The following is a 60,712-nucleotide window of genomic DNA, read 5'->3' on the forward strand; positions in this document are numbered from 1 at the left end:
CCGTCTTTGTTTTTTGTTTGACCAAACTTGCAAATTGTCTTTTTGTTCGGAATGGATTCATTGTGTTCATTGTGTTTCCAAGTAAGAGTTTGCCAAGTCTTTTTGTTCGGAATTAAGTTAATTGTGTAGCCAAGTATAAGCCCCCTGTCTTAGTGGATGGTCATAGTGTAAAAATGATAATCCAGTAAGGCAAACAAGTGGGTACACAATAGGATCATCATTTAGCAAGACTGAGAGTGTGAGTGGTTCATCCGAAGGAAAAGACTTGGTTGCAAGAAGTTCGCCCAAACATAGGTTGGACCACTAGCTTGGAAAATTTCCTCCGAACAAACAAACCTTCGTAAGCTACGAGAGTTTTGCCGAATAAAAGTTCCAAGGGCTACGAGAATTTCGCCCAAACAAAAGTTCCAAGGGCTATGAGAATTTCACCCGAACAAAAGATGTACCCGGGGCTAGATGAGATTCCCCAGTTAAAGAGAATAGTAGAGAAACAATGGAATAAATTTTGAGATTTGTATCAAGTAAACGATGCTCAAAAGCGTACTTTCCGAACAAAAAATGTAAATACAAGAGAAGAAAAAATAAAAAATGGAGGATGCCAATACTAGCCATGGAATTTCTTAAGTTTTTGAGCATTCCATGGATTGGCAATTGGCGTTCCATCCATCTCAGCAAGCTTGTAGACACCATGCCCAATCTTCTTCACCACTCGGTAAGGTCCTTCATAGGGATCCTTCAGCTTGGTGAGCTTTGATGCTTCAGTTACCATCCGAAGGACTAAGTCCCCAACGTTAAACGGACGAGCGCGAACATTCCGGTTGTAGCCCCTTGTAACTTCTTGCTGGTACGCAGCGTGCCGAAGGTGAGCATTGTCACGTAGTTCTTCGGCAAAGTCCAACTCGGCACCCACAAGTGCATTGTTGTCCACTGGGTTAAAATTTTCCGTTCGGGCTGTTGGAATCAAAGTAGATAAGGGGAGGACAGCTTCCATACCGTAGGCCATAGCAAATGGAGTACGGCCGGTAGACCACCGAGGTGTGGTACGGTAGGCCCATAAAACATGTGGAAGCTCTTCCACCCATTTACCGAGTTTCCTGTCCAGACGACGCTTCAGCCCCCGAGTGATTGTCTTGTTAGATGCTTCGGCCTGTCCATTGCCTTGAGGATAAGCCACGGAGGAATTGTGGATCGTGATGTGGCGCTTTGCATAAAAAGCTTTGAGGGCGGATGCAACAAACTGGGAGTCATTGTCAGAAAGGATGGCGTATGGTAATTCGAACCGCGAGATGATGTGCTTCCAAATAAAACGTTCCACGTCGCCTGCGGTTGTCTTGACCAAAGGGGAAGCTTCAACCCACTTGGTGAATAAGTCTGTGGCTGTGAGCATGTACTCAAATCCTCCAGGCGCCTTCGGCATCTTTCCAACTATATCAAAAGCCCAAACGGTGAATGGCCATGGACTAGTGATCATTTTAAGGGGAAAGGCAGGCTGGTGGATGAGAGACGCTTACTTTTGGCACCGAACACATCGCTTCACGTAGTCTTCCGACTGTGTAACCATCTTCGGCCACCAATAGCCTTGTGTCAGCGCGCGTTGTGCGAGGGACCGTCCTCCTGAATGTGCCCCACAGCTTCCCGAATGGAGTTCCTCCAAAATGGCCTGCACATGGTCGTCGTGGACGACACGCAGATCTAGGCCAGTGAAAGTTCGTCGGTAGAGGTTGTCGTTTGGATCCAAGAAGAAATTGGCTGCTCGGCAACGGAGTTTGTATGCTTCGCGTTTGTTCGGTGGTAACACCTGGTTCTTCAAGTAATCAATCACTGGATCCAGTTGACTTGGTCCGAGGGAGATTGCCATGACTCGTTCACACGGCTGTTCGAAGCTCGGCGTTGTGACTCCGTCAAAGGTAATAGTGCGACTGCCCGAGGTCTTATAAACCGAAGCAAGACCTGCCAGGGCGTCGGCATGTGCATTGTGCTCCCGAGCGATCCATTCTACTTCCACTCGGCCAAATCTTCTGAACAAGGCCAATACGTGGCTTACGTAAGCATTCATACGCTGGTCCTTGGCTTGATAATCGTCGTTTAAGTGACCCATAATGAGCTGAGAGTCACAAAATATATGAACCGAATCTGTATCAAGCCGAAGAGCAAGTTGGAGGCCGGCAATCAGAGCTTCATACTCTGCTTCGTTGTTCGTCGCCGAGTACCCAATCGAGACCACGCTTTCATGTACGGTCCCACTTGGTGACACAAGGACGATGCTTGCTCCAGCCCCGTGAACATTAGAAACTCCATCCACGGTCAGTCGCCAAGCGTCGCCAGAGAAGAGCTTCCATTGCCGCTTTGGTTTCTTTCGTCCGAGGGAGTACTGAGCACGGAGGGGCTCCGCAGGACGGTTGGATGGTCCTTCCAAGATCTCTTCTTCCTGAATCCGAGCTTCTTTAGCGGCTGCGGCCAAGGCATTGGCTTCGTCTTGCAACCCAGGAGTGAGTTCGGCAAAGAAGTCGGCCAAGGCCTGACCCTTGGTAGCTATCCGAGGCTCAAACTGGATATCGAAATTGGCCAAGTCTTGTGAAAATTTCAGGATCCGGCTTGATGCCTCCGTCTTCCAAAGGACCGCTTTGAAAGGAAACTCAGTGAGGACCACAATCCTATGGGATTGAAAGTAAGGCAAGAGGCTCGTTTTAGCTGAAACGAGAGCCAATGCCAATTTCTCCATAGGCAGATACCTCGTCTGAGAATCCGTCATCGTTCTGCTGGAATAGGAGATTGGTTGATGCTCCATCCCCTCTTTCCGAACAAGCACCGCGCTCATGGCGTGATCCGAAACAGCAAGGTAAAGATACAAATCCTCGTCGGGTAGGGGCTTGACGAGCAGAGGAGCGTGGGACAGGTATTGCTTTAAGGATTGCAAAGCCTGCTCGCACTCTTCGGTCCAAACGAATCTGCGTCGGCTAGTGGTGGTTGCTCGAAAAAAGGGACGGCAAAGATCGCCCGAACGTCGGATGAAATGGTTCAAAGCAGCCACCATCCCTGTAAGTCGTTGTACCTCTTTTATAGTAGTTGGAGCTCAGAGATTTTGCACGGCTTGGATCTGTTTGGGATCAGCTTCTATTCCTCGGCGGCTCACTATGTAACCAAGGAACTTACCCGAACTTACACCAAACGCACACTTTTCAGCGTTGAGGCGCAACTTCCGATGTTTTAGAACGGCAAAGACCTCTCCCAGGTCCCGAAGGTGGTCCCGAGCGAACGTGCTTTTGCCAACCAAATCATCGATATAAGCTTCTACGGTTCGGCCGAGCATTCCAGGAAACATCTTCGTGATGGAGCGTTGGAAGGTTGCACCAGCATTCTTCAGGCCGAACGGTACGACTTTGTAGCAATAAGTTCCTCGAGGAGAAATAGAGGCCGTTTTCTCCCGATCCTCCTCAGCCAAAGCTATCTGATGGTAGCCCTGATACGCATCCATAAAGCTTAAGCGCTCGCATCCTGCTGTTGCGTCCACCATCTGCTCAATCCAAGGGAGAGGAAATCGATCCATAGGACAGGCGTCATTGAGGTTTGTGTAATCCACACAAACCCGTAGCTTCCCATTTTTCTTCGGCACAACCACTGGATTGGCAAGCCAGGTGGGATATAAAACTTCCCGAATGACACCAGCCTCTAACAGTTGATCCACTTCCGCCATCACGGCTTCAACATGTGCGGCGGACGAGCGTCGGACTTTCTGCACCACGGGCCGTCTACTCGGATCAACATTTAATGCGTGCACGGCAAACGTGGGATCTACACCCGGCATGTCTTTCGGAGTCCAAGCGAATACTTCTATGTTTTGCATTAAGAAGTCATACATCTCCTCGTGTTCGGCCACGCTCAGAGAACTCCCAATTAAAAAATATCGTCCTTCGCCCCCGGGAATTGAAAATCGTATCAACTCCTCGGTAGATCTTTGCTCGGCCGGCACACCAAAATCTTCAACTACTGGGACGGGGGTGGCTGCCATGCATTGTACTTCCATACAGCTCTGTTTGTTTGTTACAGTGCTGATGTAGCATTTCTTTGATTGGATTTGATCCCCTCGTAGGCTCTCTTGACGACCATTCCACCCAATGAACTTGACCACCTGGTGAAAGGTAGAAGCGACTACCTTCATCTCGTGCAGCCAGGTTCGGCCGAGTATGATTGTATGGGCTAGGAGAAGCGACCACCACAAACTCGATCTCAAGAACCCGTGATCTAGCCCGCACAGGGAGAGTGATCAAGCCGAGTGGCCAAACCGGGGCTCCAGTAAAACTGACGAGGGGAGTAGACGATGTCCGAAGTTGAGCGGGAGATAATCCGAGGCTCTGGAATGTTGAATAAAACATTACGTCCGCCGAGCTTCCTTGGTCTATCAATACCCGTTGAACGGTTGACTTTTCAATAGCTACAGTAACGACGAGGGCATCTGTATGAGGGAGTTGCACTCCTTTCAAGTCATCGGATGAAAAAGTAATAGTGCTGCCGAAGCTCGGATCCTCCCATTTTCGCTTCCCCGAAGCGCCCATGTTGCAAGCGGATAAAGAGGTGACGGCTCTGTCAATTTCTGAGCGAAGCTTGGCTGCCCTTCCTTCGAAAACCAATCCTTGTATAACGCTTACAAGATTGCCGATAATAGGGGGAGGTGGTGGAAGTGGATTTCGCCGAACGTCGATCCACTGATTTAGATGGCCAGCCGCTGCAAGCTCTTCCAGATACCGTTTGAAAGGTGGGCATTGCATAGTGTAGTGGCCATGCTCTTTATGATATGGCACATCCCTGGACCGTGCCCAATAGTGCCTAAGAGTACAGTCGGCCAAACAAAGAATGACAATTTGCTGATGATGTTGAGGAGTCTGTAGATTGGCTCGGTGAATACCGTATGCTCGGCCATGTACTCGTCTGGCTGTGGTTCTCTTTTTGTTTGTTGCCACGATTGCGGCTGAGGGTGCTGCGGAGGTCGACCCTTGTTGGTCGCTTGGCCTGAACTGCCCTGGCCTCCTTGCCCGTGGCGAACGTTTGATACTTGCTTCTTCGGCCCAGTTGTTTTGGCAGGTTCTGGAGCCTTCGGTGTATGTCGCTCGGCCATGGCTTCTTCATGAACGCAATCCTTCTCGATTATGTCCATGAGCTCTCCTATTGTCTTAAGTGGATTACGTGAGAGGTCACAGAACGTTGCCGAGGTTGGATCCAAACCGTTCATAAAAGATTCAGCCGCGACTCCCTGATCACAGTCGGGAATAAGATTATAGACCTCCCAGTAACGCTTGATATAAAGCCGCAAGGTTTCTCCAGCCGCCCTTCGCATGTTTACTAGCATAGATAATGTCTTTGGTTGAATGTTGCTGGTTACAAAGCGTTTACTAAACTCCAACTCCAGCTCATTGAAGCAAGTGATAGATTTGGGTTTCAACTGATTGTACCACAACATGATTGGCTCGCTTAGAGTGAGTGGGAAGATTTTGCACATAAGGGCGTCAGAAAAGTTATGGAGGCTCATAGTTTGTCTAAAGCGACAAACGAATGCGACTGCGTCCTCCTTCGCCTCGTAACGTTTCAGCTTCGGCATAACGAACTTGTCCGGTGGCCGCTCCTGTTGGATTGCATCCACGAAGGGGGAAGCCTTTGCCTTCCCGAGCTTCGAATTATCTTTTTGAACTGGGGCTTGCGGGACAATAGGGAGAGGAAGTTCAGCAACCGGCTCAGGAGTCTTTTTACGTTCTCGTCGATGGTGCCGGTGATGCTCTTCATTTTGCTTCGGTAGCCGAGCGGCTAAAATCAAAGGCGCACGCTCCTCGCCTCTCAAGCCTGCCAAATGAGGACGCCAAGGCTGAAAACCTGGATCGACGGGTTGATACATGGTTGGCAAGCTCGTAAACTGATCGTATAGGATAATCGTATTATCGTGTTCCGATTGGTTTCCCCGGCTATCTGTTCGGTGGCGACTGCCTGAATGAGCCGAGTGTCTCCCTTCTTGACGTTCGAAATTGTGTCGGGATCTTTCCGAATTTCTCGGTTGCTGCTGGTGCGTGTACGCCGAGGTGGATCGTTTAAATCCACGGGCCTCTTCCCACTTTTTGGACTCATTTGTCGTTCGGAACGAGGTTGTGCTCGGGTGGATGCACCTCCCTTATTGGTTCCAGCTGTGGAAACTGTAACTGAGGATCGAGAACTCTCGGCACGAATAATGCTCGGCAACCAAGGCCGTGAAGCCGTCGGTTGTTGATATCCTCGATCGAGACGCTCGAAGACAGTCCGTCGTTCGGAAACGGCGAGTTCGGCCGTTTGGGCTGGACGAGACGGTCTGCTCCGTTTACAGGTTCTCTTCGGTCGGCTGGGCTCGGCGTGATGCTCGTTAGCCGGGGTTGCGATTACCCCTCCATCTCGCTCCTCCAGCCGTTGTTGAGGCATGGCAATAACCGCCGCCTGACGTTTCTGCTCCGCCAAGGCGATATCCAACTTGGTGGGTGGAAAAGAAAGTTGGCGGGACACGTGGGGAACCGTCCTAGCCACTGGATGGGGCTCGAGGTTGATAGAACCATAGCCCTCCAGCCCAAGGGTGAAGTTCTCTGGACCCGGAGGTGAGAGGTTTTGAGCCATTTGTTTCGTTCAAACGAGAGGAACAGACAGAATTTGAGCTGAATATCGTATCAAGCCTTCAACTGGTGTTATGAACACGAAGAACACAAAGAACACCCCAGAATTTTAAGTCTTCCCCAGCAGAGTCGCCAAATTGTGGGGGTGGATTTCTTTGTGATCCTTCCTGTGTAGTTATCTCCGTGTATTGGGCCGTGAGAGATGATGCCGTTCTTGATGTACCTACACAACCGGAGGGGGTTGTTCCTCCGGGAAGAAGCTCCGACAAACTAGTCAGTAGATGGAGAAGAAGAAGAAGTTTGGCAAGAGATAAGCTAAAAGAGGAGAGAATTCAGTTTAGAAGAGGTTTTTCGGATCCCCTCTCTTCATAGTCATACCCTTCTATTTATAGGTGAAGGAGTAGAGTGCTGAGCAAGTTGGCTCTACTTTCCACGTGTTGCGTAATGCTCGGATGGCGTCCTGCAGCAGGGCTATTTAATGAACACCACTTCCCAGATCTTACAGAGTCACATGGGTCGATGTCAGAGAGGTCACCTCACTCAGAGATGTCACTTCGAATATCAGATCTGACAGCTTACTCATCAAAAGATATTATTGGAAGGTTCCATAAATGACCATACTCGGTGGAGCCCACTTCTGACACACGGAGAGCATCCGAGCGTTTGGTGTTCTTTCCGAAGAACAATTAGGCCGAACGAGAGAAAGTCCCTCACCGAGCGCTTGATAAGATCACCGAGCGAACTCAAATACATGTACGTTCGGATAAGGTATACGACGTTTGGCGAAGTACTCGTTGTTCCGTCTACCCTTTGGATAACTAATGGCACATCAGGCCGAAGCCCAAACTTATTTACAGATGAACTGAGACAGCTAGACGATGGGTCAAACAGCGTGTGAACCTTTATTCCCCCTTCTGGACCTTGTGAACCCTGTGATCCTTTGGATATTTCGGCCCCTTACACAAAAGGTAGTTAGAAACTCGCCTCCCAACGTATATTATCGTGTGTGTATTTGTTAATACTAGTAATTGATGTGGTTGTTTTCGAACCCGACGTGGTCCGTTGAATCCAGTGGAAACTCTCATGTTTTGCCGATTTCCATAGCCACAGGAAATTAAAGTTTCTAAGATTAATTACAGTTTGGTCCCTCGAGTTTATTAGCTTATAAATCGAACCCTTGAGTATTAAAGGCTAATACTATAAACCCCAAGTTAATTAGTTTTGGTTAAATCCTAGTTTTTATTGTGATCATGAATTATTTTAGTACCGACAATACTCCGCGACGATTGAGAATAAACGTAGACTTTAGTTTTGATAAAGAAAAGAGAAAATAAAGGAACCGCTTAAATTATTTTTCTCGCAAGATTAATTTTATCGCATGATTATTTTTATGGCAATATTAGTTGTATCGCATGATTATTTTTATGGCATTATTAGTGGCATCGCATGATTATTATTATTTTTTTGGCATTGTTAGTTGTATCGCAAGATTATTTATGCGGCATGATTAATTCTATAGCGAAATAAATTGTATCGCTTGGTTGAACATTATTAGCATGTTAACCTGTATCATGATAATGTTGAATTTGTGAAATGTTATTGTACTGATAGATTGGGCAAATAAGTTCTTGGGGTTGGTTGCGATGTGCGGATTTAACACATTAGACGTGAAAGTAGGTTTAATGGAAAATGGTTAATGTGAGAGAATGTGCTTTTGGATTCCGGGCAATCCTAGTTTGGAACGCGTGGTGATGTATTGTTGATGAATGATTGGTGGTGATCTGTTGAAAGTATGGATTTACGAATCCTGGGTACGGCATGGTGGTGGTCGGCTCTCGGATGTTGGGACGGGACATAAGGGTGGCATTGTGCTTGCATCACAACCCGGGCTAGACGGCGCTTGAGCGTTGCCGGTGAAGTTCAACCCGGGCTAGACGGCGCTTGAGCGTTGCCGATGAAGTTTTATTCGAACTTATGGTTGTGGGTGGGATACCCGAGTATATAACTTAGGTATCTTTCATCCGGTTCTGGAAAAGGGGAGTCGGACCACACCAGTGTTTGTGCCCAGAGGTTATGGGTAGGAACGGATCTGCGGATAAGATCCGAGATTTCACTTAGGTTGAAGAATAGTAATAAAATGATTAATTGTTCTCTCTTTATGTTATGTCAATGCACTTCAATTATATTTTCTTGCTGCTTGTAAGTTATGCGTTCGGGTGGGTTTTGGCTACTGAGCGTCTTTGCTCACGGTACTATGTTGCCCTGGTAACTCGAATGCCAGGTAGCGAAGGCGCAGCAGAAGTGTTGTACGATTCGATCGAGTTCAATCCTATTGAGAAAGAAGCTAAAAACCTTGGTTTCCGTGCGCATTGTCGCTCTGATTAATTTAAGTCGACTTTATTTTGGAAGCTTCTAAGTTTATTTGGAAATTGTAATATGTTGATTTATTCAAAACGATTGTAATATAATGACATATGCTTTTGCACTAGTGGCGTAGTAAATTTATAAATTTCTTTTGTGAAAATAATCTTTTAAATATTTTATTAATGTCTCCGAATTTTCGGGGCGTTACACTAGTATTTTGTGAAAAAAGGAGTTCCTAGCAGCAAATCTGTGCTACTCGTAACACACAAAAAAAACAAAAACAAAAAGCAAAAAACAAAAAATGCAACATTTGAAGAACATATTTTCATCTTAACATTCTGTTGTGTAACTTTTATTTGGATTTCATGTAAGTACACCAATGAAAAATGATCAAGAAAGTCATTTAAAGAAGACAAAGATAAAAACAAAAGCCAAATAAATAGTAAAATATTGCCAACAGAACAGTGACGTTGTGGTAATACTCTTAAGGGAATTAGTGGTGTCACCTTATATTCCCCTTTTCACTTGTATCAAACAAAATCTAATTTCTGATCAAAAAAAAAAAAAAACAAAATCTAATTATAAACGATCGAATTAGCAGTCTAAAGATAATTATTCTGTCATGGAACATTACCAAAATCTAAATAATTTTAGGTGACAAACATTAATCCAATGGTCACAGTAAAAACCATGCATGATTGGTCAGGTTAGATGTACAATAGAATTACTTATTACTCCTATAAAATATGGAAAAGACTACATATATATTGAGTAGCTCATTATTAGGCTTGCTTGCTTATCCATTTTCCAATTGAAGAAAGAACAAATTAACATTATTCAAGCACATATATTAGACCAATGCCTTTGCATTTTCATGCAAATTATTATTATGTAACAATTGCATCCTCGATGCCAAGTACTTCTTGATTCTTCTACAAGGCAAAGCAAATACGGATTCAAAAAACTCTAGTGTCAAAGCACATTTTTCCGCCCCGTTTATTACCGCAAAAACACATCTCAATGCAAGAAGAAAGGAAGAAAAAAGAGAACAGTTAAAGTCATTGGTGATGACCCGGAAAATTCAATTTCATTGGGTCCATGTCGGAGACAGCGGGGAGCTGGGAGCGTGAACGGGCGGGGAACGCACACAGGGCAATAGCCCGGTTAGCCTAGTTCGGCTAAATAATCCATCCTGGATTATTTTTTGTCCTTATTCAAAAAGAATTCGCACTTGTTAGTTTTCCATCAATTTTTTTTTGAGGATTATTGCTTCGGTCATGACGAAATGAATCTAAAAAGTAAAAAAATTATAATCAAAATCCAATTTTTTTTGAATAAAGACGAAAAAATTAGCTTATTTTGTCTCTATTCAAAAAAAATTGAATTTTGATCATAATTTTTTACTTTCTAAATTTCTTTCGTTATGACAAACCAATAATTCTCAAAAAATTGATGAAAAACTAACAAATACGATTTTTTTTAAATAAAGACAAGCCGAACAATGTTTGATCTATGAAAGCAGCCGAGGAGAGGATAGGCTTATAGGATAACTATGTTTTGAATTATACTTCAGTTGGTTAGTAGCCTATTTTGTGCGCCCCAACTCTGTGTTTGAACCTTGAGTTCGTTTTTTTAGATTTGGTTATTAGCATCTTATCGCTCTTTTTTCTTGTTTAATTTTTTAAACCATTTTGTGGGTTCTCAAATTTACTCAGAAATTCATAACCAATTGATGAGTGCCACTTGCCATCCCGTGAGGCATTCTCACTAATCCCCTAGATCTGTAGCACAAATATTTATTCCTTATTGTATATAGTAATAGTAATAGTAATTGGGACCCTAATTTTGGGCCGAATGTTAAAGGTCCTAGGTGGTTGCGTTGAGGGCCGGTTTGTCTTGATCTAGTGGACCGTAAATTTTGACGGTTATCATTTAACGGGACGGTTCCGGGGACACTAAAAAAACACTTTATAGTTCTCGATCAAATTTTAATGATCTGAGCCGCTCAATGTGATCAGAACGTGATTTTAAGGGTACACGCGAGAAATCATAAAAAAAAATGACCGGGAAGGGCTTGATCCGAACAGTTTCAAACAATTTTTTATTGAACGGTTCAAATAAAAACTGCTCTAATCAAGCCTTTTCCTATCATTTTTTTTTGCTAATTTCTCGCGAGCACTCTTAAAATCACATTCTGCACATATTGAACGGTTCAGATCATAAAAATTTGATCGAAAACTATAAAATTGAAATTTGAAATGTTTTTTTAGGTGTTTTTTTTAATGTCCTTTGAACCGCCCCGATCATTTAATGCTACTCTTACCAGTAACCCTAAAGAAAAATTAGAGAAAATTATAGAGATATGATATGATATATAATGTGAAAGACCAAATAACAGGAGTAGGAGTCTCTCTCTCTCTCTCTCTTTCTCTTTCTCTCTCTCTCTCTCTCTCTCTCTCTCTCTTAACGATATTATTATCTTATAGTCTTTGAGATCAATTTCGTGTAAGGCAAAAAATGAAGGAAGAGAATCCACATGTATTCAGGGCTCTGAGTGTTACTAGAAAGGATCCCATTGCTCAATCAAAAACTACTCTATCCTCTTTCATTAACATCACCTTTCCCCAACCGAAGATAAGAATCAAATTGCCCAAATTGCTAGCCAAAACCCTACGTAGAAGAAACCCTAAAAAGTGCAACGATACCAGAAACGCCAACGACAGCAAGAAGAACAACAACAATAGATCGATCAAAACCGGAAACATTTTTTCCAAGAAAGTTGGTTCCATAGTTTCCAATGTGTTTGGCAACAAGAAACCGGCCACGAAAAGTAGTGGCAGGAAAGATGTTATTGGCAATGAAGAAACAGGGGATACAGAGGAAGCAAAAACGGAGGCAAAAGCGCCGTTGCATCTTCCCGAAAACTTCGACGAGAGGAATGGAAAACAGGTCAGTTCAAGCAACTTGATTAGGGTTCCAAATAGAAAGATTAGGAGGGGAAGGTCAGTGAGAAAGAAAGAGATTACCGATAGAGCGAAAGGAAATGAAAACGAAGGGAAGAAAGAAGAGGAAGAAGAACGTGGGGAGGAGGAGGAGGAGGAGCTGTGCAAGAAGAGGATACTGATGGGGCAGAAGTGTAGGCCTCTGCATCAATCAGGTCTACTTCATTACGATGAAAATGGGGTTTTGTTGCCAGAAGTTGATTATCTGTGTCAAGAGTTGTGAAAAACCTTCAATCGAATTGTTTTCATTTTTACTTTCCACTTGTAGAAATGCATGCACTAAAATTATGATTTCGTTCCTCGTTTAGCGTCGATAATATCTAACCCCTTCGTATGCATCTAAACTCCTAGTTTTTGGCCTCGATCATCCTGTACCAGCGATAATGATTCGAACCGTTTTAGCTTGTAGGTCTTCGGTTCATCGGAAGTTGATGTGTAACCGATAAATACATACACGAACAAATTATCGAATTTTACTTCATAAGATGAATTTATTGTTTGTTTCGAGAAGTGGCCACAAAGTAAGAAATTCCGAGAAGGATGGAGGCCAGATTGTTTGCCACATTTCCTATCCCCTAGGCCACTACTATATCCACTTCCTCTTTTGTAGGATTTTCAAAACTTACAAGAGGTATATAGATGGATATATATTCTTCAGCAATCTTTATTTATTTATTTATTTGCATTTTATCGAACTGCCTAATCTCGACCATGAAAATATGGATTATGTCCTCGGGTCAAATTGAATCCAAATCCCTCTCTCGATATTTCCCAAATTTTCCATTTCGATCTTGAGAGTGTGTACTTTAATTCTAGTCCCGATTCAAAATGTTGTTATTGACTTATTGCTTGGGTTTATAATTTCTCGTTTCTTTTCTCATTTCATGTAAAGGGTACGTACTACCGGTATTAACAGAAAATAGCATGGGCAATGAGGTCATTTTGAATCATAGAGCTTGAGATAGGATTAGTACAGTAATACCTAGTGGGAGATGGTATTGATAATTCCATGAATTGAAAGGATTAATAATCTCATGGTATTACTAATCCCAACCACTATTGTGCAATCAAACAAAGAGTTAAAGGGCCCATGGGATTAACAATCCTATCTCAACCCCTAACTCACTTATCAAACATGGCCTTAGTGACTTCTTCAATTTATTGAATGGTATGCATGATGTTTCTTTCACTCTCAAGAGTTTTTTTCCCCCCTAAAAAAAAGTCTTCTTTCCCGTCTTTGAAATAGCATTCCGTTTATTATAGGACTGCACAAAAAATACAGTGAACCGTGAAACCGGTCCAAACAGAACCGATGTCCGTGGATTAATGGTTCAAACACGGATTCAAAAATTAAAAAATCGTGAGATATGGATTAGGATTGGATTTTCATTTGAAACCCGTGGATTATCCGAACCGGACCGTGAAATATTTTAAAAATAAAAAATAATATATATATATGTATATATATATGTAACATATAGTAAATGGAGTATAATTTTACACCTGTTTCTATAAATTATTAGTAACTATTTGCCAATATGGTATATAAATATAAACTATTTGTATATAGGTTATAATAAGTTAATTATGGACGTATTGTCAAATAAGTTATACATATTGTAAATACAAGTTATTGAAAATAACCTATAATGAGTTAAATTATACATATTATCATGCAATAACTTATATATGCATGCGTACATAAGGTTTTTTTAAAACATTTTTGGAAGTATATAATTATGTATTTACAAGTGATGAAGTACTTGGTTGATGCAATCCGTGGACAAAATCAGGACCGATCCGTGAGTCACGTTTTGGATTGGAACTGAACCGTAAGACTTTTGGTCCGGAAGGGGATTTTATTTTCAAAAAATTATGATTCGCGGATTAGGATTGGATTCATAGGAATCCGATCTGATATGGACCGTGCGCCCAAGTATATTACAGTTTGTTGTAAGTTAATAACAAAAAGAGCTTCCGGCCTAAATTGGACTCGTGCATAACCAATTCCCCACAAAAGCATGGGCTTTTAAACTTGTAAATATGGGCCAAGCAAATCATTTCCCATGGCCCATACTCACTGGGCTTTCGATCAACACAATTAAACAGAACCAAACCCAAAAGTCATCTTGGGCCTTGAACCAAATTGGACCACCCATCATCTCTACACAATTAAAGAAATGCTTTTAATCAAATCATATTCTCTCAAAGTGAAAAGCATAAGCATAAGTTAATTGATCAATTTTTGGATCTCATATTCTACTAATTAACTAATCAACATGAAATGAACTTGAGGCTTGAATTTTCACTTTCAAAAGCAGTATTCAAAAGTTTATGTAATTTCATATTAGACTGAAAAGCACTTTTATCTCCAAAACTATAGCTTTGGTTCTCTGTGTTCTTAAACTAAACAATCCAATCTTAAACACAATTTACTTCCTAGTAGTGTAGCCACCCCTGCGCGCTAACCTATATTCCTAGGTCCGCCACTGGTTCACTTACAACACCCCCACTCACAAATGTATAAGCTAGCCCATGAACTTGTTCGTGTGGGTGTGGTTCTACTATTGCTCAAACTTTATTTTGAGTATCAGCCGGCTGAGCCATTATCGATTCATGAACTTTTGTTTTGTCACACAGGAGAGGACTTTGAAAGTCATTGTATCTTATAGCAAGAACACCGTCCAATCTAGTGCAAAAGTATCTCACACACACAAAAAAAATCTAGTGCAAAAGCAAGTGTATCGTTTCAACTTTTTAGGAAGAGTGCGGCTGCGTGCCTCGACCACCCACATGCATTTCTAAACCATTCTCTCTGCATGTTTTGATTTATTAATTATCTGATTAAGACACATAATATTATGTTGAGCTTTTTAGTCTAAAAGAAAAGCATATATCAAGAGAAAAAGAGAATATACTTTTTCAGCACACGACCCGACACAAATTATGACGTGTTCATGGGTCGAGCTAGCCCTAGAATGTGATATTTTGACGTGACACAACTAATAAACAAATCGAGCTAAGCAAGTCACGAAACATTTTAGGCATGAGGCCCCTCTAGTCTTTACACATGGGTTTGGAATTCAACAACATTTCATGTTTGGATTTTAGCTTAGCAATGCTGTAAAGTTGCTGCTCAAATTAACAGTCCCTTTGGCCATTCATCTATTTATGGGGCAATGGATTAGGGGGCGTTTCTGCTACTCAAACTTGTTTTTTTGTCATTATTTAAATTATTTTTTGCGCCAAACTTGTATGTATTAGTGGTTCATCTCGACGAGAGAAATCAAAAAAGTAAACAATTATGACTTTGACACAAGTATTTTTTGGAAATATCCAAGAAGAATCGAAAAAGTCAGCTTTTTTGACTTTTTCCTTGAATATTTTCAAAAATATTTGTATAAGAGTCATAATTTTTTTTTTTTTTTTTCTCTTGCCAAGATGAACGAATAATATATTAAAATTTAATGTAAAACTAACAAAAGTAAAAAAAAAAAAAAATTGAATAATGACTACAAACTTTTTGATTACCGACCCACATGTGCATGATTGTTTTCCATATCCATTTAGGTGTCAGTCCTCTTTTTTTTACTCCTACTTGTTTCTTTTACATTATCCAGTTTTTTTACTACCGTTGTGTGCTCACTCAGTGGGTGCGACTCCTCAAGGGGCGAGTAATTATGCAGTGGTTTTGGAATACTTTTACGTGATGTTCTAACACTTTTTTTTATCACATATTTCTGTGGGCAGCTTTTTAGGGGAGAGGGATGCTGTTGAGCACCCCCCGCTCCACACCATGTAGAGCTCTCGATTTGGCCGTTTATCTCGGTACGGACGGTTCGAATTGAATCAGAGCGCATACAAATTTGAACCGTCTATTTGTATGGTTAAGAACCAAGTTGTTGATTACCGAGATAAACAACCGAATTAGTCGTTCTACACACTCTACAGAGAGCTGCTCGACAACATTCTCCTTTCTCCACAAAATTATGTGGTAGAAAATAGTACTGTTAGGCCATCCACAGTGGTATAATAAAAAATGGATAATCAAAAGTCGACACATCAGCTTTTGATTATTCACTTAAGAGGTTGCTAAGCTTAACAATGTTGAGGTCACAATGGTCACTTCTAGTTCATAACCAAAATAAGGGATCCACTACAATTTCCCACAATCTCTCTATCCTCCTCTGTTTCCCGCCATTCACTTCCCTCAATTACGTTTTTTTTTTTTTGGCAAAAATATATCAAACATATGGTGTTATTTCTAGTGTTATCTATCAAAACAACACCGAAACTTCTTTTTTTCTTCCTATTCTGATAGCCTATATCATAAATCCACCACTCTCTTAATCTTTCAAAAAAAATCAGATGTGTTCTTGAATTTGGAAAAGAATGCAAGGTTCTTCCCTTCTTCTTTTTTTTTTTTTGCAAGATTCTTCATTTACTCAACCATAGGGGGAGGAACAAAAAAGGAATAACTATTTTTTAGTTGAAAAAATTATTTTTTGCTAGAAAATGATTATTTCTCAAAATACTTGGGTAAAAGTATAAAAAAAAATTACTTTTCCGATTCCTCTCGTCGAGACGAATCAATAACCCATAAAAGTTTGGTGCAAAACTAACAAATGCGAAAAAATTCAAATAAAGACAATTTTCATATTTAAGTTAAGTTTAAGTTAACTTCATAAGAATGTAGCCTAAAATAGAAACGGGAGAAAAGAGTGAAATACCTTAATCTGGCAACGATGGGTTAAATTGTAGATGATCGAGAAATATGAGTTTCACATTTGGAAGAAATGAAAGAGAAACAGTTTGTGGTTTAAGTGAAGAAAATATAGAGCAGATGAAGAAGAGAAGAAGAAAATACTAGTTGAAATACGCGTGCATGTATATAAATTTTGAAACCAGTTAACTTATGTGGTGTGAGGTTCACAAATTTTGATTATTGAAAAAGGTTGCTAGTTTTGGTTATCCAAAACCCAAAATTTGATTATTTCTAAGGATATTGCTAAGTTTGGTTATACCATTGTAAGCCAATTTTTGCACCAATATTATTAATTTTAATAACAACTGACATTTGATTATACCACTATGGATGACCTTAGAGTACCATAACCAAAGAGTCACCAATGGAATAATTTTTCCCACAAGTGGGCAGCACCTTTTTAGACCGGCAATGACAATGATCACGTGAAATCTAAACCAGGATTCATGCCTTACGACTGAGCCTGCCTGGGCATTGTATAATCTCTCCTAAAAACTAGGGCTCATGCCTTAGGACTGAGCCTAACGCTTCGTTTTGATAGAAGAACGAGGTATCGTAGTTGTTGGAATCTCATAAAATAGAGCATCCCTGGGTAATATTCCAGTGATACCACTGCGATTTTCTTTAATTTAACGAAAGATACTCATGAGAAATGATCGTAGTAAATTTCTCATGGTTTCAATTCATTTCATCGCACTCTAATCAATAATAATTTGACCAAAAACGTGATGGAATCAGCAAAAAAAAAAGGCTTTCACCAGCAAATTAATTTACCATTTCTGACCATAAAAAGTAATTAAAAATATCAACTCTCACTTATTCTGAATAAAAAAAGACTTTGTTTTGTCCAGTGAAAGAGTTGTTTTGACTAAAATGGATAATATTTATTAATAACACTTTATTTTTTACTCGATTAATAGCCATTTATTTTTTTACTCATTGAAAGGACCGTTTTGGTTTAAAAGGATAAATTTATTACTTTTGGATCCAAATGTTTTTGAATAATGAACTTTTTATTATTTATGTTATTATAAAAAAAGCGCGAGTTTGTCAATGTAAGTCATTTTTAACTGACTCCATAATGTGTTTGGTCGAACAATTGCTGTCTGTGGTGTCAACGAAATGTAGAGTACATTGAAACCACTGGAAATTTATTGGCATTTTTTTATTTCTCATACATGATGGAGGCATTTATCATTAAGAAAAAACTCAAGGGGTGTCAAGGGAATTTACCCAATATACAATGTGGTTACTAGTGCATTAAATTAAGGAGTTATTATTAAAATAAGTTCCCTCAAAACGATTTTCAAATTATTTATCCTGCCTACTAATTTATAAAATTTGAATTCATAATACCTCATGTTTTTCTTGTAGATTTGCAATGTTAAACTTTTATGCTGATGATTTTTCAAGTTCTTTTATTTGAGCTGTCAAGTTGACGAGTATTTCTTTTTTCAAATTTGAAGAGTGAAACGGAACAATATTTTAGAACCTCCCAAATGAAATGGTGATCAAGCAAATATGAGATGAAAGCAGTATTTGTTTCTGAAAAAGTGGATCCTTAAAGACAAAGATCGATTGTGATGCTGATGAGTTATGGGCCTAAACATCCGCTTTTTTAAACACTGAAGTTTTGAACCGTTTGACAAATACCAGTAATGAGCCCTATGATCAAATTTTGATAGTAAAAATACTAACATAACTGGCATATTCTAACTTTAGCCTCACTAAAGCATCTTGTAATATGAAAAATATAAAACTGCACTTCGGATGTCATAGTATCTTTATGTTTAATGTTGAGACATATATCATTAGGGACGTATTGTCAAATAAGTTATACATATTGTAAATAAAAGTTAATGAAAATAACCTATAATCAGTTAAATTATACATACTATCATGCAATAACTTATATATGCATGAGTATAGACGGGTTTTTTTTTAAACATTTTTGAAGTATAGAATTATGTATTTACAGGTGATGAAGTACTTGGTTGATGCAATCCGTGGACAAAATCGGGACCGATCCGTGAGTCACGTTTTGGATTAGAACCAAACCGTAAGACTTTTGGTCCGAAAGCGGATTTTATTTTCAAAAAATTGGGACTCGTGAATTATTATTGAATTCATAGGAATCCGATCCGAACCGTGCGCAGCCTACGCATATATTTTCCCGAGAGTTGTTGCAGGTTAACAAAAAAAAAGCTTCCCGCCTAAATTGGACTCGTGCATAACCAATTCCCCACAAAGCATGGGCTTTAAACTTGTAAATATGGGCCAAGCAAATCATTCCCCATGGCCCATGCTCACTGGCCTTTCGATCTACACAATTAGGCTCCGTTCTTTTTCCCTTAACTTAAATTGAACTTAAATCTGAAAATTTTGTCATTATTTGAATTTTTTTTGCATTTGTTGGTTTTACGCCAGCTTCTGTAGGTTATTGATTCGTCTTGACGAGAGGAATCGGTAAAATATTTTTTTTTTAACTTTTACCCAAATATTTTGAGAAATAATCAATTTTAAAAGTTTATGTAATTTCACATTAGACTGAAAAGCACTTTTATCTCCAAAACTATAGCTTTGGTTCTCTGTGTCGACCTTAAACAAACAATCCAAACTAAAACGGCCTTCAAGATTTTCGTTAACGGGAAGCCCACAGACGGATGAGTGAAATGTGGGGGGACCCATTAAGGGTCCTACGGGGCATGTGCCCTCCACTCGATTCTCCGGACTATTTTTTCTTTTGATATTTGAGAGTGTACGGACTAATTTACGTGCATCTCGATTGATATCTCTAGAAGACCTTTGGTGAGATGAAACTCATAAGTCTCAGGCCTTGACTACTAGGCCAACTCTTTTGAGTTATAAGAAAAAAAGAATGTGGGGGCATCTCTCCGCTACTATACATTACAAAACCAAACTTGATCAAGCTACTCAACATGTTCGACTTCTTACGTAGTATAAAAAATTTCGAGTTGCAGTCTACTTAATGGATGGACCGTCCAGAAGCTAATTCCTTACTCAATATCCATTGTGAAGGCAAACACAATTTACATCCTAATACGAAAGAAAACTGTCAAGACGTTTATCGAAAGTAAACACAATTTACTTCCTAATACGAAAGTAAACACAATTTACTTCCTAATAGTGTAGCCGTCCTTGCGCGCTAATTTATATTTCTAGGTCCGCCACTGGCCCACTTACAACACCCACACTCACAAGTGTGTGAGCCCATAAACTTGTAAGTGTGGGTGTGGTTCTACTATTGCTCAAACTTTATTTTGAGTATCAGCCGGCTGAGCAATAATCGATTCATGAGCTTTTGTTTTGCCACATAGGAGAGAAATTTGAAAGTCATTGTATCTTATAAAAAGAACACTGTTCAATCAAGTGCAAAAGTATCTTCACACAAACAAAAAAAATCTAGTGCAAAAGCAAGTGTATCGTTTCAACTTTTTAGGAAGAGTGTGGCCGCGTGCCTCGACCACCCACATGCATTTCTAAACCATTCTCTCTGCATGTTTTGATTTATTAATTATCTGATTAAGACACATAATATTATGTTGAGCTTTTTAGTCTAAAAGAAAATCATATATCAAGAGAAAAAGAGAATATACTTTTTCATCACATGACACGGCACAGATTATGACGTGCTCATGGGTCGAGCTAGCCCTAGAATGTGATATTATGACTTGACACAACTAATAAACAAGTCGAGCTAAGCATGTCATGAAACATTTTAGGCATGGAGGCCCCTCTAGTCTTTACACATTTTAGGCGTGGAGGTCCCTCTAGTCTTTACACATGGGTTTGGTATTCAACAACATTTCATGTTTGGATTTTAGCTTAGCAATGCTGTAAAGTTGCTGCTCAAATTAACAGTCCCTTTGGCCATATTATCTATTCATGGGACAATGGATTAGGGGGAGTTTCTGCTACTCATACTTGTTTTTTTTCTCATTATTCAAATTATTTTTTGCACCAAATTTGTATGTATCAGTGGTTCGTCTCGGCGAGAGGAATCGAAAAAGTAAACAATTATGACTTTGACACAGGTATTTTTTGAAAATATCCAAGAAGAATCGAAAAAGTCAGGTTTTTTTGGCTTTTTTCTTGGATATTTTCAAAAATACTTGTGTATAACAGTTATAATTTTTTACTTTTTCATTTTCTCTTGCTGAGACGAACGAATAATATATTAAAATTTGACGTAAAACTAACAAAAGTAAAAAAAAAAAAAATTTAATAATCACTACAAACTTTTTGATTAGCGACCCACATTCATGTGATTGTTTTCCATATCCATTTAGGTGTCAGTCCTCTTTTTTACTCCTACTTGTTTCTTTTACATTATCCAGTTTTTACTACTGTTATGTGCTCGCTTAGTGGGTGCAACTCCACAAGGAGCGAGTAATTATGCAGTGATCTTGGAATACCGCTACGTGATGTTCTAACATTTTTTTTTTTGGTTTGATCATCATGTCCTAACACCTTCTTCTTTTTTTTTGTGGGCACCTTTTCAGGGGATGGGGGATGCTGCACCATGTAGAGCTCCAGATCTGGCCGTTCATCTTGGTACGGACGGTTTGAATTGAATCTGAACGCATACAAATTTGAACTGTCCATTGCACGGTTAAGATCCTACCCGTCGATTATCGAAATGAACGATCGAATTAGCCACGCTCTCTAATTCTCTACAAAATTATGTGGTGGAAAATAGTGTTAGAGCGCCATGCCCAAATAGTCACCAATGGAATAATTTTTTTATTTTTCCCACAAGTGGGCACCTTTTTAGACCGACAATGACAATGATCACGTGAAATCTAAACTAGGGTTCATGCCTTAGGACTAAGCCTGCCTGGGCATTGTATAATCTCTCCTAAAAACTAGGGCTCATGCCTTAGGACTGAGCCTAGCGCTTCGTTTTGATAGAAGAACGAGGTATCGTAGTTGTTGGAATCTCACAAGAGCATGCCTGGGTAAATTTCAACGACAACATTGAGATTTTCTTTAATTAAATGAAAGATGCTCGTGAGAAATGATCGTGGTAAATTTCTCGTGGTTTCAATTCATTTCATCGATCGGCACTCCAATCAATAATAGTTCGACAAATCGCATGATTGATCAACCAAAAATGGTTTACATTGACCAAATTAACCATTTCTAATCATAAAAAAGTAATTAAAAATTATATATTAACTTTCACTTATTCTGAATAAAAAAGACTTTGTTTTATCCATTGGAAGAGTTGTTTTGACCAAAATGGATATTATTTATTAATAATTCTTTATTTTTTACTCAATCAATAGCCCTTTATTTTTTACTCGTTGAAAGAACCATTTTGGTTAAAAAGGATAAAGTTGTTACTTTTCTATCCAAATAATGGAAAATAATGAACTTTTTATTATTTATGTTATTATAAAAAACTGTGAGTTCGTCGATGTAAGTCATTTTTAATTGATTGTATCATGTGTTTAGTTAAACAATTGTTGTCTGGGGTGTCAATGAAGTGTACATTGAACCCACTGGAAATTTATTGGCATTTCTCGATGGAGGTATTTATAAAATGTGCTTACTTATGCGTTAAATTAAGAAGTTATTAAAATAAGTTCACTAGCGGATAAAAAAAATGTTCACTCAAAACGATTTGCAAATTATTTATCTTGCCTACTAATTTATAAAATTTGAATTCATTACCTCATGTATTTCTTGTAAATTTGCAATGTTAAACTTTTATGTTGATGAGTTTTCAAGTTCTTTTTATTTGAGCCGTCAAGTTGATGAGTATTTCTTTTTTCAAATTTGAAGAGTGAAATGGAACAATATTTTAGAACCTCCCAAAATGAAATGGTGATCAAGCAACATGAGATGAAAGCAATATTTGTTTTTGAAAAAGTGGGTCCTTAAAACCAAGAAATGTTGCATCGATTGTGATGCTGATGAGTTATGGGCCTAAACATTCGCTTTTTTAAAACCCTGAAGTTTTGAGTCATTTGACAAATACCAGTAATGAGACCTATGATCAAATTTTGATAGTAAAAATACTAACATAACTGGCATATTCTAACTTTAGCCTCACTAAAGCATCTTCTAATATGTAAATATAAAACTGCACTTTGGATATATCAGAGTATTTGTATGTTTAATGTTGAGACATATATCATTTCATAGTCAACTTCTTGTAAGGGATTCTTAATTAGCTTAAGCACAGACCTCATAGATCCTGTTCGAATTTTGATGATCCGAATCGTTCAATGTGATCAAAACATGATTTTAAGGGTCCTCGCTAGAAATCAACAAAAAAATATGAACGGGAAGTGCTTCATCTGAACAGTTTTCATTGAACTGCTCTGATCAAGCACTTTCCGTTCATATTTTTTGCCAATTTTTTTTTAAAATTCTTAAAATCACGTTCTGAACACATTGAATGATTCAGATCATCAAAATTTAATTGGGAAAGGGATGTCCGTATTTAAGTACCTCACTGAAGGTTCTTACAAGAAGTTTTCTGTATCATTTCATCTTCTAGTCGGTAGTCACATGTCAAACTATACAATATTTTCCAAACAAGGGAGGTTAATATAATGATACAATACTGCAAGGTAATAATCCGTGTGCTAACAAACAAACAAAAGACATGCTATATATAGCCTGCGTACTTTCTTTTTTTCCACATTAAGGACCCACAGTATGTCATATAAGGGTCGTGGTCCCCGTTAAATAGATTGTATAGAAAAGTGAAACCTTCATGATTGTGTAATGGATTCGATTTGGTATCTTGTAATTGTTGCTCCACAAAAATGGTTGGGCTAGCGAGGAATGGCCACTTGTAAAGGTTGAGATTTCAGGACAATTTTTTTTTTATTTATTTATAATTTTACATTACGCCTCTCAAAATTATATATTTTTCCAAATCATTATTTCTTCAAATTCATACTAAGAGCATCTACAGTGGACTAATCAAAAGTTATCACATCATATTTTGATTATTCATTTAAGGAGTTACTAAAGTTAGCAATGCCCACAGTGACATAATCAACATTGAATAATCAAAACTTGTTACATCAATTTTTCAACCTATAAAAACCATATAGAATAATTTTTTAAAATAGTTTTCAAACTAATAAAAATTGGTTATTAGAAATAGAAAATAATTTTTTGAAAACATTTATTTTGAAAAAGAACTTTTCCGAAAAAGTTTCAATTTTTTTTTTTTTTGAAAAAAAGACTGTCTTTTATTCAAAAATTGTTTTTTTAAAACCAGTTTAATTGTTTTTCTAAGATTGTTGAGAGAGAGAGAGAGAGAGAGAGAGAGAGAGAGAGTTAGTTTTGGTTATTGGCTAAAAATTGCTAGTTCTGATTATCCAATGGCCAAAATTTGATGAGTTGCTAAGTGGTTGTTAAGTTTGATTATATCACTATGAGCACTTTTTTGAGGGAACATTGCTAACTTTAACAAACATATGGTTTTAGTTATTCCACTGTGGATGCTCTAATAGGTATATAGTTCGCCCATATTTATTAAAATCTTGCGTCTGCCATGGATAAATTTGCATCAATAGACAAAAAAAAAAGTCAATAATTTCGCTTGATTTAAGCCTGCCAAATTAAGCATGCTAACTTGCTAGATATGAAAATTTTTCAAATTTCCAATCCTTTGATTAAGGATGGATGCTACTTCTAAGTGATTATCTTGTGTATCTCTGTTTCCTATCAATGAAGTTATCACCATTTTGAGGAGGGAAAAAAAAAAAAACAAAGTTTGTTGGGTCCCAATCACAACCGGCCCTCTTGATTCTATCTATGATGTAATATGATTATATCCCGTTATAATATTTTTACGTAAAATCTTGTTAACAATCCAGCCAATCCGTATCAACCGGCGGTGTCAAAAGTCTTCCCATGGAATAACAATATGCAATACCTTAGAGATAGATGAACTCTATAATCGAGAATGGGCCTTATGTGAAGAACTATAATTCTAGAAACACTCTTATCGACCACTATTCCTCTCTACCTCTGAACCAACAAACAACGAGAAAACACCAAACAGAGCTCTAGCAATCCCAGCTACTGCACTTTTCCGAAACACTTTACAAGGAATGTGCGAGGCCAAGCAAATGGCCTGCTTAATTGCTACAGAGTTGCCGATAAAATAAATAAATAAATTGCTACAGAGTTCCTAACATTTGTCCATGAACAGAGGTAGAGTCTTAGATCACAGATGATTCTCTGAATCACAGCCTCAGTCCCCTCACTTCTATTCTATGCTGGAAGATATTCTGTAACATATTTTTTGTAAAACCTTATGCCAGAAAAGTTTGGGTACATTAGGATCCAAACGCAAGGACGGAACCAGGATTTTACCCTAGCAGTGGCGAAATGTATATTAAAAAAATCTAGTGGTGGCGGCGAGACTATATAAGTTGGGTATAAATTTTTATTTTTTTACATATAATAATTGCATTTTCTAAAATTCTTGTCGTGATGGTCGCCGCCACTAGACCTCCCAATCTCATCCTTGCAAACGCTGGCTAGGTAAGCGTCCTATAGTAAAATAGTTGGAATAATTATACAATAATTAAAGAGAATTCTTGATAAAACTTCTTGGTAACAATCCAACCTCCATATTATCTCGGCGGTCCCAAAAGTCCTCCCACAAAAAGTCATTACGCAATACTACTTTATAATATAGATAGATGAACTCTGCGGTCATATTATTTAGGAGAAACAGATTCGAAAACATATTTGTTGTTTGGGAATCATATGTTGCATCGAAGCATAATTCTCACTTCTTTTTTTTTTTTTTTTGTGGACTCCATACGTTGCTCATCCATATCCAATTGAATTCTTTGTACCAAAAAAAAAAAAAAAATCCAATTGAATTCTTACTTTATGGTCCCATTCCATTCTAAGGGCTTGTTTGATAACTTAAATTCAGCATTTAATACTGAATCAATTAAGTAATAAGTGATTCAGTAGGTTTGATAACCACATTTCATATTACTTAACAAATTAAGTACCACTTAAAATATAGGCTAAAAAGTTAAAAAAAATTAAGTAGCTTTGAGCTACTTAATTCTGGCTGAATTTTTGTGTTCTTATATTCAACCGTTATACCACCACCACAACCACTTCCACCAACACCTCCACCACTCCACCACCACCACCACTACCACCACCTCCACCACCACCACCTCCACCACCTCCACTCCTCCTCCACCACATCACCACCACCACCGCTCCCTCCTCTACCACCACCACCACATCATCACCACCAACTCCACCACCACCACTTCCTCCACTACCACCACCACCACCACATCACCACCACCAGCTCCACCACCACCACAACTCAACCACAACCACCACCACTACCATCACTACACCACCACCACCACCGCTCCTACCACCACCACCGCTCCACCACCATCACCACCATCGCCACTTCCCCACCACTACCATCACTACACCACCACCACCACTCCACCACCACCACCTCCATTACCACTACCACCACCACCACCTCCACCACTCCACCACCACCACCATTACACCACCACACACCACCGCTCCTACCACCACCTCCACCACTCCACCACCATCACCACCACCGCCACTCCGCCACCACTATCATCACTACACCACCACCACCACTCCACCACCACCACTACCAGCACTCCTACTACCTCCACCACTCCCCCACCACCACTCCACCACCATTACCAAAAGTATATTGTGACCGTTAGTAAATTAAGATAGAATTGGAACAAAATTAATTCATCATTTTTTTAATTCAGTACTTAATATATTTATCAAAGAGCTTTTCAGCTTAAAAATTTCAGCATTCAGTTTCCAGTACTTAATTTTTCAGCTTTCAGTTTCAGTTTTCAGTTTTATCAAACAGCCCCTAAGTCCACGATGGTAATTCTAACTGTTCAACCATCGGTAGTTAGTGAACACTACGCTAGCATAGGTGGTTTGTTCTTTTCTCTTCTCTTCTAGTGGTGACCAAGGTTCAAGTCTCACGGAGAGCATGTTTGGGATTTCAAGTCTATGAATAGCCTCTCATGAGCCCTCGTTGACTAACACCCCTGACTGCAAAAAAAACAAAAAAAAAAAAAACCATTGGTAGTTACATAAATAAATTGAAATCTATTTTTTTTTATAAACGGAAGAAAAAATATACTTGCAACCTGAAATTGTAACTCGTCCGTCATAAATGATTCGTTCATGTGCTTATCGAATCAAATTAATTTTTTCCCGAGATATCTTATTCTGTGAAATCACAAAATAATTGGTGAAGATCATTCTTGTAAGCCTGACTGAGCGCCAAAGAAAAGGGTTTGACGGACTCAAATTTGATATCAATTAGAGATACAGTCTCATAAAGTACGAGATATACAATATCTTATGATGTATGGTATGATTTTTTATCACATATATTTTATGAGATTAGATATTCTTTTTTTTTTGAAAGAAACCTGGTCACAATGGATAGTTGAATAGACCATAAACTAGAATCGAAGAGAAGAAAAATGGGGGGAAAAAATATTGAGTTCTTTTGAAGAATCGTCACATTATGTCCAAATTTTATGAGTATTGCTATTGGTAGCGACGGGGCCGGTATCGAAATTGTAGGTACGGCCGCGCCGGGTCGTCTCCGGCCATCGGACGGCCGATCCGAGCCGTTCAAAAATTCTATAAAAAAAACGAGGGGGCCCACCCAAGAATCAACGGCATCCGAGGTGTGTAGGGTGCTTGATCCGAGCACCCCTTTTTCCGTACATATACATCCGAGGTGTATATACATATATATAGAAAAATGGGTGCTCGGATCAAGCACCCTACACACCTCGAATGCAGTTGATTCCCACGTGGCCCCTTCGTTTTTTTTTTTTAGAATTTTTGGACGGCTCGGATCGGTCGTCTGGTGGCCAGAGATGGCCTGGCGCGGCTGTCCCTACGATTTCGGTACCGACAATATCATTTTCGAAATTTTATCAACAAATAATTATTCAGAGATTAGTCATGTGATGCCCCAACCTACAACACTACAGCATAATAACATAAGACTCGTGTATTTAACCTATCAACAAATAGTTATTCCAGGGTTAATCATGTGATGCCCAAAAGTACAACACTAGTAGTATAACATAATAGTAGCGGATGCATAATAATCTTACACCCTACATGAATGCATAATACTCCTGGATAGAGGCGATACACAATACACAATATGGCGGCACTTACTCCAAAAAAACTCAAGTAATTTATTTTATGGATGTACTACATAATCCTCATTCTGTCCAAATTTAAATGCTCCTTGCGAGAGATCGTGTAACTTTGACCTATAAAATAAAGTACTTAAGGAATTAAATTTTAATTTTTTTCCGCCGCTCAAAGGATCTCAATAGTACTTTCAAACGGGTGCAAAACAATTCGGGAAAACGTTACGAAAAATACAATTTTTTTGAGGTCAAATTTACGAAGTCTCCCATGAAAAGCATTTAAATTGAAACAGAGAGAGTAACAAAAAGTATTGGGGACGAGTAGAATCACACAATTCTTCAAAATGCCCTACGCCTTCTCTATTAAACCTCGTACTCTGCTCGTGTTCTTAATCACCACTCTCGCAAATTTTAATAGTTTGTGATATGTTTTGACCGCAGACACAGTCACACTCTCACTTATGTACGCGCAAACTACATAGCCGGGGACACCACCACCCCTCCTATGACCGTGATAAACATAAGTTGAGATCTAAAGAAGACACGTGGGCTGCCTCTGTACGCACAGTGGCCTACCTTCTTTGTATTCTTTCTCCAGACATAGTAAATAAAGTGATCAGACAAAAACACCAAACCATGCAATAATATCGAATTCCCACTTCGATTTCTACAAACCTCGCCCTTGACTGTCGGTAATTCGTCATTTCCCGGCCAACAACCTCTATTTTCCGGCCATATTGTCGTTTCCGGCCTACCATTTTCCTCACTTCTCCGATCCAATTTGCTGAGAAAACAAGGTCTTCAATAATTCTACGTGGGTTTTCTTTCTCTCTTTTTTTCTTGCTAAGCAAATTCTACGTGGGTTTTCCTTGTAGAGTCACATTGTGATTGCGATTACACTCTGTTTGGTTTCTCATAAAATGGAGGAAAATTCCTCAAGTGTATCCTATTTACTGTATTTGTATGTTTCCGGTCAGGTACTGTGCTTTTGCTGAACTTTGAATAATTGAATGATTGTTCTTCCAGATTCGTCCTCTCTGTCTGTCTGCATCAGAGAAAAACAACAAAGACTAGCACGTTTCTGACTCATGTCATACGTAAGTGTACACCACTCTGGAATTGTACATGCTTATTCTTTTTTCTTATAACCAGATGTTCGGACCAATTTGTTCGCACTTCCGGGCCGGGCCACTGAAGTTAACAAAATCCCATACACAACCTGATTTGTTTGCTGAGAAATTTGAGTCTCTAATGAATAAGAGCCTGTGCCTGATCACTGCTGTGGGAATTCACTTTTGAGTTTGTGCAGAGAGGGTGTGATATGGGGCATTTATCGTCGATGCTCAATGGACTTGCGAGGTCACTAACGTTAAGGAAAGGGCGAGATTATGGTGGAAGAGAGATCGCGGAAGCGATGGCGAAAGAAGCAAAGAAGAATGACTTGCTACTTCGGTCTTCGGGGACAGTTAACGTTACTGGGTCGGACAATCTTGCCTCAGTTTTCTCTAAAAGAGGTGAAAAGGGAGTGAACCAAGATTGCTTCATTGTGTGGGAGGTATGCTAACAGTAGGAGTAGTTTTTTAACAACCATCTTTCTTTGATTTTGAACCACGAAACGACGGTTTTCTAGGAGTGCTAATACTCATTTCTTCTTGTGCTGTGTTTTCAATATGACTTTCTGGTATGGGTAGGATGAATTTTGCATTCACATGTGAGAAAAGAAAACGAAAAGTTAGCATTTTTCATGTGATTTTTACTCCACAATTCGCAATGCTATGAACAGAATCTATTTTCGTTCGCGAAAAGAGAGGTGCAAGTTTTCATTTCCTCTTCTTGTGCTGTGTTATTTTGTAATTAAATGGACAATTATTATGATTTATATCATTTTTTTTTTTTTGTTTCGATTCGAGTAAACAAAATGAAATTTTTGATTTGTTTAGCATTGAATTGGGTTTTGTTTTGGTGGTAGGAATTTGGATGCCAAGAAGACATGATGTTTTGTGGGATTTTTGATGGGCATGGTCCATGGGGACATTTTGTGGCAAAGAGGGTTAGAAAAACAATGCCCTCAACCTTGCTGTGCAATTGGCAGGAGACGCTTGCTGAAGCTTCAATCGATCCGGATTTGGATTTGGATTCTGATAACAAGCATCATAGAGTTAATATCTGGAAGAATTCTTACATGAAGACTTGTGCGGCCGTTGATCAGGATCTAGGGCAGCACCGGAAGATCGATTCGTTCTACAGTGGAACCACTGCTCTGACAATTGTTAGACAGGTAAAGGCAGGCCCTCCTTAGCAATTCTTTGTAGCACGTAATGAAAATAAGTAATTGCCTTTATTAGTTTTGGGCAGCACGTGGATAATGTTCGTTGGTTGTATTTGCTGACAGTGTCCGACTGTCTGTTAATGAAACGAGCCTAAGCATTCTAAACATTACAGGATTATTGCAGCTGTCTTACACTCTTACTATCCTATGATTCCTATTGTGGTGTTTTGGTAGGGTGAACTTCTAGTTGTGGCAAATGTTGGCGACTCCCGCGCTGTATTGGCCACCACTTCTGATGATAGCAGTTTGGTACCGATTCAGCTTACTGTTGATTTCAAGCCTAATCTACCTCGTGAGTTCTCTCTCTCTCTCTCTCTCTCTCTCTCTCTCTCTCTCTCTCCAATCAATCAATCACTATAACCCTGTTAATGTAATCGCAGAGGAAGCTGAGCGCATAACTCGGTGCAAGGGGCGAGTCTTCTGTTTAGATGATGAGCCGGGGGTGCATAGGGTATGGCTGCCAAATGAGGAGTCACCTGGTTTGGCCTTGTCGAGAGCTTTTGGCGATTACTGTGTAAAGGATTTTGGACTCATTTCTGTGCCTGAAGTGATACAAAGACACATTACCGGCAAAGACCAATTTGTTGTTTTGGCAACTGATGGGGTATGTCTAGCACTCTTGATGGTTGGTTACATATTTAGTTCAGTAACGGCGAAACTGAGAGTTTATCCTTGCCAGTTTAATTTTGAGATTTTTTAGTTCGTGCTCCAAGTAAAATGCCTAAACTTAGAGATCATACTTTGGGTAACCTAAAATAGTGTAGCAATGTGTATCAGTCATGTTGGCATCTATACATTCTAGAGATTTGTGGTATCTTATGTTTATAGAATTCGTTGTATGCGGGTGCGTTTCCATGCGTCAGACCTTCCTAGGTCCTATGTCTTAGGATATAGGTTATGTCCCCCAAAGTTGGGTACGGATTCATGAAGTTGCCTTGACATTATAATGCATTGCACAGTCTGTTACAGTCGAAATAAAACGCGCCAACTTATTATGAGTGTGAGAAGCTAGAGAATTTGAAAGTTTTCCATACTACGACATGTTCATAGAATCATAAGTATTAGAGGTTCCAAGCGAATAAAATATAAATGGCGCATTGTACTACTGGAAACCTCTCTTGTATGCATAACCTCGTCATATCATGCGGACGCAAGTGCATTCGGGAGGACTTGAAGAGCCCGCATAACAATGGTCATATTCAGATAATTGATGAATACAAAGCAAGAAGGAAAGTACGAAGGGAATTGGACAAGAAACAAGTAACAACCAACTCCCACCATAACATAACAGAAGGTAAAGAAAGAGCAGAGTTTGGGCCAAACCAACTCTGCTACTGACTTAGAGATCATAGTGTGCTTGTCCGTACTGTGTGAACAAATACTTTGTCGAAATGTAACCAAACTTTTCTACTCTTTTAGGTATGGGATGTTGTCTCGAATCAAGAAGCCGTGCAAATTGTATCTTCAATTCCGGACAGGGCAAAATCAGCTAAGCGTCTGGTTGAGCATGCCACCCGCGCATGGAAACGAAAGAGGCGAGGAGTTGCGATGGATGATATTTCAGCTATTTGTCTCTTCTTTCACTCTTCTCCTTCACCTTCTGAATTCCACCCAGTAACTACGCTATAACTGCAATTCATATGCTATAAAGCAATTGGTTCTTCGTGTCTATCTTTTCCGTATGTCATCTGCAACTTGTCTTTCTCATTGGTAGTCATACATACATTGATACCTTACCAAGTCCATGTAATTATCTGCAACTTGTCTTTCTCATTAGTAGTCATACATATACATTGTTACCTTACCAAGTCCATGTAATTCGAAGTGCCTTTTGCCAAACAAATATCCCAATCAAACAAATTCAAATAATTACTTCAGTTTTCTCTAAACTAAAATAAAGTTTTTATTGCATCACTTCTGTACCAACACATCATGTGAGGCCAATGTGGCCTTGCCTACATTACTACCAGTGCTGCTCTCTACAATTTTATTTTACCTTAACCTGGATTTTATAAACAGATATACTACTTTTCCATCTATTTGCATTAATGTACAAGATAGGGTTTGACCCCTCCTATATACTGCTTAATAGAACACTTGTGGGGATGTATAAAACTCAGTCTCAAGAAACACCGGTCTCAAATCTTCCTGACACATGAATTCTAATGGGAAAAGAACAAGGTGTCCTCTCACCGACTTCAGTTTATCCCTTGGATCTGTTACTTTGATTTCTCCATCCTCACAGCTTTCTAGCTTCTCAGGGGCTACTCCTAAATCAATCGTGGTGTGTCCAATCTTGTCTTTCCAGTGGCTCATGCTTTGTCTAAATGCAGACCTGCATTTGACATCAAAAATGCAAAAATCCGGAAATATCACTGAGAAAGGAAGAAACAAACAACGATTTAGTATAGCAAAACTAACGCTAGGTTTGTTTCCACGAAAATTTGATCAATTATCTAGTGTTTGATGTGACGCAACAGAAAATATTATTTGTATTCAATGGAATATGAGTTGATTTTGGCGATAAACGTTTTCCACCACAAACACACCACCACGACTACCACTTAATCACAATCACCTTCCCACCCCCACCGTTGTCTCCACAACCATCACTACCATAGCCACTAGCACCATCATGTTAAGGGTGAGACCAACACAAGAAACAGTTAACCAAAATATACTCTGCCAAAACAAGTGGAGCGGGAGCAGAATAAGACGATAGGCCAGTCTGGTACCTGGAGTGAATAAGATCATTGGGGATGCAACCAAAGACTTCTTGGTAGATTGCGGTATTAATCTGTCAAAAGATAAGAAGTTATTAAGATGGTAATCAATCCCGATGCATTATTTGATCAACTTTGAATCACTACTCTTCCATTTTTGCATGTGGTTGAAAGGTCCAGTCTTTTGTGTATGCCTTAAACTCTTTAGAGAATACAAATGAATAATGCAGGTGGTACCAATCTCAAAGACTGTCAGACCTTTTATCTACTACAATCATTTTATGAGATTATAGGAACCCTAATGGCAAAACTTTTTGGTTTAAATATTTTTGAGGAAAGACAAGAACAATAGCTTTGTAACAAGACAAATAGAACTCAACTCAACGGGCTTCGCCCCCTTGTTGTAAGGTGCTGATTACCGAACAACACTTCATAATTCATGTCTGCAATGCATTGTTACAAAACAGCTCACTTTCATTTTTAGCTCTAGTTGGGTATATGGCAGCGTTTCATGCTATTACAGCTAATTTATGTTGAAGAAAACTAGTCCAAGTGTTCTATGGTTATGTGGGTTGTAAGATGACGTCTTAATCTTGTGAGAGAAGCTGAAAAGGTACATCTGGAGTATTGGAGCCCCTGTTTCAGCCTCTTCTTCCTCTGTTTTTCTACAGTAAACTCCACTGTGATTTTGGGTGCTTAGACTTTGCTTTCTTTGTGTGTGATCATGGTTTTGCTGCCAAAATAACCCAAAAGACCATATAACCTGAGGTCGACTACATGGGTCCTCTATGGGCATGAAGCAGTCATATCCCCGTATACTCAGTTTAGTTTGAATGGCGTCCTTACAATCCTTGACTAAAGTTCTTCATTGCCTACCACCCAAAACATGGATCAAGAGTTCTTTTTTTATCACATTTTGAACCGTCATTCCATGACCAAGTTTCTTTGGATTGACTTTGCACTTCTCTTAGATTCACCAACAGTTTCTTTTGCAGACCTTTTTATTAAAAGCCCATCTGATGCCGCATAGAATTAGTCTCCTCATTTTAAGTCCATTTTACATCCTTAAATCATTCATATCACAAGCCTTCAAATTAGACCCTTTAACTGCTGTCTCACCTCCAATTTTAGCTACTTCGTATTTTTCAAATTCTGATTACAATTTTCCCTACGATTAAAAAAGCCACCTAATTATCTGTTTCTGTATATATTCCCTCTTTATCTTATTCAAGCATGTTTGTAGGATAACGACATTTTCTTTTTTCTTGACCACCAATTACAAACAGCAAATTTCATTCTCACCTTCGCAGTTTCCAACCACAAATCCTTATAAGTAGACTCGGCTATGGGGTCTCTGATTTGGTTAATCTGAAAAACAATGAGAGCATGTATCAAAGCAGTTTTACCAGTTCACCTGATGATAATATGAATCAAGTGAAATTAATAGCAAAGAAAGTGCGCTCTCACTTGGTTTTTTAAATTACCAACCTGTCCTGCCGGAAGACCAAGGTGCTCCGACCAGAGGGAAAGCCGAAGACTCAAAGCAAATTTTCCAGCCCTCCAAGGGATCCCATTTATCGATGATTCGAGAAACTCTGTATCTTCAATTACTACAGCAATCTGAGAGAAAAATTTCAGTGACAGAGATAGTAAAATACTCTTTTTTCAGTAAGGTAAGGGCAGCAACAGTAGCAAGCAAAGATTAGCTGCAGTAAACTGGGGGCGTACAGAACACCACGCTAGCATCGGTGGTTTGTTCTCCTCTCTCCCCAGTGGTGACTAAGGTTCGAGTCCCACGGGGAGCAGGTTTGGGGTTTCAGGGCTATGGATAGCCTCTGAACCCCCTGTTGACTAACATACATCCCACTAACTCCTAATGTATGTCGTATGGCAAAAATAAACTGGGGGCGTACACAGAAGAAGGTAACAGCAATAAGTTTTGAGTCAATGAAGTTGAGAAGAAGAAACAATAACGTCGAGCGAGAAGTCATCTTTAGGATATACAGGATGTCATCATCCAGCTATTGATGTTAATTGACAATACAAGTATTAAACTATCCTCACAACCACCTGTGTCCACACTTTTCGAAGTTGTGTAGACCTTTGTTATTTTCAAAATTGTCCACGGATTAAACAGTTTTTAAAACCAAGTGATTTCTTTCTTAAACTGCATGAATAAAAACGTAAAACTACACTTTACTTGGTAACTGCTGCGGTTCCCAACCAAAAGGTAACTGCCCCGGTTGCCATCCTAAATTGTTTTCAGTTCTCCATGCTTCTCTATTTCCACAGCCCCAAAATGTGGTTGAAGGCAAAGTGGTGGTTGAGAAAGTTGTCGTTTTCTTCATTTTCTGTAAGAATGGGTTTTTTTATTTTTTTCTTCTAGTTTTTTGGGATTCTTTCAAAGTCTTTCAGTTAATTACGAAATCCAATATGAGTGAAAATCCGAGATGGATGGCCATAGCGATTAGTGAAATTCATTTTTGGTCATAGGTTGTGTTGAAACAGGTTGATCTTTTTCCCATCCTTTTCTTTAGCCCCTAGTCATCTCCGACAAATTCAGGATCAGAGCACTTATGGCTGCAAAACAAAGCCTTTTCTCAAATTTTTAAACCACCAATAAAAACTAATTTTTCAGGTTCTTAAGTTACGAAACGATCAATATATGTACAACTTGAATATTTTGTTACCAATAGACAGAAGTATGGTACTCCCTCTGTTCCATATTGAGAGTCCCATACTCTCTCTCTTGCCATTTTTCAAAAAAAAAAAATTCAACTACTTCCGTGTATAATTTTTCGAATTTGTTCGTACCGTATTAAAGATCTCAATTAGTACTTCAATTTGGTGCGAAAAAATTCAAAAAATTATACACGGAAGTAGTTAATTTTTTTATTTGAAAAATGGCACGACTTTTCGAAGTGGACTCTCAATATGGAACGGAGGGAGTATTTTATCATGAAAGAGTGCTACTGTTAACTAAATCTCTAGCAAGCAACTTATGCGGCCTCTGAATTGACCTTTTTTTCCCCTTCCAATCTGGCCTTTTGAAACACTAAAAACACACAAGTTAATACAACATACAGATTATTTGGATGCAAAGATACAGGATTTGTACCTCAGAGTCCCTTGATCCAAGCAAACTCCTATCATTTATATTGGATGATCCAACCAACACAATGCGATCATCTATTATCATCAGTTTGCTATGAACATAAACCTGAATGAAGAAGTAACATACATCAACATTGTTAGTTTACGTAATTTTTCCCCAGGTAGCATGTCCAAAAGGCATCCTGAGTTAATTAAGAAGTTTAAGTGTGTGAGATTCCTGCAATCTGTGCAACTAGAGGAACAGATGAAACTAGAATATTTAGTAGTTCTTCCTTTGTGGTCCAGTTTCATCTGACCATGATATAGGATGCAGGAAGCAGGATCATAGAAGATAATCTCAATTCGTGTGATGAGTCCAGCAAGGGATCAAATATATGTTGTACGAAGCATTGCCAAAGGGCTACTCCTCCTAGAGTATCTGTACGAGAGCGAAAAATGCTTATACTGATGAAAGCTATACCATGACCCCTCTCTCTCTCTCTCTCTCTCTCTCTCTCTCTCTCTCTCTCTCTCTCTCTCTCTCTCTCTCTCTCTCTCTCTGTGTATATGTATGTGTATGTGTGTGTGTGTGTATAGACACACACATACATGTATGTATCCCCACAAATGAAAAGGAGACAGATTATGCTCCAAAGTACCTGACTTGTGACAAAAGGACCACCATCAGAGAGTTTACCATGTGTCCTCAGGCCATAGAAAGAAATATAGTCATTTGCCTTTGGACCGAGCAATTCACTAAGATTATGCAATATTGAGTTTTTCCCTCTGGAAATGGTTCGATACTGCCAGTGCATTATAGCTCTCACAGTCGCTGCACCACCATCATCCAGCCCCCCCTGTCAATTGAAAATTAATACATAAATAGTGAGTACTATAATTAGGATTCCTGACATTCCAAAAAAAACAAAAGCAACTAATTTACTACCTGGAAACCTGGCAGTTGTGGTATGACAACAATAACCCTGAAACACTTCTGCTCTTTGTGAGCTCGCAGGATACGCCTATACAAAGCTTCAAGGACACGGTTCTGTATGATTTCATCCCCTGAAAGTCCTGAAATGAAAAATTGATTCTGGAAAAAAAGCAGCAGCAAACAGAATAGATTATCAGCAATAGGAAAAAGTGCTATTTATTTATTTACTACTATTGGATAAGGAAAAAGAAACGCAATTTGTTAAGACAAGTTTCAAGATCCCATGCCGCCAAACTATGTATATGCCATTTTTTAAATCCCATATCACTTGCTATTTTTCTCTTCTTATAACCTGTAGGCATGTAAAATTTCCAGCCAATCACAAGTTGCCATGTGTTGCAGGACCTAATAAATAGGGCATGGTAAATGATCAATCAAATGGTGTCAAGGGTCTTTAGATCAAAAGTCAAGATGATGCGTATAAGCCAATCAAATGGTGCCACGCGTCAAAGTGATTCAGTTACTATTTTTATTAAGTCCGGCCAATCAAATTAAGCCACTTGATAAAATAATAATTGTATTTCTCTTTATAATTGTCTTTCTTAAAATAAAAGGAAGAAGGATAATTATCAAGTTATATAATTATTTCTTTTATGTTAAATAAAGAAATAATTAGGAAGATAAATATGAAGGAGGTAGAGTTGGTCATGACTCTCCATCCTACATTTCCATAAATAGAGGTGCTCTCCTCTCATATTTTGATCAACATTCAAGCATCCAACTCCAGAGCTCAGAGCTCTGAAGATCAAAGCCTCAAAGCCCTTCAGAATTCCTCAAGTCTCAAGTCCAAATCCAACAAGAAGGTTCTTTCAAATCAAAGCTTCAAAGCTCCGAAGAACATTCAACCTAGATCATCATCTTCTTCGCAAACATCGGAGAAGATTCCGCCGTTCGATCCGAGAATAAGCATCAAGCCCTCGTTTCAACAACAACCGAAGAGAAGAAACAACCGAAGAGAAGAATCAGAGGATTATTTTCTCTTAGAAATTCATCAGAGATTGTAACCCTAGTTTTGATACATCAATAAAATTGACTCTCGTTTATCATTTTTCCCGTCTTTTAGTAGACTCGAAGTAGACTCGAAATTTGTGTTCAACACCATAGTTCCCTTTAGAAATTGACTCCGAGCCTCCAATGAGAACCGAAATGTTAGATACAGCAGAAAGAAGGGTCCGTATTTGACAGATTTCGAGCAACCCCTGCAGATCTGCTTATGCGTTGCAGCAACCATTAGGGAAAGGCGCAACCATTAGGGAAAGGCGCTGCTGGTTCACAACTGAGCAATCACCATGGACATTCCTTTACTTCCAAAAAACCTCCACTGGATGCATCCATTAATTTGTGGCTGTCCTTGCCCTTGCCAACCAACCACCCGAAAGTTGACTTAACTTCAGGTAATACCCCTAAACACCAGGTTTCCCTTTTATATGCAATCAAAAGGATTTGAAGTTCTTATACCATGTTAGATCACCAATTGTCCAGAAAGCTTAGGGTGTGTTCCGCTTTCCCCCCTTAAAAAATAAGTTCCCCCCTTAAAAAATAAGTACTTATTTGTAATTCTCAAGCTTAAAAATAAAAGGCTTACTAAAATAAAAAAATTTCGATGAGATCTGTCAAACCCTGCAAAAAAAATTAAAAAATTATTTTTGTAAGCCTATTATTTTTAAGCTTGAAAATAAGTCCTTATTTTTTAAGTACTTATTTGAGAATCTGGAACGGGCGAATGGGCACAACTTTGCATATCAAGCTTTTCCATGCATAGTATAAACTTGGATATGATGAACACGTTCCTTATCTAAAACTAAATAAGAAAGAACACTTCAAGTCAGGGGCAACCTATACTTTTGGGGCCTAGGCAACCTTGAAGTTTGGGGGCCCTCTATTTTTTTTTGCCCTCTATTTTGTTTTTTGTGTGAAGTAATAAACAAAATATAATTGAAAATTAATTAAAAGATTAGTATTACTTTTTATAGAAAATCAAGGGTATGGGGAACTCTTAAGAAATTCAAAGCCACAAATATCAGAAATATATTTAAGAAAGTGTGGATTTATTTTAACTTGAGATTTTTTGATATATAATTATATTTTTGCCAAAAAGATCGTCAAGCAAAGTACTTGCTGTGTTGTTTAGATCCTTTTCATTATTCCGTGGATCAAACTTCAAAGCGCAGCAGCGAGTTAAATTTACGCAGTTCATGGAAAAAAAAATAGCAGCAAAAGGTGAACTCTCCAAGTTTCAAACTAGGGAATGAGCAATTGAAAACGCGCATCCCTACCGCTGAACTATTTTGTGGATTCTAGACAAATTGCTCCAATTAATATTTGACACTTATATGCAAATGGGGGCCGTATGAGGCAACGTTATGGGCCTATGCCTTGGGCCAGCCGGCTTCAAGTGAATATAGAGTTCTGCATGTACTTATGTTACCTCAATGTAGACAAAGTACTCTGATTTTTCAATGAGATAACAATATGCTCTATGAATGCTATCTTCACTTTGACTGGTTCCGGCAGACCACTGGCTGACACTTCTGATAACCTGCATACCATGAGTACATAAAACATCAAGAAGGTTGAGATACACGAGACTATGAGAGCAGCAGAGCAACTCTCTCCAAATATGTGTACAATGCTCAAGATCTAGCAGAATAGTGTAATGATGCATTATATTGAAGATTAAAACTTCTATCTAGCTCTATGATTATTCTTTTTATTCTGAAACTGGTGCCCACTTATCAAAAACAAATTCTGAAACTGGTTCTGGTTTCCAAGGTGAACCTCTTAATGGCTTGACCACTAATGCAAAGTCTTAATTCCAAATTTTCAATAATGGTACACCTAGATGGCAGGGGATCGTAAATTACATTACAACTATGTCGTTGAAGTGAAGGTTTCTCAAATCAGGGAAATCCGAAAACTGATTAAACTGACGCACCAATGAAAGGCAATTGGATAACAAATTGAAACAATACCTAAACATAAATACAGAAAATTTGGATAAAGACCTGACACCTGCATGGGGACCGAGGCCCAACTTGTGAAATTTCATCAGCTGAAACATCTTGACGACCTCTCTCCTGTGTATCCGAGCACTCATCTGAAATTTGCAAGTCAGAGTCTTCCATTGAATCCACATTCTTAGCACTTTGAAGGTCTGTGGAATCAAGGTCATCCACAAACCCTTCCAACGTCATATCTGGAACTAAAGGTTCAACTATGGTTTTTCGGAGGGATAACGAAAATCGTTGACCAATCCTGTTTGGCTGGTCAAGATCATGTTGATTTTGATGCTTGTCCAGGCCGTTCAAATGACTGTCTACGTTTGCAGTATCTAAGCCATCTGCTACATGGGGCAAAAGCAACGGAATATCTTCCACTGGTGATTGAGAGGAAAATGAGTCCCGGCTACAAATGTCCTTCGGCTTAAGTTCAGCATTGCTCTCAATATCAATCTCTCTGCTTCTTCCCATGTAATGTGGGAGCACCATGTGGTGGTGTGGCATAAGAAGTGGAATTGCCTGTTCATTTGGAGCTTTATTTCGCTGGCAGAATCCATAACAGTAGTAAACATTGGATCTAAGAAATAATGAAGTACATGATTACAAGTTTAAAACCAAACAAAAATCAACCTTAGCATGGTTCCAACGCTGAACAAAATGTCTAGCAATGTCACGACAAGCTGGTCCCCAAATAGCACAATGGACATCATGCCATGGCATGCGAGGATATTTTTCGCGTTCTAGTTCATCTTTCATAGTGTCTTCCCAAGAATTTGGTTCCGATTCTCTAGCCAAAATATTTAAACAACGTAAGATTTAAAAGCAGTGAAAACAAGAGTATTAGAAGAGCAAAATCAAATAAGTAAGATCAAATTAAAGAACGCACAAAAACATGAAAATAGAGTAGAAGTCTCAACAAGGTATGAAAGTAAAGATCAAGTTGTCAAAGCTGTCATAATGCCTAATGGTGGTATTCACTACTATTATCAAAATTATGTAGAACTAAAATGTCAACTTTTCTCCGTCAAAGAGATCTTCAAATGATGAGCAAATAAAATTAGGTGTGTTTCTTTTCGTTTCTCTATCTGTTTTCAATTTTTTTTTTTTGGTTCAAGGGAGAGGCTGAAGGCTTGGGAGGAGAAAATCGAACTCCCGCATTGAAGGGGGACATACAAGGACCCTTCCAATAGGCAACACCAGTTAATTAAGTTTGCTTCTGCAGATACTCCACCGGCTCAACGAAATCTACCATTTGATCATCTTAGTTCTCAGCATCAATATCAAGGGAGCACTACAGTAGTTAAACTTCTCACTCGAATGCCTTGCTTCTAAGTTTCAACTATTGTCAGTGCAGAATTTCCAAATTGCCTTCTAGTTGAGCGTAAAGGATTTCTACCTTGGGTTATAGTAGTCCTTTCCAGGCCATATTAAAGGAGGGTAATCACCCACTTTGTGTTCAGGTGTGTCATAACGGCCAAAGCATAGATCTAGTCCTCCAATAAAGCAAATCTGGTAATCAACAATGACAAGTTTCTCATGGTGCGACCTGTATGTAATCAGCCACATCAATCAGTTCGTGCAAGAAACCAAGTAAAAGGAGAGTACAAACATAGATCTGAATGAGGAAAATTAAGATGTAAATCTCAGAATTGCAAGAATGTTAAGCGGATTAAAAAGATGAAACTGCATACCACAAGTAAATGCCAGCGGGGAAACGGTCAGGATAGCGCAGTACTTTCACATTCTCGTGAATGTTACGTAACCTATTCTTACTGTACAAACTGTTGATCTTCAAAGCGAGAGCAACCTCCTTGTACAGAAGAATGTAAATCTGTATGTTTAATTAAAATTTAGTTCTGACATGTAATCATCTTTCGGCAAGTAGATAGGTTCAACAGCCAGATATGATAGAAAATGATACTGATGCGGAATGTACAAGGAAATGGGCGTTTTTATTTACAATTTTCTATACAAATTACTCTGTATTACTCCTATAACCACTGAATATCTCGTATTCCCCAATTTTTTTTAAGTTAGGAATTAAGGATGATTTCCTTTTCACATAAGGATTCTAGGTTGCCTTTCAGTTAGGGCCCTTGGGTTATAATAATAAGACCTGTGGTCATTGTTTGCGATTTGCCAGAGTTGATTATAAGAATGTGAGTTTGAGGTTGTGTCTCTTTGCGCTACACTTCTTCCCTTTTCTCACCCCTTCACGTGCTGCATAAGATATCTTAAAGCATTGCCTAACAATATAATGAAGTAATGAACTGAAAAACCTCCAGCATTTGTGTGCATTAGATTCATGCCTTACAGAAGACGCTACAGATAGTAATCTGATGACAAGGTGACAACATTTTTCCTTCATATAATTGAGGAGCAATAGATTTTAACTTTCCAATGCATCCACGGAAAATTACACGTCAGCATAGAAACTAGCAGGCACAAATATGAACTGAGATTTCCAAGCTACTCCTGTTATGAACTTGGATCCAATTTCCCAAAATCGTACAAAGTCTAGCCATCATATCACCCCATTAAGTTACAGACGAAAGAAGAGAGATGAATAGAATTTTCTTCCAAACTGACGTAGGGTGGAAAGTACACCTCCGCATGGTGCCTCATATAACCAATTGAGCACTTGAAACTATCCCAGAAATTTCATTTGACTAATTTGGTAGCTCTATATCTAGTGCACCCAACCTTAGTTTAAACATCTGAAGTGGTGGCAGTACGACCAAAAAATCTTGAACAACTCAACCATCCACCTAAAAGGTACAACACGTGCCAACTATGAAAAGCCTACACCTATACAAGCAGGGCCAAGATGTAAGCCTGAAGAGATAGGTTGTAAATGGAGTGAGTTTTACCCCAAAATAAAAATAAAAATGGAGTGAGTGGCATCCCGTGTCCCCCTTTCAGCCTTGGTTTAATGCCTTTGGAATATGTGTAGTATAATCTGTGATTTAAGGTAGTTCAACACATGGATAGTGGTGGGGAAACAAAAACAGTATCAAAAGTTTAAAAGAGCTATTCACATTTGCACCTGGACGCCTTGCTTAGCTTTTGCTTCAAGTAAAGCATCAAGTCGGGAGGAACTGTGACTGTGAAAAGGACGTCTCAAATACAGCTCTGGGCAAAGCCACCATCCAGTCATATATATCTGCAGTCAACTTTTGTTGATTAGAGAATTTAATGGTAAAACAGATGGGAAATTTGAATTCACAAGGGAGCTTTACGATGTGAAGGTTGAACCTCTGACTTTGCAGTCTCTATAGAAGAAGCAATTGCTTCAAACGCTGCTTGGCCATCTACAAACCACTGAGCTTGACTGCCATCCTCAATTAAACCTCTTGGAGGAGCAAAAGAACCATAGCGGTGAGGATGACACCAACCCTCCGGAGGGTTTAGAGCAGCATCATTGATTGCTGAAATCCATCCTTGGACTTTAGCATTACTGGTGGTTCTTAACCTTGTGATCCGGTTTGAACAAGAAACCTTTCAAGAAGTCCAATTGTTAAAAAACAAAGGAAATCCCGGGAAGGAATATAACAATTACAGTACTGTTCCATATAGTGGACGAAAATTTGTGACTTCTAATATACTATACATCAAGGATGAAGGTAAAAAAGGGAAACCTTCTGTATAGAGGTGTTCTATCAATGATTTCTTTAATATATCATCTGGAAAAAAAACTTCAACAGTAATTATGTCATAGGTCTCCCAAAGCGTTGATGTATTATATGTTCCCCAATGTATGGATTTGCTGATTTAGTCATGCAGTGTTCAGTGAACAGAGGAGAATTGGGTTTCTCTTACATAAGAAAATCCTGCCCATAGAAGCAGATTCGAGCTTTATTATCACATTTTAATATGATTATACTTCTATGGAATGGTCAATCAGAGGGTACAACTTCCCATATCAGTAAGGTTTCAACTGTACTACTCCTTGAGAGTAGTGTAGAATCTCTTTCTATGCTAATGGTGACTGGAACAGGATGGACCTCTCAAGCATTTTGTTTAAAGTTTCTTTATAGAACACAGAGCAAGGACTAATATGATCCGTGATGTAAATAGCCCGAGAAAGATCATTTTTGTTCAAAGATCGAATTAGGCTTTTGATCTTAATTGGTCTGCTACATTCGGAGAAAGGCAGAAAGCTATTCCTTTGGTCAAGCACAATTTATTATAATCTATTTTCCAAAGTAGAGATATGAACTATTCAGCTGAAACAGATAACAACTTCAGAAATCAAAAAATGATTTCAATATTATTTCCAGCTTCAATCGTTACTTTAGCTGCAGAAGATATTTCAACTGACATGAAAAGCTATCCTCAAGGTAAATGGTACAACATTACAAGCCAACAATGAAATTACCAAGTTGAACCCTGCTATTTCTAGTTACTCAGTTTTTTTTTTTTTTTTTTTTGATCCGTAGTAACTCAATTGGTGCCATCAATTTGCTTGAGTACAAGCATGCCTCCCATAGCTAAAGCACAATAACTATTTTTACTTATACTACTGAAAAATCAATTTAGATAAAGTCTAAAGTTCATTTTTTCCTTTTGGGTTGCAGTTGGATGCATGCTACAATTTACCCCAGTGCCAAGCCTATTAGCCAGCGTGAACAATAATACCTAAAAATATAATGATATAGCATTGTTTTTTTTGGTAAAACATCATTTGTTGTGGTTGAAAATGTCAAACAAGTCCACACAGTTGAACTCATCATACATAGAAGAACAGAAGATGACCATAAAAGCCACCACCTAACATTGTGGGGATTCCCTGTTCACAAGGGTTTAATCTTATTTGGATAGTAATTAGAACCAATCATGGAACTGATCTACTGAACGTCAAATATACATAAACAATAAAAACGTAAATATCCCCCATAATATACATATTTACTGTATATTTTTATTGTGGAGATGACACTGATGATTACTTGTAAATAACACTGCATACAATTCCAAAGTGTTATTGTAGAGGGTCTTTCACAAATGGGTGGTAGAATAGAAGATTAAACGCATGACTAAAGTCAAGCAAATGCAACACGAATTTCCCAACCTTAGAAACAATTTATTCTTTAGTTTTCAAGTCTCAATCAATTAAGATGATTAGAAGCAGTTAACCTTAAATGTGTAACATAAAGGATTGGGTTCCTTTATCTCCTCTGCCAAATGAACTTGGACCTCTCCATCTTTTCCTGAATCTGGCAGCACATCGAAAAGGGTTATGTCCAAAAGGTTGGTATCAAAAGGATCTTCCAGTAAGGCCAAGAACCCAGGCTTCAATACAGCCCAAACCTACATAAGCAACAGATTGATTGGTTATGCTCATTGTGATGTGTGTGTGTGTGTGTGTGTGTCCGTGCACATGCATGTGGGCGGGTGCATGTGGGCGGGTGCATGTGTATAAATTCATATTCATGTATACTAAATCTTAATTGCGAACTACACATTAGCTTGAACACTTGCAGTCCTAACACACACTGGAGCACACATAGAACATTACAACAGTACTTCAAATCCAATTGAATCGAGCAAAGAGAGAAGAATTCAAAACAACTTTGAGAAAAGTGGTCGAAGTGTGAGAGTGATGAAGCATGCAAAATGAGCAGTTGATAATCAGCCATCTTTGAATGCAAAATCAGTCCACAATGTAGATAATTTTGATTTCAAATAGCAAATTTCCCTGATAGACAAACCATCAGTGGGCATTTTTTTACTGGAACTGGAAGACATTGACGATTATGTGCATGACACGATACAGACGCTCGCACATGCATTTATCATGCAAATATTGTGCTTCTATTTTTGTACTCTAAAATATAGCAAAACCTTATATTCGTACGCTAAGTTACCTTTTGCCAGTTGTTGTAACAACAGTCAAACCAACGACAGACATAACAATCATCATCCTTTGGAATTTTTGCGAGATGCTTAACCATTACATAACCTTCTTTCAACTTTGAACCATATTCTTTCAAAAAAGAGAGCTTAGAGACCTCCAAAAACTTGCAGACCTACAAAATACAAAAACGTGTTATGGACGCAGGATACTAAAAATAAAAAGAATATTGTTAAAGGGAGCTGTCTTCACCCCATTGCAGGATACTAAAAATAAAAAGAATCACCGATATAAATCAAGAAAATACAAACTGAAAAAAAGAATAGAAAAGTACAAAATAATCCAATTTCATTAAAGGGAGCTCTGTCTTCACCCCATTGAAATCATGTAAGAGGAACAAGGATCATGTTCTAGCCATGGATTAAGACAAAATGACCTAGTGCATCAAACTAAAGGCTCAGTAAATACTAAAAGGCAAAAGCAGTAGTAGCCAGCAAAATGTGGGGAGTCATTTGGAAGACACCTATCACAGAGGAGGGGGAGGGAGGAGGGGCAGGGAAAAGAGGGAGTTTAGTACTTATTTATCCCAAAAGTTGGGCAAATTCGCAATTGATATCTTTGCAGTTTTCAAACTATTTAAGGCCTTTTTACTATCCAACCAATAGCTAATGTTCCAGATTATCTTTGACATGACCACATTCTCTATAGGGGGTCAAACATTTGAGAGAGGTTTATTACACAGAGGACTCCCTTGTTTTATTGGAAAAGGAAAAAAAGGGAAACAAAGTAGATCTTAAAAGTTATAGGATGTCAACATTCATGGCGCAATGTGTGAGATTGATAGGCGACTTATTTTTATTTGGAACTATCCTTTTGATTCATATAGGTGAAAACAATACTCCTTATTACTTTCTCATTTCCATGTTGCAAAGGCATCTATTATTTAATATATCAGAATAGTGAGGAACTCCTTTAAAAATCGGGAAAAGAAGTCTGAATGAGTTCTAATGTTTATTTGACAACATCAAACTTACCAATGAACTAAATTAAAAGCTTTGAAGTTCAGAAAACCAAAAAGATTAAAGGGCAAGGGAGAATAGATATAAATCAGAATGCTTCAAATCATTGGCACCTAAGTTACTTTCTTGAAACTCAGAAGTGTGTTGTTTATATGTCTAAGTAATAGACATATGATGGACAAGTGTGATGTGTCACAGAAATGTCTGTTCTAGACATTTCATGCCAACAGGACAAATTTGGATGCCTGACTAACAATTGTTGGGGTATGTCCCACCCGGACAGGGTGCTTTCTTAGGCGTGTCCGTGCATTTCAGTTTGGTAAAATGTTTTTGGCAATGCAAATAATAATTAACTTTAGGTATGATAAATTACCCCCCTTCTCGTGATAAAATGAGGCCATTGTCAACAATTCATAACTTTCAAACATTAGAAAGATCATACAAGTACCCAAGTTCAATTGTGAGAAATTATCCTACAATTCTAACGATTAGAATTTATCTTCTCATTACAATTGGCGTTCTTACTCAAATTATTGTTGTGCATAACCCAATATGCAAGTTAAAAATAAAATGACCTTGCTATGGGGCACAAGAACGGTTTTCCATCATAATAAGGAGACATCACCAATACATGCAGCAAGCCCACACGAAACAATAGATAAGGAACATGATGACATAGTTTAACAGAAGCTTGGGAGTTGGGCCTACAAGGATCTTCCGTATTACCTTGATATACTAATCACCAAACCATATTAATTTGGAAAAATCCTCGCAAAATCCTTAAATTTCTAAGGAAGCAAAATTAACCAAAGGAAGAAAGAAAAGGGAGTTGGGCAGACGGTAAGATGCCTTTTCCTCTTCTGAACAAAGGATAGGTTAATCAGACAGAGGAAATTGATCCATGTAGCCAATAACAAGTTAATCAGACAGAGGCTTGTTCAGTTGAGTTGTGTTGTGTTGAGTTGTGAGAAGATATGGTTCTTATCTACCAGATTTCAATACAGCGTCAATCATCAACTTACTCCTTAAAAACAAGAAAGAAAATGACACAATTTATCTGTCTTCAATAAAAGGTAACATGATGTGTAGTTTTGAGGAAAGCACCATGCAGAAGCAGGCTAGTTTGTAAAAACACATAATTTTGCAACGTTTGCCCATGTGATGCAATCGTAATTGCATCATGGTGGATAGGAAAGGCACTGAAGTTCATAATTACAGCATCAAGAAAGCGAGTGATAAACTAGCATAACTTTTCGTTCTACTAATAGTGAAAAACAATGGAAAGAGAAGGATTCTAAAGATTTATGCCTTGGTAGCTACTAGCTAGTGAGCTATAACTGGAATTCCATCCCAGGTAGTATTTTGGTAAAATACTAATCCCCAAGGTCCTGCTAATCCCGTTAATCAGATAAACTTTCATCAGATTAAGTCATTATGCCAAATTTCGAAAATTCCTCCCAGTTTCCTAGTATAACAGCTGATTTAAATCAATGCACCTCAGAATGAACTTGTAGTTCATGCATGTATGACAAAATAGTAGATTCTACACAACACGAGTAGAAATCCGTAAAAAGTGAAGTCTTTGGATTTAGTAGAATTTCAAGTACAATTTGTAATCACAAAAAAAATAGGGAAACTACAACTTTCAATTACGAAGGTGATGGATCAGTCAAGAAAAACTATATTGCTGAATATATAAATTTCTGTAACTTTGTCCATAATTAGCAGAGGGTACAAGAGTTTTGTGTGCACCTCTCGGGAATTCACAATGTCCAGATTTCCTAAAAAGTGATTCAGATAACCTTGCATCGCAACTTTTGCATTTTCCGAAATGGTCTGCTGTGCTCCCAGCACTGCACAAATGACTGGCAAAGCAGCCCTCGATGGAACGTATCTGCACAAAATTCATTCTGTAAATGTAATGGACAAAACTTGGTACGATAAACAGTAAATGGACTAGGCAAAATGGTTTAACAATCACCTTTTTTTCGCAACATCTCCATGATGGACGGGAACAGCACCATCATCAGGCTCCTCATTGTCATGCACAACTGCTGTCTGATCTCCTATTCCTATGTTATGAAGCCATTCTCTTGCCTTTCAAATGAAGATTCAATGAACAAAAACTCCTTTTAAACAAGAAATGATAGCCCCATAACCCATCAGGTGCTGCTATATATGTCTACACACACACACACACACACACACACATATATAAGTCAAAAGAAACCTGCTCTTGTTTCTCGTGAAATTCTTCAATTATTGCACGCTTCTTCAAAGCAAAGTGTAAATAGATAACTTGCGAAGCTTTCTTCAGTAAGTGCCACTTAAACTGTATGAAAAGAGGCATTATCAGTTTTTCACGCTATCAACATTGTTTAACGAGACTGAAAAGGAAGATCATCTTACTATCATGATTCCAACAACTTGAGGAGATATCACAAGGAAAAAACCAATCTCATAACAGCACAAGATAATCGCATGAAGACAACAGACAACATGCCAGAATTAGGACTGAAATTTCAAACCATAAAAGCATTTGTAGTTTTGGGAATATAAACTGTTCAGTTCATACTTTCCAACACATATGGACTTCAACTGTAACTATGCAATCATGAAGCAGACCAATCAATTTTTTTCTCAGTCCCTGCCAAGCAAAGTAAAATGGCGATCCTCATCACTAATCTAAAGCTTAAAAAAAATATTTACTTCCTATGCTCTTATTTTCTTATCAAATTAGTATTTACTCAAAACCACATGTGTAGCATAACCTGCCACAGGAAATGAAAACAGGAAATGAATCGTTCTTTGGTAAGAGTATTTGTATTCGGTTGGACTGTAGGAGTACCAGTTCACTTTACCTACAAATGAGATGCCAAATACTGTGTTAAACTAAGCTTCCACAACTGCAAACCTTGTGCAGTATTATCTCTTGGTCACGTAAATAATTTAAGCAAATTTTTCAGTAGCAAAAAACATTGAGGCTTACACCTTGCTGTATGAGTTAACAAAGCGCAGCCACCCACTAAAGTTTCTCAATACCAAAATCCAGCAGTATTTTTGTCCTTCCAACCAGAACTACCAGAATGTAACTAAAAGGGCTTTCTGGTGCACACATTAAATTCAACCACTAATATCAAAAGTTTCAACAAAATAATAAAAAAGAAGAGCCAATACTGCAGTAATTAACCTATTAGTTTTGTAACTAAATCTCATGAATCAATTCGTTTAAATAGCATCAAGTGGTCCCCATGAATTGAGATGAAATATTCTCCATTTAAAGCGGTTGTTCACAGACAACGAAAGCCTAATCATATGAATGAAAGGTACCCAACTTTAGCAATTAATATGGATAATTTAACAACAAACCATTCAAATTTCTTTCTGTGAAGAATAACTCCCCTTCTTTGTGAGAATCAAAATCAATACAAGGCATAAACACTACAATCAAATCCTTTCCACATTAAAAGAATCTTTCGACATAATCAAAACCTTTTTGTTTAATTAAAGTCCGTTGTCTTCTACAGTAATTTCTTTCCCACTTTGTCTAAGCATCTAAGGATGTACTATATACTACAAAAGAAAAACAGCGCATATGCGCACAATCAGATTATCATAAACCTTGCAAATATACCAAACCAAACTAAACCTAACCAAATCCCAAAGAAGGTGTTTAACACTGACATTCATTTCTTACCAAATTAAACAAGCTTTCAACACAAGCAATCATACATCAAACATATCAAAATCTAAATCCCTGTGTCGTTAGGAATTTTCAAGACTTCAAGATTCACAAAACCTCTGACAAAAACGTCCATTTAAAATCATTTAACTGCGTTATCTTGGAATTGACAACATTTTGGTTGCCAAATTTTTATGAATCATATTCCCTCCGTCCCGCAAAGAATGTACCCAGTAAAAAGCCGTGCAGTTTTTGAAATCAAAAAAATACTTTTGTACATAATATTAAAATTCATTTAACAGCATTTTCTTGGAATTAAGAAGATTTCAGTAGCTAAATTCAAATTTTAATGAATCACACGTAAAGATAGTACCTATAAAAAGACGTGCAACTTTTTGATTAAAGAATACAATATTCTCGTACCTAATTTTAAACCTTTTTATAGCAAATTAAAATCTCAACTTTTTAAAATTTAAAATTATACATCTTTTCGTAAAGTAATAAAAAAGAGTCGTGCTCTTTTATTGATCGAAATAACTTCGAAAATTATGCGCGAAATTATTTTATTTTTTCACATCCTCTCAGCTTATAAAGACGCGATTATAGAACAGAGCACGCACATAACCACGTCGTATACGCGTATGAGAGAGAAAGAAGAGAGAGAAAGGAGGTGCCTGTTTGTATTCGATTTCAATGGTGTACGACAACTGCAAGGGACTAATATCGCCGCCGTCCGGTCGAGAAACCGACACGATAGTCGCCGTCGGGAGTTCTTCGAAGATCCTCTCCGGTTCGGAACCGTACCACGACATCGACTGGATTGGAGCGCACGGCGACGCGCCGCCGCCGGAGATAAGGCGTTCCGACGACATTGAATCCGAGTAGGATCACAGGCGACCCGCTTTCGCATGTCTGTCTTGTTCAGTTTTTATTAGAGAGGAGAGAAAGCATAGCTTGAACGCAAAACAGGGGAAATTATTTATATAGATAGTGTGATAGAGAGAGAGAGAGAGAGAGAGAGAGAGAGTTTTGTTGTGAGAGAAATATATCGAAGACAACTTGATACGTACACGTCCGGATGGTTAACTGGGATTGGTTAGTGAGTTTAAAATTTAAATTTTACAGTTAAGGTTCCGTTTGTTTCGATGTAAAATGTTTTACTATAATGTAAAATAATTTTTATGTAAAATATATTTTCAGAAATTAAATTTTAAATTTTTATGTTTCAGTGTTTGATTGATACTTGAAAATATTTTTAAAAATTAAAAAAATAATATAAAGAGATAAGACTTAAACGATAAAGTGATCTGAGAGTATTAGAATTGAACGTGAATCAGGAGTGATAATCAATAAAACTTAGTAACGAAAATTGCAGTAGAAGGCAGCAGATTCATTTCAGAAAATAACTCACGGAAGATTTAAAGGTAAGTCATTTTTATCCAATTGATGGAAAATGTTTTCTTTATTTTTACACACCCAAACACCGGAAAATAGATAAAATATTTTATCGAAAAATATTTTATGTCTAAACAAATGAGCTTTTTTTTTTATAAGTATTTTATAGTTAGATGGTGAGAAAGTAATTTTTAGTAAATTTTCGAATATCGGTGTAGATGAATTGTATTTCTTTTTTTTTCTTTTTTTTTCACAGAAAGGCGATACACCTTTAATTCATTCCCTTAAGTTATCCGGCATCTACAAAAAACCACTCAAATACAGATCAAGTTATATTGTAACTACTGATAATCACCCGAAAACAGAGATACAGAAAAATAGTCAAACCCTAAAAGAGACGAAACTAATTTTAAACTCCTAAGCAGGAGTCATTATCCATCCACGGCAAACATGGACACTAGTTTCGAGACACAGGGCACCTCGGAATGGACCGGAAAAGAATTTGGTGCGCATAAACAGACCCCGGGCAGTGACCATGTAAAAAGAGGGGAAGAAGACAACGCATATATTTTAGGTGTTGGAAGAAAAAATGGTGACGCATTAAATGATGGTGATAGGGGGTTGATTGAGAGATTATGCGAAGGTAGCGTATAGTGATGACACGTGTAAAAAGATGGAGTTATAAGAGACTCTGCTTGAGTATACGTGGATTCTTTATGGTTAGTTGCACAGAAAGTGCATGATAGTTTGAGATTTTTTTTGGTTGGAGGAAGAGATTAAATTAATGGGCTGTGCTATGTGCACAGACTGCTGTGCACAGTTGCTGTGCACGAATCATTTCTGTAAATTAATATCGTTCTAAGATGATTCTAAGACGAAATCATATTGGCAATTGAGCTGTAGGGATCCCATTTGGAAACCGTTACAACTGAATCTCATGAAATGCCCAAAGTACCCCTTAGTTTTTTCTGAACAATTTAGGGGGGTTTTTTTTGTCCATATTTAAATCAAAGGATATTTGTCCTGAAATACCCAAAGTACCCAGTTCCCCTGCTGTTCACATTAGTGGACTTCACACGATGCGATTCGGGCACGTGTGATCCACCTCGGTTCCACTTTGATATTTTGAGTTGTTGATTACGAAACAATTCGATGATAATTAAATGCCCCTCTCCACCTGCTACCATCTCATTTTATTGAATTTCACTTTATATATGAAGTTTTTAATATTGCATTACATATTAGTTTTTAAGGAAAGTTTATACAATTTTCAACTATAGCGTTTAACATTGGAATTCTGTGTCCCCTCAAATTATGATTTTTTTTTTTTTGCTTTTGTTAATTAAGATTACTATATGTCACTACACCAACACAGATAGACTACAGCTTAGAAAATGGATAGTGGTGAAAAGGCGAGTCCCATTATGATACTCTTCTGTCATAGTAAAGACCCCATCAAAGTCCAATGCCTCATAAAAGAACTCATTGGGTATTTTGGTCAATTAACATGTGGTGGGGACCATCAGCTCGCTATTAAGGTTCCATACGGCATATCCGGTACTAAGAATAACTTTCAGAATATCCTAAACTTTTGGACTCAGAAATGAGAATATGCTGAAGAGGCAAATGATTGATATCTTAACTCAATTGAGGACCATTATACCTAACATTACAATAATAATAATAATAATAATAATAATAATAACTATTTTTTCAATGGTTAGCCGTTAAGGTTATCTGGGCAAGTTAATGGGCACCTCAACTAATCTTTTTCTCGATTAGGTCAAAAACAAGTCATTCCCGTTGAGATTAAAAAATTTACAAGAAAACGTTGTTTTTTTTTTTTTTATAACCTGATTCCAAGAATCCAATCTTGATCAGTTATGTGGAAACCAAACCAATTAACCAATCAGACTAGGGCTCCCTTTGGCTCATTATAATAAGTGATTACCAACGCATTGAGTTGAAGGAGTATCTGGCATTCATTTGCCATCTGATGCTTATGTGCTTACTATTTGGGGTTTCTCCTTATTTTGTCTTTATTTGATTTTTTTATGCGTTTATTAGTTTTGCGTTAAACTTTTGTCAATAATTGATTCGTTTGGACTTAGGAATCGGAAAAATAAAAAAAAATACTTTTACCCAAACATTTTTTAAAATATCCAAGATAAACCTGAAAAAGCCCCCCAAAAAACTGACTTTTAGGGCTTTATCTTGGATATTTTCTTAAATATTTGGGTAAAAGTAAAAAGTTAGGTGCAAAATTAACAAATGCGGAAAAAATTTGGATAAGAACAAAATAAATAAATTAAGTCAAAAAAACTAAGGAGAACAAGGTTGATAAGTTTTCAAATGCTTACTTGTACGCATCAGAGGATTGAATTTGTCGTGATCGTTAAAATATCCAGAATAATTAATTGTAGAGTAAAATTAAAAACACCATAAGCGTTAGTTACTTGAACAAGGATCAACAAATTGTCTCGGGCAAAGGACCTTAAGGACGTATAAAATATTATTATTATTATTATTATTATTATTATTATTATTATAATATTTAGAATACTCAAAATTATGCATTCAAAATGTTTATCTATTGGTTTAACTTTTAAAAAAGTAAATATACATACATATCGATATATTGAAGGACTAGATAAACTTTGTAAACGTTATTATTCTTTCGTGTGAAACAGTTGTGGGAGGATCTCCGGGGATTAGTCCGAAGTGCGCGCAACCTGGTCCGGGACATCCTGTATTATCAAAAGAAACTTGAATATATTTATTTTACTTAAAATGAGAGTTGGGTGACAAATATTCCCTAATTCTCCTGTTCAGGAAAAAAAATCCCTAATTCTTTATTGTTTCTAGTCTCCTGCTTCCCGTGCCAAATTATTATAATTAGCTATTTAGAGCATTTCTAGTAGAATAATCAAAAGTGAATAATCAAAATATGTTACATCAAGATTTTGATTATTCATTTAGAGTTGCTAAAGTTAGCAACGTCCGTTCAAAAAAAAATGAATAAGTTAGCAATTTCAAGTTTTACATTGGTTATTTTTTGCCGATAATCAAAACTAATGGGCCCACTGCTAGTGATTTCTTTCTTCCAAACTTTTTCCCTTCATTTCAGTATGTTTTTTTTTTTTTGGAAAAATATTTTTGAAACAAAAACAGTTTATGTTAAAAACAATTTTAAAAAAATGCTTTTCGAAACAAAAAACTGTTTTTTGTAAGTACAGTTTTTTTAAATAAAAAAAAAACTGTTTTTGAAAAAACACACTTTATTCACTTACAAGTTTTGAGAAATTTTGAAAAAACCGTACTTGTGTTTGGGCTAAATTAGCTCAACTTTTGGCAAAATGATTGTGTGCGAGTGTACCAAAAAAGAATATAATTTATCCTTTTCAGATTAACTCAAAATGGCTAATTTAATCCGGCAATTGTGTTATCCGTTCGATTACCTCAATTAAGAGGATTTTTCTAAAGGTATCAATCAATCATAGATTGACACTCTTCAATTAGAAAAGATAACCGAACATAAACGAGCTTGAATTTAATCAAAAGCAAGTTTGTATACAATTACTCTTAAGATTTCGATAAGAATAATGCAAGAATATAAAACACGCTTGAATTGAATCGAAAGCAGGCCTATATTCGACTACTCTTTTGTAAGACAAGGACAGAAATATATAAGATAACTTGAATTTAATCAAAAGTGAGCTTACATGCAAATAAGTCCCTCTTTTTTTTTTTTTTTTGCCAACTGATAACAGATATTATAACCACGAAGAAAATCATTACATCAAGAATGGGACTCGTCCCTAATTAAGGGATCAAGTAACCACGACGGTGGGAAATCAGTCCAAAAACAAGACCCCATACCAAATATACCTCTGCTCGCCAACAGATGAACAACCATATTGAAAGACGTCCGGCAAAGGAAAAAGAACAGACTTGAAAACTTCTACCCAAGTCCTGGACATCATGAATAATAACTCCCAACTCCTGACTAGTCACAATCTACCCATTTATCATATTAATCACAGCTTGAGCATCACTCTCCACTACAATTGACCCTAACCCCAACTGGCCCCCCAACAAAATCCCTCTTCGGATTGCCATGGCTTCTACCACTGCAGGGCTAGCACACCATGACAACTTCCCCATAATAGCACCAACAAAGCTCCCCCTACTATCTCGAATCACGACACCGAAACCGCCTTCTCCAGATTCCTTCCTCCACGCACCATCTACATTAATCTTGAAGGACCCCTCCAACGGTCGTTGTCACAATTGCTTTTGCACCTCCCCACCTCCCCCTCTCTCATAAAATACCAGCAGGTTCACTACCAAAAATTCTTGAAAAGCAGCCACTGCGCGTCTGCTGATCATTTTAGGGAGGAGGATCTTGTGATAAAAAATTGCACCATTTCTCCATTTCCAAATGTACCACAAAAGCATAGCAGTTAACCCAAACACCACTCCTTATTAGTTACAGTCTGCCATCGTGATAAGAAACCGTCCCACAGATCAGTAAAAGAGTTAACTTGTAAATTTACGACATCCAACTGAAAAGGGGAGCATAACCACACCCGACGGGACAACAGACAATCCCAAAAAAGATGCACAATCGATTCCAAAACATCACCACAAAACTGGATAGCTAGCATTGTCAACAATCCCTTTGCACTGCAACTCCCTCTTTGTTGGTAAAATTCCATGGCAGCATTTCCACATGAAGACCTGAACCTTCCTGGGAAGGTGCAGCTGCCATATCCCTTTCCAACGCTTGTCAGACCCATTCTCATCAGTGGGCCCATCATCCGAGCTGCCCTGCCTTCTATGCTGCAAATCCAGAGCAGCCATATAACCTGAGCTCACAGAATAATGCCCGAATGCGTAAACTAACTAAATTACTCTAAGTCTTAAACTACTATAGATCTCTGAGCAATCATTTTTTATGAATTGTCAGATGATAAATTTCGTCGGGGGTTCTCTCTTCAATTGCTTCTTCTATTTATAGACAATGAGTCTGTCTTTAACCAGCATTTTTCATGTTTTCTTTTGATGCCCACGTTCTCGTTCAAATTTGATTCAAACGTCATTCATTCCCTCCAAAAATGGTTGCGAAGGACTTCGAACGGTTGCTTGACTTGGCCTTCTCAGAAAACTCTTCTCCTCCCACGTTTGTTGATGCTGATCGTGGTTAACTTCTGGGTAGTGGGTTCCTATTTTTATGCAACATGGATTAGTGCGTCGATATAGATTATTCAGATGATTCGTTGCAAGCATAACTGATTTCTCTTATGAAGCGGGTCTCTAATGACACCATTTGATGGTTTTAAGAGTTAATCAATGGTTATACTTAATTATCGTTTTAATACTTATCATTCGATGACCAAACATGGTCATTTCCAATCTAAACGATATTGTATAGTACTAAAATAACATCGTCATTAAACCCTCTGATCTTCTATATCTCAGGCTTAATTATGATGTGTTTTGATTGGATGCAACACTGTTTGGTGTCACGTGTAATTTTCTTATTGGGTGACATATTTTAGGATGTAAACAACTCGCACAAACAGTTTTGAAATTTCAGTTTTTCACATAAAACTGTTTTGAGATCTCAAAACCAATACTAAAAAAAACTGTTTGTACTGAAAATTGTTTTTTAAATACAATTTTTTTTAAATTTGAAAACTGTTGTATAAATACTGTTTTGTGTAAAACAGTTTTGAAATTTCAAAAACAGTTTTTTTTTTTCCAGAAAGCTGGTTTTTAAAAACACACTTTGTTCACTACACTTTTTTAAATTTTTTTAAAAGCAGTATTAAAAAAAACAGTTTATAATTTTATTTTATTTTTTTGAAAACATTGTTGTGTGTGTGTCGGTGTGTGTGTGTGTGTGTGTGAGAGAGAGAGAGAGAGAGAGAGAGAGAGAGAGAAGGGAAGAGAGAAGATTTTTGTGTAATGATGAGTGTACTTGATTGAGAAAATGTAGCAACCACTAAATTTGGTTATTAGCAAAATGTTTATAGTTTTGATTATTCAAAGACCCAAATTTGATGAGTTGCTAAGAAGTTGCTAAGTTTGGCTATTCCAATGTGAGCATTTATTTGATTAAATATTGCCAACTTTAACAATTTTTTGGTTTTGATTATTCCACTTACTTTTAAAAATTACAGCTGTATCCATTTCACAAAATAAGAAGGAAAAACAAAAATAAGAAGAAAAACCATTATATTATATTGCTGTATAACACGTGTGATCCATTTCACTTTTCTTTTTTTTGAGCTGGTATATCACCAAGCGGTCCAAGCTTATTATTCTAGTAGTAAAATATAACTCTTGTGTGATGGCCGGACCGGCTTTGGTCTATGGCCGGGCGGCTCTCGCCTAATGTTGGTCCGGGTTTTGATTCGATATAAGTTCTGCTGTCCTGACGAGGGCCGGGCCGGCTCTGGCCAAAAGCCGGGCCGGCTTCCGCGTGTTTTTCAAAGTTTTTAAATAAGTCGGTTTGGGAGTGCGAGTTCGCCTATTTAAGTTCGTTTTAGGGTTTTTTGTATGATCGAATAGAAAACAGACCAGCTTTTCTTGACAGAAAAAATGGAGAAATTCTGAGAGATCTCTTTTGTAGCCTTTGGGCACCTGTTTTCATCTGTATAGTAAAATCCTCGATTGTCTGACTATCTGTTGAGTAGGTATTCATTACCGAATCACGTATATCTCTGCGCCCTCTCTCTCTCTCTTATGTGGTTTGTTCAATTACATAGCATAAATCGCATCCATTTTTCTATGTTTGTTATCGCTTCCGTACAACATTGTGGTGTTTTGTTATTTATTTCAATCACATTAGATGAACGTTTGGTAAACCTTGGACACATAAATAATTTTATACCGTGTAATCGAAAGTTTAGTGTATTAGTAAATATGTAAGAACGGGCGTAGTTCCGGAGACACTTAAAAAAATATCTACAAAAACATTTCAAATCTCAATCTCATAGTTTCTGGTCAAATTTTGATAATCCGAACTGTTCAATGTATTTAAAACATGATTTTAAGGGTAAATGCAAGAAATCGGGAAAAAAATGATGGAGAAGGGCTTGATCTGAGAGTTTTTCATAAATGCTGACAGAAACAGTTTTATAAAAAACTACACGGATCAAGTCTTTTTCGATATTTTTTTGAGCTGATTTCTTGCAAATACCTTTAAAAATACGTTTTAAACACATTGAACGGCTCGGATCATCAAAATTTGATCGAAAACTATGGGATGTTTTTATAGGTATTTTTTTAGATTTCTCAGGAACCGCCCCAATGTACGAATATTGAAAAATACTTATTTTAAGGGAAAATCCAAAACGGTACAACTGATAGATTTCCACTCCTTTTCCAAAGTAACGGTATCAAACTAGTATTAATACGTACCGTACCAGTAGCAAAATGGGTATTATGCCCAATAAGGTATACATAACCTTGACTGATCATCCTTCCTAAACCTTCGTACTTGACAAAAGAAATTGCTTAAGCATGTAGTCTTATGAAGTCACATCATGCGTGGGCGATGCGGATCAAGAGCGCCTCAGCAAGCGTGAAAACTTCTTTCAAGAACTTCTCGAATAATTAAAATTTATGAGTATGATGATTGAGAATGCGAGCACAGAGCAAAGATTAAAAACGAAACGAAGACCATTTTGAAATATCTATTTCGGATAACCAAGAATAGCATAACGGCCAGTTTGGATGCGGGAAAAGAATTTGAGGTATTAGTTAATAAGGGGGAATAAGATAGTAGGAGGTATTAGTTAATAAAGGATGACCCACATTGATGTGATGTTTATGGAAGGGGGATTAAATAAGAGGTTGTTTGGATGAAGTATTAGGAAGGGGATTAAATAATACTTTGTTTGGATGGAAGATTAATAGGGGGTATAAAGAAAGGTGGAGATGTAAAAAGCTGTTAAATAACCATTTTGCCCTTATGTAGTCCCTAAATTAATTATGTATTATGTTTTATATGTAATTGCAAATTTAATTATCCTTTCACAATTTAAGCAGTAATATTTATTTCTACTAACAAATTAACGATTTTAGTATTATTATAGATATATTTTTTTTTAAAATTCTGTTTTATGGAGGGGGTGTTATACCCTTATTTAATTTACATTTTTAATTGATTATGAGTGGGGGTGCATGATAACACTTGGGGGCACACATGTACCTAATAATTTTCATGTTATTGTCCTTGTTCTTATCTAACCTGTGTCCCATTTCGTTCTTTTAAGAGAGAGAGAGAGAGAGAGAGAGAGAGAACAGTAGAAGAAGAAAGAAGAAAAACTGCGACACACTTCGTTTCTACGATCCCTGGTGAACGCCACGGTCTCATTGGCCTGGTTCGATCCCTCCCTCTCTCCGATCTGTTTTTGTTCATTCTCTTCTTCTTGTTTCATTGTCTCTGTTCATAGTAAAAAAAAACTAGGGTTTTGAATTTGGGCTAGGGTATTGGGGGTTGGGAGAAGGGGGATTAGGAGGGGTGAAATCGTCCACTTTCGAGGGGATTAGGGGGGGATAACTTATGGGGACCTCTAGGCCTGTCAATGGGCCGGATCCGATCCGGATCCGACAGATCCGGATCCGGATCC

At 37.9% G+C, this 60,712-nt stretch overlaps 4 protein-coding genes across 10 annotated transcripts; 2 read left to right on the plus strand and 2 right to left on the minus strand.

The window, feature by feature from the left end:
* Positions 1 to 1,507: 1,507 nt before the first annotated feature.
* LOC131327762 (uncharacterized) lies at positions 1,508 to 3,034 on the minus strand. Its single transcript, XM_058360896.1, has 2 exons — positions 2,733 to 3,034; positions 1,508 to 2,594 (listed from the first exon to the last, which is right to left on the minus strand). Exons 1-2 carry the CDS (start codon positions 3,032 to 3,034, stop codon positions 1,508 to 1,510), a joined length of 1,389 nt encoding a protein of 462 aa, XP_058216879.1.
* An 8,431-nt stretch (positions 3,035 to 11,465) lies between these two features.
* Positions 11,466 to 12,374, plus strand: LOC131326948 (uncharacterized). Its single transcript, XM_058359868.1, has one exon. The coding sequence runs from the start codon at positions 11,502 to 11,504 to the stop codon at positions 12,207 to 12,209; it is 708 nt and encodes a 235-aa protein (XP_058215851.1). The 5' UTR covers positions 11,466 to 11,501; the 3' UTR covers positions 12,210 to 12,374.
* Positions 12,375 to 28,573: 16,199 nt separating this feature from the next.
* On the plus strand, positions 28,574 to 32,119 carry LOC131325949 (probable protein phosphatase 2C 73). Of its 6 annotated transcripts, none has more exons than XM_058358464.1 (7): positions 28,574 to 28,796; positions 28,960 to 29,079; positions 29,292 to 29,537; positions 29,952 to 30,260; positions 30,486 to 30,603; positions 30,692 to 30,915; positions 31,731 to 32,119. In XM_058358464.1, the coding sequence occupies exons 2-7, from the start codon at positions 29,071 to 29,073 to the stop codon at positions 31,938 to 31,940; spliced, it is 1,116 nt and encodes a 371-aa protein (XP_058214447.1). In that variant the 5' UTR covers positions 28,574 to 28,796; positions 28,960 to 29,070; the 3' UTR covers positions 31,941 to 32,119. The 6 variants fall into 6 exon arrangements, with proteins under 6 accessions (XP_058214447.1, XP_058214444.1, XP_058214448.1 ...); XM_058358461.1 differs by having other exon boundaries at positions 28,960 to 29,059; positions 29,296 to 29,537; XM_058358465.1 differs by having other exon boundaries at positions 29,009 to 29,079.
* Positions 32,120 to 32,154: 35 nt separating this feature from the next.
* On the minus strand, positions 32,155 to 51,687 carry LOC131325948 (phospholipase D zeta 1-like). 2 transcript variants are annotated; one of them, XM_058358460.1, is made up of 20 exons: positions 51,350 to 51,687; positions 49,224 to 49,325; positions 48,975 to 49,090; positions 48,746 to 48,887; positions 45,988 to 46,149; positions 45,257 to 45,430; positions 43,376 to 43,618; positions 43,167 to 43,283; positions 41,812 to 41,951; positions 41,517 to 41,666; positions 40,751 to 40,907; positions 40,127 to 40,639; positions 39,550 to 39,660; positions 37,074 to 37,220; positions 36,787 to 36,984; positions 36,153 to 36,254; positions 34,523 to 34,654; positions 34,337 to 34,402; positions 33,047 to 33,108; positions 32,155 to 32,646 (listed from the first exon to the last, which is right to left on the minus strand). In XM_058358460.1, the coding sequence occupies exons 1-20, from the start codon at positions 51,545 to 51,547 to the stop codon at positions 32,397 to 32,399; spliced, it is 3,282 nt and encodes a 1,093-aa protein (XP_058214443.1). In that variant the 5' UTR covers positions 51,548 to 51,687; the 3' UTR covers positions 32,155 to 32,396. The 2 variants fall into 2 exon arrangements, with proteins under 2 accessions (XP_058214443.1, XP_058214442.1); XM_058358459.1 differs by having other exon boundaries at positions 40,127 to 40,663; positions 51,350 to 51,686.
* Between the last annotated feature and the right edge of the window lie 9,025 nt (positions 51,688 to 60,712).

Source organism: Rhododendron vialii, chromosome 5a (genome assembly GCF_030253575.1).
Source record: "Rhododendron vialii isolate Sample 1 chromosome 5a, ASM3025357v1".
NCBI classification, from domain to species: domain Eukaryota; kingdom Viridiplantae; phylum Streptophyta; class Magnoliopsida; order Ericales; family Ericaceae; genus Rhododendron; species Rhododendron vialii.

Excerpts from the sequence above, each read along its gene's own strand:
- LOC131327762 (XM_058360896.1), bottom strand. The coding sequence starts at position 3,034 with ATGGTGGCTGCTTTGAACCATTTCATCCGACGTTCGGGCGATCTTTGC. Across the intron at positions 2,595-2,732 it reads ATGACGGATTCTCAGACGAG|CCGGATCCTGAAATTTTCAC; the intron begins GTATCTGCCTAT and ends GGAGGCATCAAG.
- LOC131326948 (XM_058359868.1), top strand. The coding sequence starts at position 11,502 with ATGAAGGAAGAGAATCCACATGTATTCAGGGCTCTGAGTGTTACTAGA.
- LOC131325949 (XM_058358461.1), top strand. The coding sequence starts at position 28,993 with ATGATTGTTCTTCCAGATTCGTCCTCTCTGTCTGTCTGCATCAGAGAA. Across the intron at positions 29,060-29,295 it reads AAAACAACAAAGACTAGCAC|GGTGTGATATGGGGCATTTA; the intron begins GTTTCTGACTCA and ends TTGTGCAGAGAG. Across the intron at positions 29,538-29,951 it reads ATTGCTTCATTGTGTGGGAG|GAATTTGGATGCCAAGAAGA; the intron begins GTATGCTAACAG and ends TTTTGGTGGTAG.
- LOC131325948 (XM_058358459.1), bottom strand. The coding sequence starts at position 51,547 with ATGTCGTCGGAACGCCTTATCTCCGGCGGCGGCGCGTCGCCGTGCGCT. Across the intron at positions 49,326-51,349 it reads TTGAAATCGAATACAAACAG|TTTAAGTGGCACTTACTGAA; the intron begins GCACCTCCTTTC and ends CTTTTCATACAG. Across the intron at positions 36,985-37,073 it reads CACAACTGCCAGGTTTCCAG|GGGGGGCTGGATGATGGTGG; the intron begins GTAGTAAATTAG and ends TTCAATTGACAG.